At 38.6% G+C, this 71,570-nt stretch overlaps 4 protein-coding genes, 1 long non-coding RNA gene and 1 other non-coding gene across 7 annotated transcripts; 3 read left to right on the top strand and 3 right to left on the bottom strand.

Moving 5' to 3' along the window:
• Nucleotides 1-17,995: 17,995 nt before the first annotated feature.
• LOC112175923 (rho GTPase-activating protein REN1) lies at nt 17,996-30,977 on the top strand. Its single transcript, XM_024313661.2, has 23 exons — nt 17,996-18,181; nt 18,365-18,460; nt 18,655-18,753; nt 19,299-19,412; nt 20,578-20,645; nt 20,756-20,834; nt 21,572-21,716; nt 22,298-22,417; nt 22,794-22,871; nt 23,257-23,312; nt 23,414-23,492; nt 25,448-25,532; nt 25,670-25,913; nt 26,331-26,525; nt 27,305-27,607; nt 27,841-27,890; nt 28,312-28,375; nt 28,452-28,535; nt 28,775-28,888; nt 28,965-29,134; nt 29,313-29,382; nt 29,648-29,788; nt 30,075-30,977. The coding sequence occupies exons 2-23, from the start codon at nt 18,431-18,433 to the stop codon at nt 30,471-30,473; spliced, it is 2,787 nt and encodes a 928-aa protein (XP_024169429.1). The 5' UTR covers nt 17,996-18,181; nt 18,365-18,430; the 3' UTR covers nt 30,474-30,977.
• A 14,626-nt stretch (nt 30,978-45,603) lies between these two features.
• Nucleotides 45,604-47,028, bottom strand: LOC112177241 (mitochondrial uncoupling protein 5). Its single transcript, XM_024315533.2, has one exon. It carries the CDS (start codon nt 46,699-46,701, stop codon nt 45,718-45,720), a length of 984 nt encoding a protein of 327 aa, XP_024171301.1. The 5' UTR covers nt 46,702-47,028; the 3' UTR covers nt 45,604-45,717.
• A 12,546-nt stretch (nt 47,029-59,574) lies between these two features.
• Nucleotides 59,575-59,656, bottom strand: TRNAS-GCU. Its single transcript has one exon. It is a non-coding gene; the product is annotated as a tRNA-Ser (tRNA).
• A 571-nt stretch (nt 59,657-60,227) lies between these two features.
• LOC112176143 (putative FBD-associated F-box protein At3g50710) lies at nt 60,228-63,071 on the top strand. Of its 2 annotated transcripts, XM_024313965.2 has the most exons (4): nt 60,228-60,566; nt 61,337-61,893; nt 62,100-62,228; nt 62,323-63,071. In XM_024313965.2, the coding sequence occupies exons 2-4, from the start codon at nt 61,387-61,389 to the stop codon at nt 62,617-62,619; spliced, it is 933 nt and encodes a 310-aa protein (XP_024169733.1). In that variant the 5' UTR covers nt 60,228-60,566; nt 61,337-61,386; the 3' UTR covers nt 62,620-63,071. The 2 variants fall into 2 exon arrangements, with proteins under 2 accessions (XP_024169733.1, XP_040367897.1); XM_040511963.1 differs by lacking the exon at nt 60,228-60,566 and having other exon boundaries at nt 61,159-61,893; nt 62,323-63,070.
• A 150-nt stretch (nt 63,072-63,221) lies between these two features.
• Nucleotides 63,222-65,395, top strand: LOC112176144. The gene is made up of 3 exons (XR_002926821.2): nt 63,222-64,597; nt 64,996-65,116; nt 65,259-65,395. It is a non-coding gene; the product is annotated as an uncharacterized LOC112176144 (long non-coding RNA).
• Nucleotides 65,396-65,986: 591 nt separating this feature from the next.
• Nucleotides 65,987-68,104, bottom strand: LOC112179697 (probable pectinesterase/pectinesterase inhibitor 41). The gene is made up of 2 exons (XM_024318160.2): nt 67,071-68,104; nt 65,987-66,836 (listed from the first exon to the last, which is right to left on the bottom strand). Exons 1-2 carry the CDS (start codon nt 68,065-68,067, stop codon nt 66,145-66,147), a joined length of 1,689 nt encoding a protein of 562 aa, XP_024173928.1. The 5' UTR covers nt 68,068-68,104; the 3' UTR covers nt 65,987-66,144.
• Between the last annotated feature and the right edge of the window lie 3,466 nt (nt 68,105-71,570).

Raw genomic sequence — 71,570 nt, 5'->3', positions numbered from 1 at the left:
TGAAATTACTTATCTGCAGCGGGACATTGACTTTGGGACCCACCGACCCTTCCTTTAGCTGCAGCCTCCTCCTACTTTTTCTTCTTCTTCTCAAATACGCCTCTCTTGAACTTGGCATCATCCATGTACTCGGCTGCTACCCATTCCCGGTACTTAGGGATAATTTCCTTGTCTTGGGCACTCAGCAGCATCTCATCCAACCTCACCGGGTTACATCAGGTGCGCTATAGAGTAGCTACCTACAAAGCAACCCGATCAAGACATCTCTTGACCGCGTACTTGGGGGACTCCCTACAGGCACAATAATGCCATACCTTGCGCCTTAAACTTTCATGTCCCCACCCAAGAAACATCTTGAACGGGAACTTGGGGGACTTGTACATATTGATGGATAAATACCACTAAGCTTTGGCACTGTCAGCTAGGGCCCGTAGGAAGACCCAAGTACCATGACATGGGTCGGGTTCACAACCCACCATGATGATGCTCATCGGAGGTAATACCGTGGACGCCAATAACCCCAGACTTGGCTAGCATAGTCTGCCCAAGTACACACCAGAAAGCTAATAACTACAAAAGGACAACCTGAGTCCCACATCGAAGAGAGGGGAAACACTTTCCCCATGCTCAAGCATTAAAGATCAACACAACCACCTTTTGTAGGGTAATAACTCCTTTCCTTATACTATTACTCAATCCATTTGTATATTATTACCTTACTCTAGCATCGGAGAGGTATAAACCATCTGGTACGGTTTATTCCTCTAACACTGTGTTACTGGAACAAGATTCAGGAGTTGGATCGATACCTCGAGCGGTATAGAATTCTACGTGAGGTACCCGAAGAAAGCCACCAGAAACATTGTCAGCCATGGACTTGTTCTAATCAAACGCTTTGTACCCTTTCGGGTGAGGCCCCCAGGGAGTCCCCCACTCCCCGGCTAAGATAGACCTTCGTTTGGCTGGTTGATTATTTGCTAAGGGGAGTAGCGTTGAGCAGTGGGTGTTGGGTGTTGGGTAGCGAGCCCAATCTTTGATACCAGAGTGTCGGGGGTCAACTGCCTGATCAGGGCCGTTAAAGACTGTGTTGACCTATCCCTTGACTCTTTCCCGGAGGAGCGGAGCTTCACTGCAACACCGCCTGGAGGTCATTATTGGTATGAGGCGTTGCCCCGAAAGGTGCCGCTAGTGGGAGCCTCTCCACTGAGACTTAGTGGTGAAGAGCGCCGCTAGCGCAGTTTTGCTTAGTGGATACTGTCACTCTTGGTGTTAATGTTTAAGATTAAGTGGTGGCCCAAGTCTTTGTTAACGCTAGTCCGATGGGCGGACCTCTACTTGCAGTATTCTCAGAGCCTCCGCTACCTGTCAAGTGAAATACAAAGAGCTTCAGAAGGAGACCGCGTTGGGTGTTATTCTCTTCTCCGATGCCTAAGTCATCCAATGTATTTGTGTTGACAGAATAACAGTAGTGAATGCGTAATTAATGAGGAGAGAGGAGAGAACCTTTTATAGGTAGGGAAGAAGCTAAGCTCTTCCATGTTTTCGATGTGGGACTGATGTGCTTCAGTTCCCAGCTTCTGGAGCTTCTGATGTTAACTTGGTGCGGCATGTGGTGGCGCGTCAGCGTTGATCTGGGGGTAAGCTGGGGCTTAGGTGGCAGCCTATTTGGCTATGTTTCCGTAGGTCACATAGTTGGCGGTAGTTGGTACCGCTGGCTGTACCATGAGCGTGGCTCATTATAGCTAATTATGCTTGCAAATGCTTATGTAAGTACACTTGGGAAGTGAAAGTGAGAAGTTCTACTAGCGGAGTTGCGCTTAGTGGAGACTGTCTCACTTGAAAGGTGAGAGTGAGAAGTTCCGCGAGCGGTGTTACCCTTAGCGGAGACTTTCTCACTTGAAAGGTGAAAATGAGAAGTTCCGCTAGCAGTGTTGCGCTTAGCGGAGACTTTCTCTCATGAAAGGTGAAAGTGAGAAGTTCCGCTAGTGGTGTTGCGCTTTGCGAAGACTTTCTAACTTGAAAGATGAAAGTGAGAATTTTCACTAGCGGTGTTGCGCGTAGCGGAGACTTTCTCACTTGAAAGGTGAAAGTGAGAATTTCCGATAGCTGTGTTGCGCTTAGCGGAGACTTTCTCACTTGAAAGGTGAAAGTGAGAAGTTCCGCTAGCGATGTTGTGCTTAAGCGGAAACTATCTCTGCTGATTAATCTGCATCCCTTTGACTGTTAGACTGGATAGGCGTTACCTCTTATATCACCCAAGGCGTGTCAGCTACCTACTAGGCTTGCGTGTGGGTGCACGTCTCCTCGGCATGCCCGTCGCTTCGTCATAAATGCAAGTAAATGTCACTTTTGTAACTGAGGCGATGCCTTAGTTAACTCAGACAGTGGGTGTGATAGTGAGGCACGTGTATGGATCTTATGCGATGTCATTTTTTGGCGGACAGCCCGGATTTGTCCGATGTTGACATAAAAGAGGGGGAGCTTAGAGAGAGTTGACACTTTTCTTCACACTTCAAACTTGGGTCGTCATCTTCAACCTTTGTGTTCTGTGAGAGTCTAGAGTAGTAAGTGTTCGAGTTTGAATGAGGGTGTCGATTTAGGAGAGGAGAAGCCAACCCAGAGATAGAAGCGCACAGGGCGATTGTTCTTCACATATTTCAGGTTGGTGATCCCTGGCCACTATCTCGTGCTTCTGTGCTTTTTGTTATTTTGGATTTTGTATGAACTTTGCAATACTATGGCAACATGTTTGAGGGTCTAGAGGGGTTTGTGGGTTCGTTTTGGCGTTTAGGCAGAGGATTCACTGTGGCTAACTTGCTAGATGGCCGAGTTTTAGAACACTGGATTTTATGAAATTGAAGTAAATTCACACCCTTCTCACTTTAGAGAAGCCGGATCCCTTTGTTTGGGTGCTGAGATCACTTCCTTCATTTTTTTTTTCGGCATACTAGCAAGAGTGCAAGACACACTGAGGTATTAACTTGAGTGGTAGGGTTAAGCTACAATGTTGAGTTGCGATACCAAGTTGGAGCTATAACACCGAGTTTCGATACCAAGGGTTGCAATACCAAGTGGGATTGAGTGGCAACACCAAGTTGCGATACCAAGAGAGGGAGATTGAGACTCCCGACACCGAAGAGTAGATGCTGCCGGTATCGGAAAGATGAAGTGTAAATAACAAGGCTGCAAGACCGAGTTCAGGCCTTTGAAAGTTTTTTGGATACCGAGATTGAGTGCAGGTAGCATTGCCGAGACCGAGTCTGGGGCTAAATCATGTTTATTTGGGTTGAGATCGACCCCGAGAGGTACTTTGGTTAGATACCAATGCCTAGAGCTAGACATACCGAGATGGGCGTGATGATGCTATCAAGACTGAGATGGGTCTCTGAGATTCGACATAGATGCTTAGATCAAATGTGGATGTTAGTCTCGGGCTCTTGGGCAAGAGAGAGAGCCGCAAGGTTGAGTGTCGAGATGTACAATCAGGATTTTGGTGATCGAAGAGGAATAGGAACTTTGATTTTCTCTCTCTCTCTTCCCTACACGAACCCAAAAGGACCATGAAGTTGCAGATGTGATTGATTCGGAGCAGAGAGAAGCTCTTGATAGTGCCATGGTGTCCAAATCAATTGTCGATGTTGGTTTGCTGATGCTTGGGTTTACTTTCAGTCATAGTCGGACAACATGGAGAGTAGGTTTTTCTTGTTGGGGGCCAGTGGGCATGACGGAGGCAGTAATGAGCCATTAAAGTGATCAGAGTTTCTCGACCAAGAAAAGAGAAAACTAAGATTTTGTGTCTCTTTCCTTAAACATGAACCCAAGACGTTGTGCTAGTAGATTGAAGAACTTAACGGTGATGGGAGGTGAGTGACAATAACCTGGAGATCGAGAAGAGAAGAGCTTCTGCTGATGCTATAGTAGAACTTGGACAGATGAAGAGAAAGCTCAGGTGCCCAGATTTGGGTGTCCAGACCAGTTTTGGGCATCTATGGCGTCGACACATGTAATGGCTTCCAACCATCACCGGGCGACGTAGAGACTGGGTTTGACTCGTCGGAGGTCAGCGGACACCGTGGTGGTGGAGGGAAGCACGGTGGTGCTTAGATACTCACTGGTAAAGAAGAGAGAGAATCTCAGATCCACTTTCTCTCTCCTCAAAACTCATTGTGAACAGAAACCCAGAAGCTAAGAGACTTGATTTTGATGTGAAGGAGGTGAAAATCAAGAGAAATATGTGAAGAAGATGAACTCTTGATGTGTACAGAGAAAGATCCGAGAGGATAGAGAACATTTGTTGCTCGGAAAAAGAAAAAAATTTCGGCGAGATGATGAAATTGCTCGTGGTCAGCTATGAGGGTGTTTTCCACTTATGAGACCTCTCCTTCTAGCACCAAATGTTTCAGTGGTAGAAATGGGGTTGTCATGAGAGTTTCCACCTCCGAGATTTGTACCAGTCAACCATGAACAGAGGTCAGAGGGAAAACCACGCTAGCCGGCCTTAGACCCTCCGATGCCTAAGTCAGTTACATGTAAGAATGTAGACTAGGTAAGAGTAAATGGAGAGTGGTGGCTTACCTTGAATGAGTAAAGAGACATGTATTTATAGTGTAAGGATGGGCTTGTCACCCTTTTGTTTCCAACGTGGGATTATGTGTGGCCTACCCGATACCACAAGTGTATGATATCGATATCATTTATGGGCATTGTTGACATTGTTTCACGTGGCTAATGAGTCTTGTGCTTCCTATACTTGTGCTTGAGAGGTATCTATACCAACACACTGGTCGTATATCTCTTCATATAAAGCTGTAAGGACTGTGAACACTGCGTACCGCTGGGAGGATTTTGCTTGCTTGTTGCGATTGTCATTGTAGAACGAGCGATTGGCCTTATTGTGGTATTGCTGATCCTTTTTCCGCTTGCTCTGGTAGTTGTTCTGCTGCCATTCTCTCTTTTTATCAGTTGGGGGTGTGGTGGGAGTTTTGTTAGTGGTTTCCTGTTGGCTGGAGGAAGGCTAAGTTGACTTGGTGGGCGTTTCTAGAGGTGGTGGTGCTTCTCCGTATGTGATGAATTCTGCCTGGGCATGGAGGACGGCCTCGCTCATGATGTGGTCATACGCGGCGTTTGGATAATTGCAGTTGAGATGATAAAGAAATGGTCCCTTTAGGAGTCCTCGCTTGAAGGCTGCCAGTACCATCGTTTTGTCAAGGTCGTGGCATCGGGATGCCGCCGCTCTCCACCTTGTGACGAACGCCTTCAATGTTTCTTCTGCGCCTTGCTATACATTGAACAGCTGGCTTGTGTTATGATGTCCTGCGGCCAAGAGGATAAACCGCGATAGGAAGGCGTTCGATAGTGCATGGAATGATTTGATGGATCCGAGTGGGCATTCAAAGAACCAGCTCATTACCTCACTACCCTACATCGTTGAACAAATAGCAGAAGGTGGCGTCATCAAATCTCTTGTTGTTAGTGACCTTCTTGAAGGTGTCCATATTGACGAAAGGATCAGTGAGGTCGTTGTACTGTGCCATCTTTGGCATTTTGGCATGTGCTGGTCTGACGGATTGCAATATTCTAGCGGTGAATAGTCCTGGTCTTGATGCAAAGAACGGGTTTTAGATTGGTGCTGGGGCGTTTGCCTCGGCGCGGATCAGTCTTTGTTCCAGTCGTTGCATTCTTTAGAGGATTAGGGTGGTTGCGTCACCAGCGGGTCTTGCCTGGAGGTTCCGCTGGGCTAACTCCTGCCTGGGGGCCGGTGGGTTGCCCTCAGTTCTCGCTCTAGTTGTGTTGCGGTTGGTGCGCGGTTGTGATTCTGCCTCATGTTCTATCATTAAACATGGTGGAGGTGGAGGACCCATTCCTACCAGCTCGGGTGGGTTCAGCGGTACTTACATCTGTATGATTGGTGCTTGTATCAACCTTTCGCCGCTGGGTCAACTACGCCTGGTACTTTGTGATTGTTTGCTTTGCGTTGGGTTAGCGTTCACCTCCAGCGCCTTCTTTAATTCGTCGAATTTTGACATCAGCGTGGCCACCTATTTCTGAGCTTTGGCCTTTTCCTTGTGTTCCTGCTCGCACTCCCTGTTTGCCTTATGGAGGTCTGCCATTGCCCATTCATACATGGCGGCAAGGTCCTGGCCTGGTGGTTGGTAGCTACTACCCGGGATAGCCTCCACTGTGATTTGAGTTTGTGGGATCTGGGGGGTATCCTGGGGCTCCATGCCGGGGTTGACAGGAGTATTGAAGAGTGCGCGGTTAACGTTAGCCACTGGGTTGGTGGGTTGGGGGTTGACGGACTGGTCCGCTTGCTCATCAGCGATTTACCCGCTGTCGTTAGTCATGGTGATTTTTATGGTGGGGTGACCTTCTGCTCAAGGATTTCCCATAGACGACGCCAATGTTAATGTCTGAGATTCAACGGTAGCTAAATCTAGGTTAACACTATCTTGCGAGGAAGACCGCTACTTTTGATGCTCTTGCTGTTTTCACTGTCTGTCAAATAAAATACACAGGGCGTCAGAGGGAGACCGCGGTTGGCAGTGTTTCTACTCCGATGCCTAAGTTAATCGATGTATTTACGTTGACAGAATAACGTTAGGTAAGTAGTAAATGTGTATTTAATGAGGAGAGATGAGTGAACCTTTTATAGGTGAGGAAGAGACTAATCTCTTCCTTGCTTTCGATGTGGGACTAATATGCTTCTATTCCCAGCTTCCGATACTTCAGCGAGTTGATATTGCGGCGCGTCAGCGGCGATCTTGGACTGAGCCAGAGCTCAGGCGATAGCCTGTCTAGTGGTTTTTCCGTAGGTTACACCCTTGATAGCTGTTGGAACTGCTGGCGGTAGCATGAGTGTGGCTAATTATAGCTAATTATGCTTTAGGCAAATGCTCGTGTAAGTACACTTGTAATCTCTAGTGAATATTCTGTTCTCCTTGATTGTAGCTAAATTGTAGGAACAGTTGCCTTGTAGAGAAGGTCATCCTTGTATAACTATTCAATCATGAATGAATGAAAGTCGATTCCAACCAAATCTTCTTTCTTTCACTAGTATAATCCAAACAGAAGAAGAAGAGGAATTAAACTGAAACAAACGATATGATGAACATAAATGATGTCTAATTCAATACGAACAGAAATGAAAGAATTGGTATTTTTTTTTTTAAGAACAAGAAATATAAACTACTAAACGCCGAGATTGAAAACAAGAAGAAACCCTAGTCGTGTTTGCACTCGTCCGGTGGCCCTCTGCCTCGGCATCGTCATTGACGTCGCAGGAGCATTGTGGGTGCAGCCGGATAGGTCTAATTGTCCATCGAGGACGGGTCTGTGGTAAGGTTGTTGGGCTCTCAATCAGAGTGGATCTGATCTGGATCGCTAGGATTTGAAAGAAGTGGCTGAGAAGATCGCGGCTTATGGTGAGCGGTGGTCTGGTACTCTTTGGCTGGGTTGGTGGATGAAGCTGCTGTCGGGGGGCTGGCCGGAAATCGTTGGTTGACCTGCACAAAATTAGTGCTCAATTTAAAACCCTATCAATGTAATAAGAATAAGTAGGGATCATTCTCAACCGGGGATTAGAGACTTATTAATTCCTGAAAAATAAAATGTTAGACCAAACAAAACTATGTATTATATACAATATTCTCATTATTTACGATTTATACAAAGAAAGGGATTTAAGATTTATTTTCTAATTTAACAACTAATTATGTACATGTGACACATCAAAACACATAATCAAGTAGAGGATTAATGAATGGAATGATTTTTAGATAGAATTAACTACTATTAACACGTTGGCAAGGTTTCAAAATCAAATCACGAATCAAAATATGTTATAGCTAGCATAAAATCAATCAAGAACAAAGATGAACGCATACAAAGTTCTTTTTACTTCCCTTAATTAAATTAACTAGATGAGCGCACCATAGTTAACCCTATTAAGCATGCAATTACTAGTGGTAGCTAATCACTAACAAAAACACTTTTGACGCATAAAGCACAATGAAAGTTTGATCAATTCAAGCGAAGAACACAAGTTAGAACGCTAATCAAGCATGTAAGACTCATTGTTAATTTGCCTAAGTAATTTTAGGTTTTCCACTTTAATTATCAAAGCCTAGAACGCTAGCATCTTAATATGGATTCAATTATATGTTCATCAATCAAAGTATGCATCCAAAGATAAATTAACACATAAAAGAATGGATTGAAGCTCAAAATTAACAATCATGCATAACACATAAGAAATCGCAATTTATCTTTTTGAAAACCTAAAACCTAAAACATGCTACATAGTATTCGAAAACTAGATATCTAAAATCAACATATTCATCCACATAAGAAAGCGCAAATCATAGAACAAATTAAGAAAACCAAATAGCAATTTAGAGAAAACCCGAAATAGTTTTACATAACAAAACTGAAAACAAGATATGGTGTTCATGGTTAGACTTTTTGATTTTCAAGGACGTAAGAAGCTTCAAAAGGTGGTATAATGGATGAGGATCACGGCAAGGATGCTTGAATAGAGAGGAGGATGCTCACGGCCTTGAACTTTGGATTCTTGATGAATTGCCTAAACTTGGAAGAGAAGGGGGAGTGTTTGTGGCTTTTGATTCTAAATTTTGTGGTGTGTAGAATGTCTTCACAAACCCCCTATATATAGTGCACGGCTAAGGCTAGGGTATCTAAGTCGAAATCTACTTGTAATATCATTCGACCAATGAAAATATTCCATGAGAATTGGAGAGCAAGTCACCTTTATCATTATCGAAATCTTCCATGTACCTAGATCATATTTCGACCTCCTAGCATCTAGAATGGAATCAGGAATCCGAATTCAATATTTATTCTTTTATTTTCTTCTCCAAAATTCCTTAGAAATCCAAAACTATATATCCCAAATTGTGCATTGCTGAAATTCCTTGATATTTTCCTTTATATGTCACGGCCTTACCTTAATTACTAGGTTTGCCTACTGCATTTCTAGATGGATTGAGTATGCTTTAATAAGCTTCAAGAATGGATGTACTTGGAAGCATTCATAAGGAACCTTGTAATAATCCGGATGTTATTAGAATTGCTTATAATGGCCTATGTTTACCTTTCCTCTTTTTATTGAAATTAAAACCCACTCACTAGCTATTGAACTTGAGGGAACCGTTTGGTGAACTGTCCTGGCTTATTTCATTCTCCTTGATTAGATGTGTTTTGACCTTCAATATCTGATTTAACGGCTCTACTGAGAAAATAAGTTTGTGAATCTGATAACCATGGTGTTCAAGTACTGGTTCTGTTATTTTATTTTACTGCACAATTTTTATCAAGCATAACAAATTCATATCTTTGTTTGTGGTTTTACAGAATTAAGGAGTAAAAATTTATTTTCAATTTAGGAGTACCCTCCTGGTGTTGTGCTTGTACCTATGGGAAGCAGGACAGGAAAACCTTTTTGTACAACAAACCTGGTTGTTTTTGCACCTAAAAATGTTCCAAATGATTCTGGAAAGAATGGTTTTATCGCGTGTGGAGATGCGTTCATAGTGGATCCTGGGTGTCAGTCTAAATTCCATGAAGAGGTATGGCATGTCAGTTTGCTCTGTTGCGCCTGGAAAATAGTTTATTTTTAGCCATCTTTTACCAGGTCTATTTAAGAGAAGAAACTCTTGTAAAAGAATTAGTGTTTACAGATTTTATTGTGATAGTAGGTTTTGCTAAGACCGGAATTAGCTTTAATTTTCATCTGTTACAATTTCAACAAATTCTGTACAGAGTGTTTACCAGTTTAGTCTTAATATATATCGTTTTTCTTTCTATATTATCAGCTCAGATAAATTGTAGCTACTTTGCCGAGAAAGTTAATTGTGTTTGTTATAATGTGTTTTCTAATCTCAGGTACATGATCCTAGCATTGACTGGTGAGAAAGGATCTAATTGAATTGCAGTGTTTCTTTTTTGGCATGTGTACCCCTCAGTGAACTTTTGGTCTATATGCAGCTGGAACTATAGAAAGAGAGCAAAAAGCTCCTACAGAAACTTCTAAAGCTAGACTCCAATGAGGCCATGAGAGCAGCAAAGCTTGCAGAGCCAGACTCCTTAAGTAAATTTCTCAATGTATATTGTTAGGAGAGTAGTATTACATGTGCTCCTTTTGTAGATGAAAAATTACCTTTGCACAATCTATTTTAGTGCATGATGTGGATTATAACAATTTCTTCTATATATTGATCAGCTACTATTAATTTGATCATTTTTTATTTCAGTTTCAGCATATACAATGCATTGAATCATTCTATTAGGACAACAATAACCACACAAAAAAACTGTCGTATGTGCACAATAGTCACGATGACCCAAAAATAAAAACTGTCATCTGAATGTAAAATAGATAATGAATACTTTGAAAAACTGTCGTCTGAATTAAGGTCACACAACGGGCATAAGTAAAGCGACCTCTGAATTGCAATCACACAACAGTTTCTAAAGTTGCTCGACGTCTGAAGAATAGTCACGCAACAGCTAATGTTATCGACAGGTTGTCGGCATGCTGCCGATCCCTTCATACGACGGTTCCCTACAATCGACCTTCATCAGACGGCGCCTCGATATACGATGGTCAGCCTCCATATCAGACGACAGTTTTTTCCCGTCGTCTGTTTCAATTTCTGTAGTAGTAACGTATGGTTTTGTACTGCTTTTGTATGGAACAGCTATGAAAAGAATCAGATTAGTAGAGAAGAAGTTCAAAGGGGAGAGGGCAGCAGAGGACCTTTCGATTCTTAAAAGCCCAATTCTGGTGGATCAGAGTTTCTGAGTGTATTAATGGCAGTGGTGTTTGTCTCATAGGCGCTGCATGCTTGTGAGGACCTCGTGATACTTGAATGACACTTTGGTTTTACAAATTACTCTGGAATTTATGCTGTTCAGGAATGATGATCTATTTTGTAATTTGGCTGCTGCCTTCTATTTTTGTGTTGCAATTTCAGATTATTAAACCCTTGTTGAATTTATACTTTAAACATAGTATTGAATATTTAGATGGTACATTCAAGTAACTAGCCTGTAATCAGTGTAGTGACAAACTTTTATTCATCTATTAGTTCTTCCAAGTAGAGGTGGCAGTAATAAAAAAAAATAGCAATTGGGTCATGGTTCCTAACCTGTGAAGAATGTACAACTGTTGGAGTCAACTATGTCTCTTGCTAAGTGAATATACTTGATAGTTTCGGATGAATTCCAACACTGGTTATTAGTGGAGTTTTGTGATTGAAGCATAGGAAAAATGACCGCATAGGATTCACTAGGGCTGCCAGTTGGTTTGGTAATTACCAAACTGACCGAATACCAACCGATATTTTGTATTTGGTAAACCGACTTTTTGGTAATTGAAACCCATAAAACCGAAATCGAAAAATACCAAAAAAGTTGGTTTGGTTTTGGTATATACCGAATCTACCGATTAGCTTTATATACTATAATTTTCAATACATATACATGTATATTAAGAAATAAATATGAACATTGCTACATATACTGTATTAATAGTACATGTACTTTAAGTAATCTAGTCAAAGATGATTAAATAACCTAGTTTTATTGAAAATTGCTCAAACTTGATGTTATACGTACAAAATAAAGCTATAATAAGTAGATGAATACAAAGTTTATGACTATAAAATTGAAAAACTTATTGTCGTTCATTCTAATTTATATTACAAAGAATTAGTTGTTTTAAAGTTGGTAATACCGAAATACCAAATTTGGTCAACATGATTAAAAACCGAAACTTTTGGTTGGTAATTGGTAGCTCAATTTTAAAACCGAAAGCTTTGTTTTTGAAGTTGGTAATACCTATAACTGATTCGAACCGACCGAGTAACAGTCCTATGATCCACTGATAACTAATGTTGGAATTCATATCTAGTTCAACTAATTTTGGATACTTATTCCAAACAGAAAATGAATCAAACAACAACAAAAAAACAAAAAATAAAAAAAGCTGCCAAGCTCAGACTTGAATTGGGTCCATATCCAAGCCAATTCGGTTCACAGGCCCAAAATATGGCCCGGATATAAACCTTTGCTGCAATCCCGGCATCCCGTCACCTTTCACTAGACCTATAAATGAATCGGATTTGGATCGGATCAACCTAAATCTAAATCCGTTTACTTAAAAAAAAAAAATCGATCCAAACCCGCTCTGTTAACCTGGTGAATCATTGATAGCTCGATCCAAATCCGTATCCGCCGGATGAACAGATACCCTATCCGCTAATCCGACCCTTTTATAATTTCAAATCTTTTAAAATTTTAAATAATAATATTTTATTTATATCATGATACCACATAAGATATTAATAAAATATTAAAACAACATGAAAAGTATCACCAAAAGTAGAATTATATTATTAAAATTCTTAATACTTCTTGGAATCTTAGGTGACGGACTGTTCCTTTTGATTTCTGCAAAACTTTGTATTATAAATTCTTCGTATTTTATATTTTATATTTAAATATATATATATATATATTAACAAAAATAATATTTTATTATTACAAAAACGGGCCGGATTATTAACGGATCAGATCGACCTAAATCCATTAAATAAACGGGTTAACGGATTCGGATCATCAACGGATCAAAATTTTCGATCCAAACCCGTCCAATAGCCACGGATTTGGAGCAAGTCCGGATCAAAATCAGATCCATTTACAGGCCTACCTTTCACAAACCTGTGCCGCTTCCCCACACGATGGGAATTAGGAATATTGTGCATGACAAGAATTGAAAGTTTGATACTTGGATCACCTAGACAATATTGCTTTTCGGTGTTTAACTACATTGTCATTTTGGTACAACATTATCCACTTACGCTGTATAGCACGACTGATGTTCAAGGGAAAAAGAAGAAAACTATTTGGTTTGACCCATTGTTCTTTAACTGCTTTTATGTTGGTTGTTTCAAAAGAAAATCATTGCATATAGGAGTCACTTTTCGAATGATGAGGCCTGAGCTTTTATGTTCCCATTGATAGCAATCAGGAAAGGGGCATGCATCGATGGCTAAGGTTTGTGTTCGTTTAAAAAAGCACAATGCTGTTTGCATCATTGCATATAGTGTGGCCACTCATTGGTTCCTTTAATTGTGATGTGACGTGGGCATGGACATGACATCGAGCTTCTAAAAGGCAGGTATACTACTATATTAGTTATAGGATGTATTTGTTTACGTTTATCTGACATTAAGTTATATTTTTATAAGGATTAATTTAAGTTTACCTCCCTGAGATTTAGAGGTGTCATCATGTCATCCCCTCTATTCTCAATTTTAAATTTTTACCTCCCAAACTTTCTGATTTCAATCAGCAGTGTCCAATTTCTCATATTCCGTCCAAATTAGACGTTAACTCTGACGATCGAACCCACTTTGAGGGCTAAAAATCATTTTAAGACCAAAAAAATTAAAAATTAAAAAAAAATTCCTTTTTTTTTTTTCTTTATGTTTTTTTGTTTTTTGTTTTTTAATTTTGTCTTCAACCTATACACCTCAAGTTATAATAGGTTTATAAAAACAAAAAGATACTCTTGGTGGTTGAAAACTGCTCGCTAGTCTACGATATTTGTGATATATCTCCGATAAAGTGAGGAATTTTAGGATATTTCCCCAATAAAGTGAATAAATATCTGTAAAAAACGATTTTACACTTTATCTGTAAATATCTGTAAAAAATGATTTTACACAAATATTTCTTCACCATTTTACACTTTATCTATAAATATCTGTAAAAAATTATTTTACACAGATATTTCTTCACTTTATTGGGGATATATCCTAAAATTCTTCACTTTATCAGAGATATATCACAAATATCGTAGACTAGCGAACGGCTTTCAACCACCTAGAGTTTCTTTTTGTTTTTATAAACTTATTATAACTTGTGGTGTATAGGCCTCATCATATGGCCCTTGGGCCCAAAGCCCGCCCGGCCCATAGGGCCAAAGCCCAATTTGTCCCTTCCATTAGGGCGGGCCGGCCCGACCCTTTCTCAAATAGGGTAAGGTATGGGTCATATAAATGAAGCACGGCTAGACCTGATTGAACCCGTAAGGGCTAGGCCCGGCGCGGCCCTTAAAGCCCGGCCTTAGCCCGACCCTAAACTTTATATTTTATTTTTGTTATTTTCTATTACATGTGGATAAAACTATAGAAGTATAGAACTTATATTGAATTATTTGAATCTGTTATATTAGAAAATGGGTTTTTAAATTGAGTGAGTCCATTTGAGGCCCAAAGGTATGAAGCCTAACTTCAAACTCCAATAGGGCAAAGCAAAACCTAGACACTATCGAGGTTTTCAAACAGAAAGGAAGACCACCCGCCTCTCTCTCAAAACCCTCTCTGGCTCTCTTCCTTGAGATAGTAAACCTACACTCCTCTGCCGCCGGTACAATCACCACCACCACCTCCAATTCCCAATCGGTCAGCGAGGGCTTGGAGGACGAATCTGACATGGTCTGCATCCACCGTCAACGCACATGGTCTGTATCCAAATCTAGATACGGTCTGCATCCACCCCAAACCTAGCTTTTCCCAATTGTTGAAGGTTCCCGGTCATCGCTCTGCATCCAACGCCGACACACACTATTTCCGAAGCACAAGGTGAGGACTTCGTTCCCTGTTTGTGTTTGTTTTGGGATTGACTCTCTCTCCCTCTCTCTCACACGAAATCTCACACTTCTTCCAGATCAAGATTCTCAGATCGAAAATAGATAGTCCGGAGATCTTGGCGAGGCATTCGTTCCCATACATCGCTCTTCATCCACCGTCGAGGCAATGTAAGATCCTTTTCTCTTTAAAGCTTGTGTCTTTACCTTGTTTATGATTCAAATGGTAGCATTTTGCTTAAATTTTGGTACTTTTCTGTGATTTCAGAATCAATATAGACCAGGGAGTCTCAAGAGCTACCGTACGTTCTAAATCTTCAGTGTCCATTTCTCTCATGAATCAATGTTTACTCTGTGTGTGTGTGTATAGATATCTATATATATATATATATATATATATATATAGATATATATGTATGTGTGTGTGTGTCTCCAGTTGCTTACATGAAGTGTGAAACTGAAGTTAAGAGTTTTCATTCTATGTTGAATATGGTGTGTTGAAACACCCTAACCCGGACTAATAGGAAATAAATCCGGATCTTTAAAGGGAATATAGAACATGAAAACGCGAATTGGAGTCAATTCTTCATTTTATCTCAACACAGAAATTTGTGTGTAGTACCATTAGTTTTACCTTGATTTGGGCAGATCCAACCATTGGATTTTCATAAAATTTGAACACGTTTTAGAAGACACAATTCTAAGCAACTTTCATGAAGAAGTCAGGATCACCTGAGTACCAGAAGATGGAGCGTTTAGCCGTCGAAGTCAGCTAACGAGCAGAGTTTCGTGAAATTCAGACTTAGCAATCAGAATTTGCCCTGAAGGTACCATAGATCTTCCTCCACCACAGGGTAATCCCAAGGGAACTAATCCCTACTCTAATACCATTTGTAACATCCTGACCCTTTTTATTTAATACCTGAAACCTTCTCTCTCTCTCTCTCCCTCTCCATCTATCCTCTAAGGAGAGCTGGTACGGAGTTGGGAGCGATCAGGAACCCCATGGATGGGTTTTCTTCCTCTTCTTTTCACTAACCTTCTCCCCTCTGTTTCCTTCTTTTCACTTTTTTTTTTCCTCCCGAGACTTCCAGATAGACCTCAAGAGAGAGATGAGGCGGTGCTACGAGAAGTTTCTCGCTTCCTCCCCCCTCTCTCCTTGATCTGATCAACACATATAAGTAGATTGGTCCATTTAACAGTGGACGGTCTTGATCAAGCGGTGAGTGGATCAATGGCTCACATTGCTCCACCAAATTTCCATTTCTTGATTTAATTTCTTAAATCCCACAACTTCGTAATATTGCCGTAAATAGGTCAGGTACTCGGAAAATTCCCCGAAAATTTCCACGAAGTCGTCGTGTCATGTACTTTATCCAACCCTTACTAAAGATTTCACTTTGCAAAAAGTTTTGAAAATATTCTCGACTGCTTTAACATTTATCGAGATCGATAAGTAAATTATTGAACTATGTCACCTAAGCTCGATATCCGGGCTCACATATTCTTTTATTAACTTCTCAATGCCAGGTATTACATGTGTATACATGTCCAGTGGCTTACATGAAGTGTGAAACTGAATTGAGTTTAGAATGGTTTTGGTTTATAATTTGGTGTATAGAGGAACTTGAAGTTTGGGTTTTGTGCTTTAACAAAATAGTGTACAAGTTATAGAATATGTGAATCATTAATTTAATAGGCCGTGGTGGTTTAATACATATATGCTGAATCATATACTTGCATATTCTCATATAAATTGAATGAGTACTGATCAATTAGAAATCTTTATTCATAATTGCAGGAAATTCTGAGTACAATAGAGCATGGTGGAAGTTGATTGACATAATTGCAGGAATCTTCAAGTCCACAAGAATGATTGATTTTGTAATTTTTTGTTTTTAAAGAAGTAATTGATATCATCATACTGCTAGAAGTAATTGAAAGTTTTAGTTTCACTTGCTGTAATTGATATCATTAGACTTCAAGCTACTTTCTTTAGTTTTAAGGGACTTTTATTTAATTGCTTATACTGAAGAAAATTTGTTTTTTTCCCAGATTGAGTTTATTTTAAGTAAAGCCTGGCCAAGCCCTATTTAAAAGGGCTGGCCCGGCCCGGCCCTTTTGACCCTTGCGGAATGAGCCTTAAGGGCGGGTAAGGGCTTACGTATTGAAACCCCGGCCTGGCCCTAAATTTTGTTGACTTGGTCAAACCCAAGCCCGGCCCTCCCCTAAGCCCTAAATTTTAGGGTAGGGCTGACCTTAGCCCGACCCGACCCGACCCATGATGAGGCCTAGTGGTGTATAGGTTGAAGACAAAATAAATAAATAAATAAATAAATAACGAAAAAAATAGAAAGAAAAAAAAAAGAATTTTTTTTATATAGTTTTTTTTGTTTTGAAATGACCATTTTAGCCCTCAAAGTGGGTTTGATCATCAGAGTTAACATCCAATTTGGACGGAATAAAAAAAATTGGACACAACTGATTGAAATTGGAAAGTTTGGGGGTAAAAATTCAAAATTGAGAACAGAGGGGATGACATGATGGCAACCCCAAATCTTAGGGGGGTAAATTGAAATTAATTATTTTTATAATTAAGATGCATTCAATTCGTATCTCAGCTATCTATATCTTTTAAAGATTAGTCTGCTACTTTCCAATTTGGTTATAATTTCTATTAACTACTTTTTTGTTTCGTTAATCATCCAATCTTATCCAATTTGATATTCGTCTATCACTTTAGAGGGTTAGAGCGAATTCTCAAACTAAAATACCGACCTATTTGAATTATCAACGAAACAAACAAGTTCCCGCAATACTAAAAATAAACAACTCTACATATGCCTCATCAATAACGGATAATGAAAAGATGTTCAAACCAACATTCATTTTTAGTTTTCAGCATTCGAATACAGTGGTTTGACAGTAACTGATTGGGTATGTGTGTAGTTTTTTATTTTCAATTCCTACGAAACTAAAAATAAATAACTATATACGCCCCCTCAATAACGGATAATCAAAAGATGTTCGAACCAACATTCGTTTTCAATTTCTAGCTTAACGATAACACTAAAAAAATTGGTTACACTAACAAGTTAACCCAATCTTAGGACGTGATTAGAGGAATGCAAGTCCAGATGTCAAAACAACCAATGAATAGGAAAGGAGACAGGGGAACCCGACCACCAAAAGATACAAAGTCAGAGGAAAGTGGATTGTGAAATCCCCAGAATGCCTCTGCACGTTTTCCCTCCAACACGTTGAAGTCTAAGAATAGAGGTGACGTGTACGTCAGCCACATATAAGGAGGGCCCGATTTCTAAGGGCGTTGCTTGCTTGACCACCCAGGTTTGTTTTCAGTTGGGGAACGAACACACAAAAATTTCTCATTTTCTCACCTGAAAAAATATCAGTTTTTGCGATTCAATCCTATTCTTTCTCATCTTCCTTCTATTCCCAAGACCAAATAACTCGCATTTCAATTGGTTTGTGTACAAATTCTACACAAAGGTATGTTTACCATTTCCACATTTTCTGGATTTTTGTTTTTTTGTGTGATCATTCCTTGTTGACATGAATTGTGGGTTTGATTGTTTGATGAGTAATATGGTTGTTTTTTTTCTGGGATTGGATTGCATGGTTTTTTTGGGTGTGATGTTGTTTTGGGTTACATTTTGAGTTTGATATGTGCAGGTGCAGGGTGTTGATCTCTATTGGCTGAGGTGTGGGGGATGTTTCTCTAACGTTTGGGATCAGGGAATGACTAACATAATCCCGGAAGCGCCTCAGGTGTGTTTTGGTTCAATTCTGTTCTTTTCGTGTCAAATGCTGCTTCTTTTTCACATAAATATTATATACTTGAAAGTTAACATGTACTGTCATGCAAATATGGAATATACAAATACATGATGAATTTGAATGTACATTATTTGTGGTGGAAAGGAAACTTATCTGCTTGTTGTTCTTGTTGTTGTGTGTTTTAGGGGGATGGTCATGCTTCTCCTCCCCAACCCCCGCCTGGCGGCCCAGGTGGCGACCCCGATCATCATGCTGAATCACATGTTTCTCGTGGTGGGAATACGGTAATTGCTGTTTTTTATTCACTCTGACACTATTGTGGCTGAATATAATTTTGCATTTTGGACCCGTGGGTTGCACTGGCCTATCAACAGTGATATATCTAATGAAACAGAGTTGTCAATATCGACATTGTAAACGTCATTTGATCACCATTACCATTTCCTTTAATACCAATCTGATTGATTGGGGTGTGGCTATTTTTTCTTTCAGATACTTTTGGGAGATCCTATCAATGGATACCACATATGAAACAAACTTGTTCAATGTATATATTCGTGCAGCTAATTTCGGAAACACACAGAGTGTTCAGATGAATAACAACATAAGAGTGCAATGCTATATAATTATTGTACTGCCGCAGAAATCTAAGCTTTACAACTGGCCATGTTAATGTAGCATGACTAGCATCCCCCTTCATCAGAGAAAAGAGAACTGACATATTCAGAAATTTAGATGCAAAAGAATGAACTGATGTTGTATACTATTTTTTGCCAATGTGTTCTCTTGTTTTTGATCTCCCAGTCACCAAAGTTTTTGAAATGTGCAGGTTTTCAAGAGTGGCCCACTATTTATATCTTCCAAAGGAATTGGATGGACATCCTGGAAAAAGAGATGGTTTATTTTAACTCGTACTTCGCTGGTTTTCTTCAGAAGTGATCCTGTAAGTAGCTCTTTCTGGTAAATAGTGAGACTATGTTCTTTCATCTGTGTTCTTTCTTTTCATCTCTAACTACTTTTTTTTTTTCCTTTTTTTGTGAGAAGAATCATCTGTAAGTACGATGTTATCTCATGACAATGAACCAATTGAAGCAGTATTGCCATTAAGAGCTGTACTAGCTTTCCTTATTTAAATTTAAATCCTAGGGGCATGATGAAGGTTTAGGGGGATGAATGGTATGCAGACGATGATGGGCCTTTGCTGGGATTTTGCTTGATTGGTTTGAGAAAGTTTAAATAAATGAAGGCTCATATCACTAGGATTTACTATAGAATAGGAAGGTCTTGCTTGATTGATTGTATTTTGCTTGATTGGCTTTTCATTATGTTATTTTCTTGATTTTCTATTATTGTTAACATCAGATCCCTATTGCTCCAAAGCGACCAGATTTTTTATAGAGAAAACCTTGTTCTATCGGCTTTTCGGCTTACTTCCACCATTTCCACTACAAAGAAGTCCTTGCTTTCAAATTTAACTTATTTATAGTGGCTAGCTAGCATCTCTCTCTGTAGGTATCATGATATCAATCAAATTGGTTATTTGCTTGCTTGAAGCAAAACCTTGAGCCACTGTTGAAAATTTATAGTTATAGTGGGTTTAGGTATTGGGTTTATTCAGTGATTTTTGAAATTTCTTTTGGATGTGGGATAATGTCTGGAGTAATATCACCAACAAGCTTGTATGATTAGTGATAAATACTCATTTATGAAGAGTGGAACTCCTCCATTGAACTTATCACGGTGCTTAAGAAATTTGTGTGGGTCTTGTTGGATTCTTCCTCTTGGTACTCCTATTGAAGGAGTTTACTGTGTCAGTTCATGGATCTGATTCACATGAGTTTTATTCTTTATGCCGTTATCCTCCATATGTCATAAGAAAAAGCCCCAAAATAATCACTTTTGGTTGGCCATAAGGTTCTTGCTGCAAGGGGCTGGGAATGCATGCCTTTCTGTATGTAATTTATGACATTATACTTAAAATTAGGTGAAGTTGTGTACCTGGGAATATATGTAGACTTTTATGTTTTATTTATGGTTCTTTGTCTCTCTCTTTTGCTTGTTCCATTACTGCAGTTTCTAATTTTCTTCTTCTATATCTACATTGCCAGAGTGCTGTTCAGAAGGGGAGTGAAGTGAATTTGACCCTTGGTGGTATTGACCTCAACAATTCAGGCAGGTTGGCTTGTAATTCCAGATTAGATCTACCTGTTGTGTATGACTATCGTTTTTTTCACAGAGACCAGAACTATTACTAATTTCTTAGCATTTGATTATTCCTATTTCTAGTGTGGTTGTCAAAGAAGACAAGAAACTCTTGACTGTACTCTTTCCAGATGGTCGTGATGGGCGAGCCTTCACACTTAAGGTGCGCTTTTCTACATTGTCTCTTCTGTGCTCTTTTGTGGATAGGAAAATTAATAAGAACAAACCCGTGACAGAATATCAACAAAATCCTCACAGAAAGCATATTCTACTGACTTAGAAAGAAATTGCTTTTTCAGAAAACATATTCAACTGACTAGAAAGTGTGCAGTCTGTTGCACCTGAAGTATCATGCCATATACAGCTAGAAGCAATAAAATGTGCTGTTGGCATATGATAAATATGATTTGTTTCTACTTGATTCTATGTTCACTGTTCTGTATTGTTCGCATCAAAATTTTTCCTCTATATGCATACAAATCCAGGTTATTTGCCTGTAGTTTTCATATTTATATTTCCCACTGTTTCCATAGATTAAAAAAAAAAAAAAAAAAAAAAAACTTTAACCCACCACACCCTTACATATGTCAGTGAGAATTGAACCCATGACCTTTACAATGTTGGAATTATAACTTACCAATAGGTCACAACTCACCTACAACTATTTCCATAGATAAAGAGTGACCAAATTAGAACTTGAAGGGAAGAAGGATGAGACACTACTTGTTCATAACACTTTATTCAAGAAGAGAAAACATTGAGAAATTGAAAAAAGAAAAAAAAAAAAAAAAAGGTGTAGGAGTTTGTTTGAAGCCCTTTGGACAAAAAGTTTGATATGGAGGTTAGATTGCTTGTTTCTCTTTGTTGCTGATATATTGGTTATATCTCTTGCTTCTGCAGGCTGAAACTTCGAAAGATCTACATGAATGGAAGGAAGCACTGGATAACGCTTTGGCACAAGCTCCAAGTGGCGCTCATGGTGTGGGGCAAAATGGTATCTTGGGGAATGATCGGACAGACTCCAAAAATGGTTCTTTGGACCAGCGTAAGCTCCCCTACAGTAATGCTTTAGACAGTGTTTAACATTGCACATTATTTCTAGCTGTATAATTTCTCTGTTCAGTTAGCATAGTCTCATAAAAGTAGATTTTGGTATAAAAACCGTTACATCACCTGAGCATCTTTATCATATATAGAGCCTTTTGATTTGTACTTTTGTCTTGAGCAAAATCTGACTGAACATTTCTAAAGAGAGTAATTGCTTCGGAAGTTTATTTATTTAACTCAAGGTATCAGGCTTTTCCAATATGGTAAGACTATTAAAAGTAGTCGGGTATAGATAGAACATCTGGTAGAATTGATGGTTATGCTGTATTACAAATTTAAAGAGTTGTGTTATTTTATGTAGCATTGTTGTCAACCGTGAGATTTAGTGTCCATCATGGTTCAATTGTTTTCAGCTTGAATTTCTATCAGATGTTCATGGCTAGTAGCTGTTAACAGATTCAAGCAAATAACATTTTGAACTTGAATGTTTTCTTCTTATATATATTTGTTCAATCTCATCTTATTTGGTGTTATTTTCACCTCTTTGAAATATTGGTGTTTTCTGTATTTCTTTTACAGCAAAGGAGAAACCACCTGTGAAATCTACAATTATTGGGGTGCCTATTTTGCTGGCCTTGGAAGATGTTGATGGAGCTCCATGTTTCTTGGAAAAAGCCCTTAGGTTCCTAGAAGAACATGGTGGGTTCTCCTTATTTGACTCCTATATGTCATCTCTCCTTGTATAGTTGTAACAAATCCAGTGCACTGACTTCACTTGTATTGCCTATTTTACATTCTGAAAGGGAAATATATTTCCCAATTCTTTTCATGAATTGGTTGTCCAGAGAATTTTCTTAATACCTGCCTTATCAGTAACACCTTAATTGGTAGCTGGATTTAATAGGTGTTACAAAGCATTATATAAATTAAATTAAGTTTAATCTGTCACTAGAGGGTACTTTGTAATCACACTGCAGACAATCTCAAGCCCAACATCTTTATTATTGGTTCTGAAAGAGAGATTTATTTGCATTCTTCAATTGTATGAATCTGATCATTTGGTAGCAATTAATAGGAGTCAAGGTGGAAGGAATCTTGCGACAAGCTGCAGATGTTGATGACGTTGAATCTCGAATACGGGAATATGAGAAGGGTGAGTGTTTCTTGTCTTTCAATATAATATTTGGTGGAAATCATAATTTGTGTTCTTCCATCATTATGTTTTGCTCCTAAGGTATGTCGCACAGCTGACCATTAGTTTCTCTTTAAATTTATTGTTAAGGGGTGCTTAGCTGTAGCTCATTATTTGTAATATTCTTGAATTTTGTGCTACCTGTAGTGAAACTTTTCACTTCTGTAGATTCAGGGTGCTCTGTCTTAAGTTAATTCTATAGTGATGTATCCTTCTTGGTTATGGATTTCTATAAACTAAAAGCCAACGCCTGCACTTAAATGGTATTTACACCTGAGTGTGGTTTCATTTGAAATGCACACTTAATATCTGAACTAATTTGATTTGTACTTTTTTTATGAATCAGGGAAAGTTGATTTTTCTCCCCAGGAGGATCCACATGTCATTGCTGATTGTGTCAAGGTATTTCTTTGCCGAACTAAATATTGATTTTTCATGTAGTTTATAGATTTCTCCGGTTGTAATCTGTTTTTAAAATTTTCTTGGTTTGTGCATATTTCTAGTATGTCCTCCGAGAGTTGCCATCTTCTCCAGTCCCTGCATCTTGCTGTAACGCACTGCTAGATTCCTTTCGCAAGTCTGGTATGATGCATTTTCTTTATGATACACCATCTGACTCTTAGTTGCTTCTCAGCTAGTTATAATGCGTTACATATTCTGATATAAGGTTCCGAAAACGGAAAATCTCACAAACAGTACCTGACCTATCGGCCACTAATAACTTTCGTACCTCAAGTTCAAAAATATCAAATTGGTACCTGAATTTCTGACCCCGACCCAATATCAGTACCTGGGAACAGTAAAATCGTTAATGGGATTAATTTTTGAAGGGTAAATCTGTCATTTCACTGTTCATCATCTCCAAAACTCTCCCCTCTCTCTGCAATACCAGATTTCTTCTTCTTCTTCTTCTTCATACCTCATCACCACTATCAACCAACCTTTCACTTCTTCAATAGCCACCGTCCAATCCACCACCAACTCCTCTTACCTCTCACCGCTCCTTTGGTCGATTTGGGTTTGTGTGTGTGAGGTATGAAGAAGATAATGAAAAATCTGGGTTTGTAGAGAGAGAGAGGGGAGAGTTTTGGAGATGATGAACAGTGAAATAACAGATTTACCCTTCAAAATTAACTCCGTTAGCGATTTTACTGTTCCCAGATACTAATATTGAGTCGGGGTCAGAAGTTCAGGTACCAATATGATATTTTTTGAACTTGAGGTACGAAAGTTATTAGTGGCTTGAAGTTCAGGTACTGTTTGTGAGTTTTTCCCTTCGGAAAAAGATGAACCTCATGCTGCCTTACAAAGATTAGTGCCATATAATATACATTAATCTTTTTAGTTATACGTCCCGAGTCATTTATTGTACTTGTAAACTGGCATACCCTGATAAGTGATAACCTGATTATAAATTTTCTAGGACAATAGAGGTCAATTGGGGCTCTATGTTGATCGACCAGCAGATCAACTTTTAAAATTTTTGCTTGCAGTGATACTAACACAATTGCACCCAGCATCCTAATGAAAACCTTAAATCCCAATGATAAACCTATTTATCCTCCGGACCATACTACACTCCACTAAGTATAAATACACATCTAGAAATATTAACTAACAATCAAAAAGAAAAATAAGAACAGACCTCAGTAACCTGTGCACGTGCATTGTTGTATTAAGATTACGAAATGCCAATTTTGTTGTTCTTCAAATTTTAAAATACTGCAAGACATCTCTTTTCGATACAATTTTTTGAGGGCACCACAGAGTAATTTAACATGAAGCTTTTGACAGTCTTGTTATTAGTATTCATTAAATTAGACTTTAGTTTCTAGCATTTATTGTTCATATGAGTATTGTATTCTGATTGTTAAATTTGTTATTAGATAGTTCCTATTTTCCAAAATTATAAATTTTATCAGAAGTACATTTTTGGGATTGATACTGAGAAGTAATCCACTATCTATCTTTCTTTGATATAATCCTTGGTCCACAATCTTTCTTTGCCTGAGTAATGTAGCAGCCACAACAGAAAGCTTTATGCTTGAAGTCAATCGGTAGATTTGTCTGAATCAAAGAGCTTGAAAGCTCTTTTTTTTTCCCCTTTCCCAGTAGGGTAGGACTGTAAGAGCTTGGAATCTAAGTTGGAACATGGAGTGTTGAGGCTCGAGAGTCCTGATTTTATGGTTTTGTGAAATGGAGTGGCAAATAATGAAGAAAAGGAATACAAACTTGCACTGCGTACTGCTTTAAGAAAAGATTGTTTTTGTTTCTGAATGTTACAGTAAATACTGCACCACTGACCCAACTTGCAAAAGTAAAATGCTCTGGCTTCTGTTATAATCTATGTGTCAATGGCTATTCCTTGAGGGGAGGTTTTGCATTGGATTTTTAGTCTGCATATGTCATTTTCTAAGCCTCTATGGCTGAAAATAATTTGGAAATGGAGATCATTGCAACTTCTGTTCTGTAAGATTACACTAATATTCTTTGCTAGTAGATTTAAATATTTTTACAAATAATTCAATAATGGTCAGGTAATGATCGGGGTGGTAGAATCAATGCCATGCGTACGACAATATGTGATACATTCCCAGAACCAAACCGTCGTTTATTGCAAAGGTTTTTTTATGTTATTATCATTATTTGTGATTTCTTTTCTCTTATATTTGTGTGCATGTGTCTCTATTCCACCTTGAATTTTCTGGGCCTAGTTACTAATTTTTTGTAACTTAATTTTTATGTTTTGCCTGATTCAGAATTCTATTGATGATGCAAACTATTGCTTCTCACAAAGCGGTGAATCGAATGAGCTGCTCAGCCGTGGCAGCTTGCATGGCTCCCTTACTTCTTCGTCCACTCCTAGCTGGGGATTGTGAAATCGACAATGATTTTAGTGTGGGTGGCGACAATTCGGTTCAGCTTTTGCAAGCAGCTGCTGCAGCTAATCATGCTCAAGCAATTGTTATAACTTTGCTGGAGGAGTATGATAACATATTTGGGGTAGGCTCCAAGCCTTCCAACAAGCTGTTTCTTTTCTTACAAGTACTACTGTCTTAAAGTGATTCTGGTGATAACACTTCCTATTTTCACACACGGCAAAAATCTTACCTTTTTTTTTTTTGTGTGAAAGTGAGCATTGAATAATTACCTTGCTGTCTCCTTGGCAAAAGCCCACAGTGTCTTTTCGAAGATTAGGAGCAGTGAATATACTTAAGAACCATATCAAGTTCTGAATCGTAATGTTGTATCCAAAAAAAAAAAAATGATGTTGAAATTACTTTATAATCTTGAAGTTGAAACGAAGTGTCTAGTTGTCTTAAAATAAAATTAAAGAATCTAGTTCTCTGTCTGATAAATAAATGTTTACTTCATCTAGGGTTTGTACTATTGAGTTCCATAATGCTAGTTTGTTTGCAGGAAGGTTCCATATCCGCTGAACTATACAGTGACACAGACGATGATGAAACTGAAACTGAGGGGGAAACTGAAGATGATGAGTACTATGAAGATGATGAAACTGAGTCTGGAGAATACGATGACGATGACGATGTTGAAATTGTCAGTGGGTCATGCAGTGAGAGTGATGAAGATGATGAACAGTTTGACAATAAGGTTCATTTCTACTTCCTGCCTTTACCTACATTAAACTATGCTTTCATTGTGATGATAGAAATTCCTAGACAATTGAGGCTGCAATATGTCCATCTCAACTCGAGTACATTAATATTGTTATCTCTTATTCTGTGTCGTCAGTCGTCACCTACCCTATTCTACTTTATGTTCAACTCTTACTATTGTTGTTGCTAGTCCCTTTCAAAAACAAACTTCAAAAGATACATTTATACTATATTCACTGTGTGCAAGTGTTTATGAATTCAAGCTCATTTTGTCTGAAAATTTGATCCCAATACCCAAAGACAATCTTACTCACACACTTCTGTAGGCCTTTTTACCCCGTCTAACAAACTTTATCTGATTGCTAAATTTACTCTAGTAACAGACTTCGAAAGATACATTTATACTATATTCACTGTGTGCAAGTGTTTATGTCTTTAAGCTCATTGTGTCTGAAGATTTGATCCCAATACCCAAGGACAATCTTACTCACCCACTTCTGTGGGACTTTTGCCCCGTCTAACAAACTTTATATGATTGCTAAATTTACTCTAGTTTCCGCACTGTTGCTGCAATTTTTTTTTTCCCTCTTCTGTTCTCATGTATAAGCTGAATACTGCTTTCTCTTTATATTTCTATGCACTCATGTACTGCATTATATGGTTCATCTGGTTCTAAATGAATTATATTCATCATTTCTTATTGCTTTTCTCTGCTCAGGAAACTATGAAAAAATGAAAGAATATCAGTACATACTAACTGCTTTAAGGGTGCAGGCTGGTTCCAAGGTTCCTGATGGAGGCAATGATAGCAAATCTCCAAAGAAGTTGTCATCAAGCTCACTTAAACATGTGAAGCATCAATATAGTGTAAAAAGCAATGATAATAAACAGAATGTAAGTGAAATTAACTCAGCAGAGCTGGCTAATGAGTCTACTGGAGTAGCAGGTGTTTCTAGAGAAACAAGTTCTGTGCATCAGTCAACTGGCCATGGCCTTCCATGCATGCAAAAATCTTCAACTATATCCAATGGACCTGATTATGGTGCAACACATCGTCCTAACTGGGGACGTACCGGTGTAAGTATATGTTCCCCGGACTAGTGATATGGTGTTTTGCTTCTCAAGCCAATTATCATTAATTCATATTTTCCCATATTGTTTTATGAAATTCTTGCTTTTCAAGCCTCTGAATTTTGCTCAATCACCATCTTTCAATTTTCAATTTTTCCATGTATGATCCTAATCTAGTGAATATACTGAGAGATCTTTTGTTTATCATTTTTTCCTTTTTCTTTTGTGTATGACTCCAGGCAAGGAAGAACCTTTCCATGGAATCCATTGACTTCGGTGTTGAGGAGGAGTAAGTGATGCATATATGATCTCTGCGGAGCTACTTTTCCATATAAAGTTGGCTATAATATGGTTGTATGGTTCTCATGTCTTGTTTAGTGTCATCGGATTCTCTGTGTCACAGATGTGTTTGAATGATGTTCTAGAGACACGTACATGGACACACACAGAATGTATAGAACATATGTATTTTGATCATGGTGGCACATAACTAACATCAATGTTAATGGTTCAATCTTGATTGTACCACTAGCATTGGCATTGGGATGCAATGGTTTTTACATGTGTAAACTAATTGGCAAGTTGGCAACTCTGTGACTAACCAGAAAATAATGTACTTTTAAAAAACGTGATTTTTTTTTTTTTGGCAATCCTCTACTCTTTACTTCACTTATTTTGTTCTAATATTTAATTTTTCTTTCTGTATGAAGGGATGAAGAAATCCAGAGGCTAGAGATTACAAAAGCTGAGTTAGAAAATAAAATTGTAGAAGAGGTAGAGTATTGGTCTTTCCAGTTCCATTGTGTCATGCTTTAACTTTCCTGTAATAAGTTGTTAGTTTCTTTTACAGGTTCAAGGGAATGTAGCTCTGCAAGCAAATCTAGAAAAGCAGAAGAAGGCCTTGCTTGAACGTCGTCGAGCTCTCAAACAAGATGTAATTCCATGATGAATTTTTAAAAGTGTTTTTCTTTTTCTGATTTATTTTCCCTTTCTTTCACATATTGAATTTTGACTTCTTTGTAGGAAAGAAAATTCAAAGGGCTTTTGTGTCCACACAATCTAATGTTACTGGATTTTTAAGTGTTATCAAATGACTAGTTTCTAATAAGACATCTTCAGTGGTCACTAGCTATATGAATCTAATGCTGACATTAAGCATCAAACGTATTGTAGGTGGCAAGACTACAGGAACAGTTACAGAAGGAGAGAGATTTGGGAGCTGCCCTTCAAGCAGGGCTAAAAATCTCCGAGGGCCATGCACCTAATTTAGCCGATGTTGATGAAAAAGTTAGTATTCTCTCCTTTGATATCTCATAAGATCTTTGATCATCCACCAAATATTTAACTTGAACATGTACTACAGACAAGGGCAGAGCTTGAGGAAATGGTTCAGGCAGAGGCGGATTGTACCAACTTGAAAAAGAAGGTCGATGATCTAGGTGTGCAGCTTAATCAACAACGTGAACGAAACTATGGCTCTAGCTCTGCATCTGATGCATCCAATTTGTCGCAACATAGTCATAATACAAAACAGTAAGATCCTTGGTTAATTGGTGGTTTTCTTCCTGAATCACCCTTTCGTCTGTGTTTCTTAAATATATATCTTAATCTTTTTGTTATAACACATGAAAATTTAGACACTGTTGCCATACTTCATACTCATTTCCACTTTTTTTTTCCTTCTTTTTTTTTTTTTTTAATATATTTATAGGCAGACGAAGGATAAACAGAAGGATAGTGAAGCAGTAGTCCCTTCACATTTTGAATGGTCAAGAAGTAAGGTAAATTCATTTCACATGAGAACAAAAGTCATGGGTTGACTCAAGTTCCGTACTTTCTTTTTATCTTCATGGAACTAGTTTTAAAACTGGATCAGACAGATAAGTTCTCTTCACAAAGTTGACTCTGTATGTTTGATTTTTAGCGTAAGACTTGAGGACATGTAGGAAATAGAACCTAATAAGTTAGCAAGCAGTTTGTGGTAAAGTAGTAAAGTGGATTATATAAGGTAGTCATTTTTTATGTTTTCTGGGCATGGTTCAACAGGATGGTCATCAAGATGGCACAGAAAATGCAAATGAGAGGAAGGTGGATGGACTACATAAACTCTCCCGACTTGTTGGCGGTATATCCGATTCTTCTGCAGTGGAACCAGTTGTTTCCAAGCATGGCAAGAAAGGGGGTGAGGTAAGACTATGGCTTTCACTACTTTTTGTTTCTTTTGTTCTGCTGGAAAGAATTTCAACCCACAGTGGTACTAATTATCATCTGGATACTGATCTGTTTTCCATGAGTATATTGTCTTTTCATCATTATGATCATACAATTCAGTTTCTACTTACTGCTCCACTTGCTGCTTTGTCTATTACTAGTATTGTTTTTAAGTTGGAAAACATGCTTGTAGGGTTCATATTATTTCTCTGAGCAAATAAAGGGTAATAATCACTTTACACTCATGGCCTGTTCATTACAGGGGGGTAGTACATCTTCAGCAATAACAAAGTTGACATCGCGACTAAACTTTTTGAAGGAGCGGCGGAGCCAAATAGCTAATGAAATTCAAAGCAGAGATAAAGTTCAATGTTCCCAAAACTTGGAGAAATGTCAATTGCTCCCAGATAATCCGGAAAAAGTTAGAGGATTGGAAGGGGCGGTATCAAGCCAAAAGTCAGAAAAACTCAGAAAGGCTGAGAGTCACTCTGAGAGTAGAGGGAAAAGGTCAGAAGCCCAACAACAGCATATCCTGGACAGAGGAAAATCAGAAAGCCATCTTTCTGTTGACGTGGACAAAGGTCGAGTCGTTGACAGTAGTAGGAGTAGTAGCAGCAGCAGTAGTAAACCTTTCCCTTCTCCAAGGAAAGACAACAGATGATACCGGGTTGATTTGTTTTTATCAAGGCCAAGAGGATTACTTAGTCGCACATGGCATCTTATTATTTCTTACAAGACACTGCTGCTGGACATGGAATTGAACCTTGGTGCACATTGAAGGTGAGCAAGTTCATTGATATAAGAATCCTGGAAAATAGCTGCTTTAATTTGATGCCGATACCAAAATAGTTGCTTGAGTCTGTGGACCTCTGTTCTTAATCCTCAGAATGTACAGATAAAGCATCTCCTTGATGAAGCTGAATTATTTGTAATCTGACTGCTCATTTCTGCTGGCACAAAGTGACGCAGCAGAGCTGATTAGTGTTTGCATCTGTTGTATGGATGATGAAATATCTTATTTTGGTTCTGGTTTCTTAGCGTAAGCTGATAAATCCTAGTGGACATAATTCACGTTTGTGTGAATGTGCCATTACATTCCTTAACTGTGTTAACTAAACAGTCTTTATTTCAAATGTTTCAAGGAGAATGTTTGGACACCTCTAAATTAGAATGAAGAATGTTTAATGTTCAAATCGTTTATTCTTGTTCCAATAATTAGTGCTATTGGAAGGAATTTAATGTCAATTTGAGTTTATGGGAATATTGTTAACTAGCAGAACTACAAGTTCATAGATGTCAACAGTTTTTAATAAGAACTGGAAGCACTGTTTGGGATGGAAATCCTCACCAAATGACAGATTTAAATCAGATCAAATGAGGGTATTTGGATTTTTTTTCATAGGCCAAAATTGTTAGCTTTTCAAGTTACTCGAAGTGTTAAAAGAGGGTGATGATTATAGTGATATTTATTGCTCATGAGTTCAAACTGATGGAAAATTATATATCTTGGTCTGATAAAGTTGAATGGCTTTGGCTAAAAGTCTTGTGAGCAGTGAACATGATTGCTTGTATATTTTCTAAGCATCTTCATTATCCAGGTCAAAACCAATCTATAGATATGTTATCATATTAGACTTTGGGTTCATATCGTTTCGATGAATGTTGGCCACGTAAACTTGACGCAACTGTAATTTGAATGAGTTTAGCAGCAAGTCACTCACACCAACATTGCATGAAATTTAGGGGGGTGTATTCAATTTGGATTTTAAATGATTCTGTCTGACTTTTTATAATCCATGGATTCTCGTGGACTCTGCAGAACCCACAGATTGTTTTAATTCCATATAAATTTTTTTTGAAAGAAGCGACTGATTTTATTGCAAACTATGGCAATAGGTTACAATCATGATGTAGTACATCCCTAATGCAATTAGGAGCTTGGGTAAACCAGGCTTGTTTCTAATCAAATTCGAATCCATGGTTGGCTAGTCTATGTGCTACTTGGTTACATGTCCATGGGGCAAAAGTGATCCTGACTTGCGGCAGGTTGTGTAGGGCTATACATATATCATCAACAATACTACCAAACTCAAAGAGGGCAACACCCGCATGTGTGATCTCTTGTACTGCTGCAAGACAATCAGTTTCTATAGTAGCATGCGTGAGTTGCAAATGCTGAATGAAATCCAGCCCCTCCCTGATAGCTAAAAGCTCCACTTGCTTGGTTGAAGAAACAAACTGAATAGGGTGTGCAAAAGCTGCAACAAATTGACCTTTATAGTCTCTGATTACCCCGCCAAGACCCCCTTGAGTTAGAGTAGGCAAGAATGCTCCATCAACATTAATTTTTACTTCACCATGTTGTGCAGGCTGCCAGCAAGCTTTAGTCTTCGGTTGAGGTGCAATAGGAGAAGTTCTAGCCTGTTTGTACTCATCTAACCATGTCATAGAGCTTAGGAAAAGAGCAGAAGCAGGTTTCGAAGTGTTCTCCCATAACATGTCATTTCTGTTCTTCCATAAGGACCAGATGCCCATGAGAAGTCCTTCAAACCCCTCCTGCTTGAGATGTAGGGCTCGTTCAAGCATCCATTCTTTAAACACCATGTTGGGGAGAATAGAATTTTGAAGATGAGAAGATAATATGGAGAAGAACTCAACAGCAACAGGACACTTGCAAAAAAGATGCATAGTGTCTTCCATGCTATGCTTACAAAGCAAACAACTCAAGTCACCTTCATAGCCCTTGGTGAGAAGACGTTCCCTTGTGGGCAATAGATTTTGACATGCTCTCCACACACATATTTGCACTTTCCCCGGCACTTTGGCTCCCCATAGTCTTTTCCACAGCTCTTGGAAGGGATCCCTGGTTGATGTAGTAGCTAAAGCATTGCCAAGAACATGAACCCTAGCCACCCAATAAGCCGATTTCACTGTGAATATACCTTTCTTTTCTGGTTGCCAATACTGTTTATCACATGTGCTTCTTCTGCTTAAGGGAATAGCAAGGATGCGTGTAGCCACATCAGTAGGGAAAAGCGTATGAACTGATGTGGGAATCCAGGAACGATCATGCTCATTTATTAAGTTAGCCACCTTATCAAAAGGAGAGCTCAACAGTCTTTGGATTAAATATCTTGGACAATTTGGGATCCAATCATCGTTCCAGATGCTTACTAGCTGACCATCACCTATTCTCCATTTGACTCCTGCTTTTAGCACTGGTCTGCCCTCAATAATGCTTCTCCATGAGAATGAAGGTGCCATACCTAACTCGGCATCCCAGAAAGAACAATTGGGAAAGTACCTGGCTTTAAAGAGCTGAGCAACTAGAGACTGAGGGTTGGAAATAATTCTCCACCCTTGTTTAGCAAGCATGGCCAAATTGTAAGCATAAATGTTCTTAAATCCCATACCTCCTTCTTGTTTAGTAAGGCATAACTTTTCCCAACTTCTCCAGTGGATTTTCTTTTTTGTATCAGAGTCACCCCAGAAAAAAGAGGCACAAAGTTTATGAATATCATCACATAGACCTTTAGGTAATAGGTAACAATTCATAGCATAGAGTGGCATTGTTTGTGCAACTGCTTTGAGAATGTTGGACTTCCAATTCACTAATTTCTTCGTCAACTTTTCTTGTATGTATTGGAAGTTTGCAGTTTTGGATTTTCCAACCCTTAAAGGAAGACCTAGGTATCTGTCATGCTCATCAACTTTCTTCACTGCTAGAATGGATGCCGACTCATGTTGTAAAGTGTCTGGTACATTTCTACTAAACACCACACTACTCTTCTGGAAATTAATCTTTTGACCTGATGCTTGCGCATAAACATTGTGAATCTGTCTAATCGTCTGACATTCTTCTACAGTTGCAGCTCCAAAGAGAAAACTGTCATCTGCAAAAAACAAGTGGTGTAGACCCTGAAGTGCAACTGTAGAAGAATGTCAGACCCTGAAGTGCGCCTACTTCCACTGTTTGAGACAAAAGGGCAGAGAGACCCTCTGCACAAAGAATAAACAAATACGGTGACAACGGATCACCTTGTCTGATGCCTCTTGTTGGTGTGATCACTTCAGTTGGTTCTCCATTAACCACGATAGCATAAGTGACAGACTTGACACAACTCATCACCATTTGAATCCACCGTGGATGAAATCCCAATTTTGTTAACATGGTCTGCAAAAAAGTCCATTCCAGACGATCATAGGCCTTTGAGATATCCAATTTGAGAGAAAAAAATCCCCTCCTCTTGAGTCCTCAATTTATACATAAACTGAGCAGCTTCTGTTACAACAAGAGTGTTGTCAGATATCAGTCTTCCTGGGACGTAAGCACTTTGTAGTGGAGAGATGATTTCAGGGAGCCACCTTTTCAGTCTGTTGGCTATGACCTTTGAGCTAATTCTATAAATTACATTACACAAAGCTATAGGTCTAAAGTGAGAGGCTTCTGTGGGAGTTTTAATTTTTGGAATAAGGTAGATGTGCGTGAAGTTGGAAGCTTCCCAAATATCACCTGCTTCTAGAAAATTTCTGATTGCCACACAAACATCCATACCAACAATATCCCAATAAGAAAGGAGACATACCATCTGGTCCCGGGTTTTTTGAAGGATGCATCTGAAAAAGAGCACTTTTTATTTCATCATCTGTGTATGGTAGTAATAGGTCCGAGTTCATGTGTTGCAGAACCTTCATTGGGGTGGCACGAAAGACCTCAGAGAGGGCAGCATCATCAATGCCATCTGTAGTAAAGACTCCCTTGTAGTACTCTAGAATCATTCTTCAAATTTCAGTTGGTTCATTCTGCCATAGGCCTGCTTCATTGACTAACCCTTTAATTGAGTTTCTGCTTTTTCTGTTTGAAGCTTTTCGATGAAAGAAGGCAGAGTTCCTATCACCATCTTTTAACCAAACAGCTCGAGAACGTGGTCTCCAATATTTTTCCTGTTGGGAGAGAATCTGACTATGCTTAACATGCAACAAACGTTGCTCTTCATATTGGTTTGAAGAGAAGGGTTGCTTCATAATATCCTCTAGCTTCTCTCGAATTACACACAGCTCTACCTTTTGCTTCTCAAATTCTGTGGTATGCCAGCAAGAGTTGTGTACCTGTGTTAGAAATTTTCTGTCCAATTTGATGCAGCATGTTGCCGGTTGTAGGGCCTGACTAGTTCTTTTGAATGATGGCATTGCATTGTTCATTGCCATGCCACATTTCTTCAAACCTAAATCTCCTGCTAGCTTTCCTGAAATGATGTTGCTCAGATCGCACTTCAACAAGGATGGGGCAATGATCAGACTCATTTGGTGGCAGTTTGATTGTCCTACTGTAAGATTAAGAATCCCTCCATTGAATTGATTGAAAACTTCTGTCAAGACGTTCTTTGGTAAACTTATTGGACCAAGTATACCTACTGCCACTGAATCCCATATCAACGAGGCCACAATCCACTATCGTATGTCTAAATGAAGCCATGGGTGCAACAGCTCATGGTACTCCGTTGGACTTGTCAGCCTGGCACATGATTTCATTAAAATCACCTGCCATGAGCCAAGCCAGATCACATCTTTCAGCCTCTAGGGTTCAAATTAAATCCTATGTTCTATTGCGTTCTCCCTGTGCAGCGAAGCCATAAATTCCCGTGAAACAGTAAGAAGCATGGCTTCCTTGTTCACAAACCTCAACATCAATGTGATGAGAAGATTTTGTGCGCAGATCAACATGAATCCCATTGCTCCAGAGTAAAGCCAGACCTTGGGATCCCTCTTCGTGTGTATAACATATATTTCTAGCAAAGCCAAGTCGGCTTGTTATAGAGTCTATGCAAGATGGTTTCGCAAGGGTTTCAGCCAAAAAAATCAGATTCGGTTTCTTCATCTGGACCAAGTCGATAAGGGCTCGTTGTGTCTCATTGCAGACTATGCCTCTGTAATTCCAGATCAAAATGTTTCCCTGTAGCATGGCTACATAATAGATTAAGCTGCAAGCTTGCTTGGTGGCGGCACACAAACCCTAACGGTGCTTGGCGACCCTAGTTGTTTTTTTAGTAAATGATAAGAAGACGGTTGCTCTTGTGTTGCTGTGAAGGTTAATTCCATATAGATTTGAACAGATTCTATTGTATTTTATTAGTAAGATTTGTTTGGATTTTAACAGATTCTACTATATTGTATTAGCAAGATTTTTTTTTTTTACTGGTTACAAATTCATATATAAGGATATCTTATATCTCAAAGCATAGTTCCCAGGTGTTTTCATCATATTAAGGTCTACATTCCAAACCGTTTCATACATGTATGGATTAGTAAAGCAATTCAACTTTGAGCGATTGACTAAAAGTCCAATAAATTAAATCCGGTAGGCTCCAACGACGGAGATCTCCATCCTCCTCGATGTACTTAAGCACCATTTCCACATGATCCTTGTCCTCAACTTCTAAAGAACTAGCATCCATTCCCTAATTTTAAATAAAACCGAAACTTTATCTTAAACATCTCATTCATGTATACCTAAATTGCAAGTGAAAGACTCAAAACTTCAACTTACATCATTGCATTCAATATCAGCAAGCTTGGCAGATTAGTAATCATACACAACACCTAGAGCCACTCTTGTAAGGATATCTTCTGGAATGGACTCTGACTAAGGCAGATAATTGGCCGTCTGTTTATATACTAGCAAGATTTGCATATCACATTTTTAAAATATTTGATCTTTATCAACTTATAATTTTTAATTTTCATTGTAGTAACCCAAAGAAGTAACCGGCATACATGCATGACTTTATTTAGTACATCCATTTTCAGATTAGACATGGGGTTTCTTAGAACAAGCTTGATTAGACACTGCAACCATTTTCTCTAGGCTGACCTGACATTGCAAATGTTGGCAAAAGCTTGCGTGTATTTCATTCTGCATATGTCGATAGCTTCCCACAGCGACTCTGCATAGGAAAGAACTCCAGTTCAACAACTGAGAGATGCAATCAATAAAGTGTGTAAAAAAAAAAAAAAAATTCTGATAGCTAGGAGAACATACAAACATCTTGAAGCACTCCCAGTCATCCGCTAGATGTTGTCCCTAAGGCCTAACATTCATCAATACTTTTGAGCTCTTCTCCAAACAGAAGCTCCCCTATTTTGGTTATGCTGTAGTCCACATGCATGTTTCCTTCGAGCAGTTTCATTAAGTCCCTGCTTTTGAGCTTCTTATGAGAGCCAAGTTGAGCTCTGTTTACCTGAAGATTAAATGGAGGTAATGTAAACCATTTTGATATTATTAAGTAGTTGGAGTTCAGTACCCAGAAATCAACTAGTTTATAGTATAAAATAAAATTTCAGAATTGAAGTTTGGAAACCTTTTGCTGAGATTGAAGGAGGGCTACATCACTTATCTCAATGTGAATGTACCAAAATCACAGAAGCAACAGACTACTGATTAGCTTTTGATTTAAACTACTTTAGAAAGTCACTAGTTAGACAGCATCATATAAACAAAAACTCTAAATTTCTCTTACCAATTCCTCCATCCAGAAAATACTGTACAAGTCTTCCAAACAAGTACCGAATTCTTTAGGAACATGAGGATCAACATAACAATTTGTTGCATAACTATTCTCTTCTGCATTTGCTGCTACAGTAGCATAAATGTTCATATTCTTTGGAACCAAACCCTCAAACATACTCCCAGATTCACAAGCTTCAAGGTAAAACACCTTTTTTTTTTCATTTTTTTTTCAGCCAAAGCGTAAAAAAGTTCTTAAGTTTATAGTTCACCAAAATAATAGTTGAAACCTATAGTGAGGGCAGATTGTATATCAATTACTACTGAAGTGAAAACTCTCACTATGCTTTTGTAACCTTTAGCAGCGTGCTTCTTTTTCAGCACATGTATTAGATGATTTAGATCTTTAACATAAACAATGTCATTGTCACTAGGCATCATTGACTGTGTAGAATGGAAAGACAACTAATTAAGCTTTAATAACCTGTGATCCCAAAGGCATATGTGGAGCACAATACAACGTATGCTCAACCTATACACAATTTTGACAACTAAACTATACAAGTTAAACTCTACGAGTCCATGATGCAATCTTCTAAAAATGGGAATGGGTGGTTGTACAAGTATTGGTATATACATCCATGCATCACTGATCAGCGATCCTTACTCACCCAATCCTAACAATCACCCAATTAGCGATCCTTACTCACCCAATCCTACCAATACAAAGCTAAACAAAAATTTCAACCTAAAAAAGAAAAAAATCCAAAAGAAGCCAAGTAGTATTTCAACCATCAATATATTCAGAATCAAACAGATAATACGCAGCCTTGGTACATGAAATCCTTAAGCTAATCAAATACGTTCTTAGCCAAAAGAAGAATGATATGTCCACATAAACTTTCTAACCTGATCAAATTAGCCAAAACCAAGTGATAATTTCCCCCAAGTCAGGTTGAGGTCACTTCGAGGTCAGAGGTTGAGGTCAATTCATCTTCTCTCTTTGGCGTCTTTTTCATCTTCAGAATGAGAGAAGAAGACGTCAAAATCTCACGTCTAGAGGGTGGATTTCATCTCATGTCTAGAGGGTGGATTTCTGATAGGGTTTGGTATTTATACCAAGCACCCTAGAATCCTACAAAATCAAGCATTTAATAAATTCCTTCAAAATCATTGGGCTTTTGAATACCACCAGAATTGAAAGGACTTTTTAAAATCTTGATTGAATACCTCAAGATTTTAAAGGACTTTTTAAAATCTAAATTGAATACCATAGGATTTTAAATGAATCTTAAAATACAAAATAATCCTATAGAGTCTTTATTGAATACACCGTCCCTCAAAAGGCATTTTCGTTTTGTATATGTATAATGAGTATTGAGATTGTTGAAATAAAATTGATATGATTTTGTTTTTCCTAATTTTCATATGATATTGATTGTTATATATATTGCCTAGTGTTGTCCATATCATCAAATTAATCGTATGTATATTATTTTCCAAAAATATATGAAATATTGGAGGCAATTAAACATTTGTTACTGGGGCAAAAGTGTCATGAGAGCTCTCGCTCTCTCCTCTTGGCGGTGGCTAACCCTAGGGTTTCATCGGCCGATATTCTTGGATTGCGACATCGGTGTCCATGGTCCTTAGCTGTCAAGTCTCTTGGACTCGAGAATCTCTCCTCTTCAACCTTCGGGTTGCTGCACCCTAATCTCGTCGTTTTGGCAATGGGATTCACCCCATTCGGGTTTTGCTCGTGCTACTGTGGCTACAATCGGTTTCAATGATGGTGGAGGAGGGCAGCGCTGTGATCTGGTGGACCCTAACCAAACTTGGGATCTGGGTTCTATCAGCAATGCATTCAGATCCTCTCCATTTGGGGCCTTGGTTTTGCCAATGCAATCGGCTTCCGATGGGAGATCTTTTCCTATTGTGCTTTGCCAGGAGGAGTTTTGGATCAGATCCATTCGTGGGCGACTAAAGGCGGTGTTAGGTGGCTGCATCACCGAGGAGGTAAAGGGCGAGGGTGACCCCGTAGGGAGCGAGACAGCGAGACGGCGACTGAGTCCTCTCCGGCGAGGGTTGAAGGTGTTGCGTTTTTGGTATCGTCTGTGGATAGACTCGGAGATGTGCTTTTCCAGGTCATTCGCTCGACTGCTCTTCCCAGATCGATCTCTTCAATCAGCATCAGTGGAGCGACGAGTTGATTCAAAAGAGGATGGCGGGGTTTCTGCTCAGATCAGTGATGGTTGGGTGCCCAGTTGCATGGGTGGCCTGAGTATTTCCAAATGGGTGCCCAGTTGCCTGGGTGTACAGAGCAGCGCTTCTTGGGCTTCGGCCCTTTTTGCTGCATCAGGTTCAATTTTATCTTCGAGTCAGATATGGATCAGCATTTGGGACCCGGGTCGTACCCTAATTTGGATCTTGGATCCGAAACAGTTGCTCATATTGTTCTGGTATTGGTTCTAGTTCTGGTTCTTGAGTTTGTCTGCCAACATCCGAGTTTTTGACAACCTCGGTTGCTTTCGATCTCTTAGTGAGTGAATTACCTCTCATAGGTGGTCATATCATCAGCTACAGTTACGGTTACTCTTCTATTTACACTGTTTTAGTGACATATGCAGTGCAGCGATGTCTTATGGTATCAAGTCACATGGTTACCTTTCATCTCGATGCGATTGTGCATCCAGTTATGCATTACTTTTACGTTATAATAGATGCGTCTGTGCATCTCGTTATGTTTTATTGCTTTCTTTCGATGTTTTATGCATCACTCCATATACTCATCAATTTCACTTAATATAGTTTGTCGTCTTTCTTTCAAAAAAAAAAAAAACATTTGTTACTTCAATATACAACTAGAGTTTATATACAATTAAATATTTCAATTTAAGCAATGCTACTTATTACAAATTTATATGAGCTCGCTATTTAAAACGAAGCGAACCTACAAACAAATATACTTCGTGCCTTCAAGGAAAAATTCATTACCTAGTCTCTCATTGGTCAAACAAGTAATTGTGGTACTAACAAAAAGCCACTTCTTAGCAAACAAATAGTAATCATGATCGCATAAACCACCAGTGCAACCGGTCATTTCGATCATGACTCCTATGAAAGTTGGTAACTATATTGAATGTGATTGTTGTATTTCAACTGAAAAGTAATTTATTTTAAATGTTTAAAGAAAAGACAATGATGTGAAAATTGCTCATAATGTAATCTGTCCTTAAATGTATTTTATTGTATACATGATCGATATATGTATATATATAGGCTTGTGTGTGTGTGTGTGCGCCTATTTTTGTTTGCTATGCATATTTTTTTTTTTCCAAAACTATATACACAAATCGAGTCAATATAGGGAGTTGAATACATTTACATACTATTTAGTAAGTGAAATAGATAAAGAATAATCTAAATTATGCCAATCACTTATTCTATTAGATCTTATGGAGCTAGTTCGTATCGTATGGAGAAAATATCACAAATGGTCACTAAGTTATGACCCGTTTGATACTTAACTCTCTGTATTTTCAACAATATCACTTAACATCACTCACTTTTATATCAATCTTTCACTTAACTCATTGTTGTTAATTCTACCATTGGAAACAGTTAAAATTAAGGGCATATTTGTCTAGATGGCTTCTAATGGAAAATTTAATGACAGTGAGTTAAGTAAACTTTTTGAAATGTCAGTGAGTTAAGTGTCGAACAGGTCAAAACTCTGTGAGTGATTTTTTGAACAGAAGATATTAGAGGCAATTAAACATATCGGACTATGGAGTTGATATGAAAATGCACTTAGTCATTCAATGCCCTTGAAAATTTGCAACCCAATAAAAGAAAGTAACTTGAATATTGCATCCGAACATCACTTGATGAGGGAAGCTAGTGCAAGAAGCTGAATTTCATGGTTTTTAAATGATGTTGATCAACAAATATGTTCTCAAACAAAAAGTACAAGATTGTGCAAAAAAAAAACCCTAGCCGCCTGTTAGGGTGAGAGAAGAGCACGACTTCTGCCTAGGCTTTTGCGAGTTTTTTCTCATCCGGTGGCGCTCCAGCGTCAGCGCTGGCTCTGCCTCGCCGACGTTGTGATGCTGCCGGACGGGTATTGATGGTTATGGTCCTTTTGGCTTTGAGGCTAGCTATATTCGGATCGCCAGTGCCGGTCGGTGAGGTCTGGTCGTCGTTCTCTACGCTGAGTGACCGTGGGTACCGAATCAAGGACGACGTGGGTGGCGTGGGCTAGTGATCCAGGCAGCGGTGATGGCATTTTCAGGGGGTTTCCGGTGGCGGCTTGATGGTTGGGATCTATCGGTTGGACCCAAGTCTGGCTGTTTTGGTGTCTTCTCTGTGGTGGTGGCATCGCGGTGGTGGTGATCTTCCTTGATGCGGGCGGCAGTTCCTCCATCAAGGTGAGTCGTGGTGGTGGGATCGTCGTTGTGTGCGTGTGGCAGGTGCACAGGGAAGTGGAGGCTGGGCTGGGCTTGGCCAGGCTGGTTTGGGCCTTGGATGAACTGTTGCATGAGTTTTTTCTTATTTTTTGTTTCAATAATTCCCTTATTGGGTGCTATAGGCCTTGGCCTTGTATACGTTGTTTCTCTAAGACGTTACAATATGCCCAAAGATCAGTACTAATGTACACCATTAGGGTCTTAGGCGGATTTACTGATTTTTTTAGTGTTGCAGCTTCTTAGTGTTCAAGGCGCAGTAGTCTAGGCTAGTAGTCATTTTTATGTGCATTCAGTGCACTACTTGAGCAATGATTGTAATATGAGGGGTGTTTGTACCCTTCATGCTTGACCGAGTGAGGTCGTATGATTTTATATCAATGAATCAGTCTTCCGTTTCCCTCAAAAAAAAAAAAATGTTCTCAAACATTTTAAATTTAATTTAGTTACATTCGATGATATTCTACTATCTGTTTATTCCTCTACTTTTATATGTTTAACTCCCTACTTCTAAGCAATGAAAGGTTTGGTGTTTGGTAACTTGACCTCCAGCCTGCTTTTTCCAGAAGCAATATTAATGGCTTTTCCAGTGGAAAAGCATATTTTAGTGCAAGGTTTCTTTTAGAATCAGAAGCTACCGCAAGCCACTGTAGCGATAAACATTAATTGTAGAGTAATGACTCTTTCAAAATACAAATTTCTACTCTCCCTTCCTTGAAGAAATTACACACAACCTACTCGACGGTCAACACCATCGACCCACGCTCTCTTCATAAGTCCCTTCTCTCTTCCAGATTCAATCTGTATCTGAAGTTGATTGATTAATCAATGAATGAAATTATTGAGTGAGATTGGGCTTGGAACTGTGAGGAGTAGAAATGGTTCTACTGTTTGTAGCACTCTTAGCACTTAAAAATTTAGTTTACCAAACACTCAACTACTTTACTTTTCAGCTACTTATTCTCAGAATTAAGCAAAAACCAGCTTCTCTAAAAAGAACGGGCATACCAAACACAGCCATAGGGGTGGAGCAAGTAGAGTTGTAGAATTTGATAAGTTGTGTCTTATATTAGCCAAAAGAGAATCATTAATAATCATTCAACATCATCATTATTCAAATGGTGGTTCTTAATTTGTTGTTGAATCACCCTTTATCGAATATTGTTAACATTTCGTTATACCACTAGCTAGCTCTCGCCCACGCGATGCCACAGGTTTGTGTTTTTTCTCAAAAAATAAGAAGAAAGAATTGCTCCTCCTTTGACTTCTACTGTCCAATTGTGAACATCAACTTGAGCAACTTTTCTTTTCAGCTAAGCTGCAATGACATTCTTATTCACATGAGAGCAAGGGTAATGATCAGATCAATAAAAGACTCCACCCAGCTCAATTCAACTTTTATTCTTTTTAAAACTCATTCATTAGTTATCTATATCTCACCTCACAACTTCGGTAATTAAGCTATTCACTTCAAAATTGCAAAGCTTACTGCATGCTGATTTAATAGAGAACATCCCTGTAGAAGAACTCCCCAAATCAGTTTATCCTCAAAAACACTGTGCGTGTAATAGGAATATGTTGTGGAAGACGATGAAGAAAGCAGGTTTGCAAAATTATGCCAGCAAAAGTCCTGCAAACGACAAACATGATTTATGAACACATAATAAACAGTTCACCAAATCCTAGCCAAAGAACTAAAATTTACTTAAAGCGTCAATTGGCAGGCCATACAATAAGATCTTTTACCATAACAAAGTTGTAAACTTTTGATGATGAAATGGAAATATGGAACTCACTTGCATGTGGCAGACATATATCAATTTCAAAAAAGGAGAGTGGTTGATTGGATATAGGGCTTTAGACAAAATGCAGATCATATACAGAACAGAGACCCAAAATTCAAATCAAACATTGTATTAAAAAATAATTTCCCTTGATTATTTGATTTGCAAGCATTGATATGAAGATGTGAAAACGAAATACAAACTAAAACCCAAAACCACACAAACCAATCAAGCATCAAACCACAAAATCCACTTAAATATTTCAATCCGAGCAATGCTACTCATTACAAGTCTATATGAGCTTGCTTTTTAAAGCGAAACAAACTTACAAATAAAGAAATTCTGTGTCTTTTGGGAAAGAAAATAAATTATTAACTAGTCTCCTATTATCCAGGTACGTAATTGTGGTAACAACAAAAAATCACTTTCTAGCAAACAAACAAGAGTCATGATTGAATAGCCCGACACTTAACCGGCTATTCAATCATGACTCCTATGAGAGTTGGTAACTGTGATTGTTGTATTTCAACTAAAAAATAAGTTAATGTAAATGTTTGAAGATGAGACAATGTTTGGGCTCAAATCATTTCCATGAATGTTGGTGTGCTTTATGGATTGGGCCACATAGACTTGACGCAAATGTAACTTGAATGAGTTTTGCAACATGTCAAACGAAATGAAAATTGCCTATAATCCAGTCTCTCTTTCAACGCATTTTATTGTATACATAATTGATATATATGCCTATTGCTGTCTGCCATGCACATTATTTTCCAAAACTACATACACAAATTGAGTCACTGCAAAGGAACTAAATACATTTATATACTATTTAATAAGTGAAATAGATAAAATATAATCTAAATTATGCCAATCACTTATTCTATTCGATCTTATGGAGCTAGTTCATATCATATGAGTCTTGAACATAAGATATTAGAGACAATTAAACATATAAGAAAAGTGGAGTTGATATGAAAGCCCACTTACTCATTGAATGCACTCGAAAATTTACAACCCAATCAAACAAAATCTGATAGACGGAAGTAACTTGAACATTTGCATCCAAACATCACTTGATGAGGGAAGCCAAAGGAAGAAGCTGAATTTCATGGTTTTTAAATGATATTGATCAACAAATATGTTCTCGCAGATTTTACATTAGACTATACATCAATATTCTACTTGAATGTTTATTCCTCTACTTGAATTTCGTGGACCTAAAAAATTCTGAAACCAAAACAGAAAATTTCCAGGTTCTATCTGAAAGAAAAAATTGTTTGCATTTTAGGTTATAAACTAGGCCTGAGTGTGAAGATGGTAATCCACTCATTGCTGCTTTAAAGAAAATTGGTCAATCAGGGGTCTTTGTTGCTGAAGTAGCTACTCTTCGAGATGGTTTAAGTTCCGCTCTTCTGAATCATTTTACTCATGTTTGGGTTGAAGGTGATTCAAAAGCGCTCATTGACTGTCTGCTCAACAAGATGTCAACTCCTTGGAGAATTAAGCTGTTTGTGCAGAACATTCGTCTCTTAGTTGATCAGTTTCAGTTCATCCAATTTAGGCATATTTTTCGAGAAGCTAATTTTGTTGCCAATAAGTTAGCTGACCTTGGGCATGATAGAATTAATCCAAGCGTATGGTTTTCTTGTCTCCCCATTTTTGTGTCCTCAACATTCCATTTGAATCAGCTAGGCGGGAGTTGTATTCGTGGTTTTTCGTTGTAGTTTTTTTCTTTTCTTGTATAAAAAAAACAAACTAGGATTGAGATCTCTTATGGCCGAACTTATTTTTTTAAAATAAACTCGGCCAAACATCCAATTATAGAGATGTCCTTCAGTTCCGCACAAAAAAAAAAATATGAATTGAAACCAAACCGGTCTTGCATCTGTCAGAACCGAAGCCAACCGGATTTTTCAATTGGTTTTGAGGTTCCAGATCCCAGGCCTATATGACTATATGCTACACCATCCAAGCCAACCGGATTACAGCGTTAATGGCTTTGTTGATTGAGTTAATTCTGAGGTCTAATTCATTCAGTTATCTAAATAAATTGTGATGTCTTATAAATCAAATAGCCAAGAGATGCATTAATCAATAATAGTAATTAATAGAATATTTTTTTCATCATCATCATTAGCTCAAAACAATAACTCAAAACTCCTTGAAAACCTTCCTGAGTTGTTCAAGAGTCACAAACAGCACCACAGTGAAAGGCCCCTGCCTTGAAATTGTAGGAATGAAACCCTTGTAGAGGGCCATGGGTCCTTCAGCCTTCACCGTCTTCAGGGCACAATCCAATGCCCCGGTGTACGGCGGCTCCCTCCCGGCCTCCACCTTCATGTTCATCACCCTAGTCTTGATCACGTCCACCGGGTTCGACGCCACCGAGGCGACGAACCCCGCCGCGAAACTCGCTGTCACGTGCGTGCCGAGCCCGTCGGCCATCACGTGCCTCTCGAGAATCGCCTCCTTGATCTGGTCGTACGACGCCAGCTGCGACGCCGTCACGATCATGGCGCGGTTCACCGTAAGACCCGACCCGCGCCACAGGCTAGTAACCCCTTCCTGCTTCGCCATCCTTGAGATGGCGTCGACCACGTTCTTGTAGTTCCGGCGCTGCGCCTCCGGGAGCCGGCCGTCGGCCTGCATCCTCACCATGGCAACGTCGGCGGGGTTCCCAACCGCGGCGCCGACACCGCCGGCGATGAGTCCGGCGATGAGCTTTTGCCCCAGAGGAAGGTTCCCGGATTCCGGGTCGGACCACTTGGTCTTGAGGATGTCGTAGAGACCCATCCGGGTGGTGGAGTAGAGAGTCTGGCGGAGCACGGTGGCGGAGACGCCGGAGAACAAGGCTTTGACGCCTTCGGTCTGGAAGATCTTGACTCCGACGGAGATCGGGCCGGCACGCGGCGGAGCGGCCACCACGTGCGGCGGAGGAGCCATCATGGTTGCGGATCCAGAATGGGAATGGAAGGCGAAAGCTGGGCGAAGAGCGTGGATGGGCTGCTGGGCCGGGGCGGGTAGGCCCTTTTCGCCCTGGAGCTGCATTCGGACCTTGATGAGATCCAAAGGGTGGGTGGAGCAGCCGGCGACGATGGAAGCTATACCTCCCTCAACGAAACCTTTGACACCCATTTCGATATTGGAAGAAAAGATAGAAGCTTTTGAGTAGTATTGGGCAGTTAAAAAAAGAATGAAAGAATGGTTTTTTTTTTTGTTGAAGTTTTAAAGAAGCAAAATTTGTGTGCCAAAAAATGGAGGTGTTAGGGGAAAAAATTAGGAATGGAAGAATTAAGCCCAGTTGGAGGTGGAGTTCATTTCACTGGAGACGAGGAGATGGGAGTGGAGAGAGAAAGCTATGGAGGAGGAGTGAGGGACGTTGGGCCTCTGAGACATAAGCTGGCTCTCTCTGTTGTGAATTGAGTTTAGGGTTTGTGTTGTGTTGAGAAGAGCTGTAGGGGTTCGTATTTATAGTATGAAATGCGAGTAAGGAAGGAAGGAAGCAGATGCGCCGCGGGGGCTAGCTTTTGCTAGCTGGGATGGTCAGAGAAAAAGAGAGTGAGTGACTCCTTCTAGGACGCGTTTGGGTGGGTGGGGGGCCCGTTAGGTGCCCTTGGACGACCAGTAATTAAGCGCCGTTTGGTGACCGGGCTTTTTTTTTTTTTGGTTAGATGGTGACCGGGCTTGACTTGGAAGGTATGAGTGTATGACCTAAAGAGAAGAAAAGATGGCTTACTTTCTCGGCCGTCAAGGGCTTCCTGCCAACATTCTAGGAGGAGTTGAAAATTCTTTAACACGTTGTTTTAATTATTTGCGTTGTTTTTTTTTTCTCCGGGTGAAATTGCTTGTCTTGCTTCTCGACAGGTTCTTAAGCATCACTACGCGTATGACTCATTATTTAGTAGAGTTTCCCCAGCGACAAGCAACGTTTAGTTTTTAATTATTGTGATAATTTAGGTAAGGTTTTAATCATTTTTCACTCCTTAATTGTGGGATACATATTTTATTAGAGATTTCGATTTTATTGCCGCAGGGGAGCTCAAGGCCAGCCTCGTCGAAGCATGGCGATGTCACGAAGACCGGAGTGCAGTCGAGGCTTCTTCATGTAGTAGAGAGAGTCAACAAGAGAGAATCTGAGGAGAAAGGCAAAATTAAAAGTACGACTATAAATAATATATATCTCCTAAATTAAATTTGAAGGTATAAATTTTTTATTATTATTATTTTTTCCAAAATTTTCATGTAAAGGTGTTGGCTTTGAAACAAGGGTTAATGCTCATACACCCTGATTCTATCAAAATACTTCTCAAAAACCCCAACAAATTATTTTTGTTCCTCTTCACCCAGTCATCTGTCCCTTTCTTTCCTACCTACACAACTTTCTATTTTTTCTTTCCAGCAGTACCCTTCTGTTGTTTCTTTGCATTAATTTATAATATGTTTAATACGGTTGTTACATTTGATGAAACGTGGTGGGCCCATTCCTAAAAGTTATTTGTTTAAAACAGAAGTGCGATAGAATCCATCCTCTATTTCAAAGGTAAACAGTATGATTTACTATTCATAATTTCGGTTGTTGACAGACTAGAGTTGATACTAGCAAAGAATTGCAAAAAGAAAGAGAAAAATTGAGGAAGTTGAAAGCCTATAGAGATAGCTAGTCTTGATAGAGGATCTCCCAACTATTGGGATATCATCTATTGACTCCAAACCAGAATCTATAGAATAGAACAAGATATAGATAATCTTTTATATGTTCTAGAAGAGGAGCAAAAACCTCTTGATTATTTGAGCATTGGTTAGATCCGCACATCACTGGTATCAGAGCTTGTAAAATAACTCACAGGAGAACCCCTCCTTAATGGGGACAATGTCAGAATTGTTATTAGAGAAAATAAATTCTCTACTGAAATCTTCTAATGAGAAATATCAGAAGCTGTTACTAGAATTATCTAGATGTCAAACTCATCTAGAAAAATTACCTGTTATAATCCACCAAATGGAAAGATTGGAAAACAAACTGGATTATATCAAGGAAATTCCAAAAACGGAAGAAGAAAAGCTGACAGTCGTCAGTAGAAAAATCAATGAACAGCAAAAAACGCTAGATTCTATGAAAAATATACTGAAGGACAAGAAAGTGCCTACAGTAAAAAAGAAAGCTAATGGATTCAAACCATTAGAAAAACCAGATAAGAATCTTGTTCCAAACATGATTTTTCTGGAACCATCTACTAGCCAAACTAGTATCCGGAATGAAAACCCGGAGAAAAGAGATATCAAGATGTTAAGCATCTTTGGAAAAAAGAAAGGAGTACAGCTCCTAAATGCTGAAGAGTTCGAATTCAACGAAATCGAACAGGAGGTAAAAAACTCCTCAATCCCAAAATTAGATTTTAAACAAATCTACAAGAGGAGAAAGTTTGATCTAATGGATAGCCATTATTTTAAACTACTGGAAATTACAACCCCCGCTACAGCAAGAGGAGAGACTGATCTTCTATTGATCACTCCTTCAGAAGTTGCCAGAGCTCAAGCAAAAAAATATCAATTTATGCATATTGGAGCAGTCCAAGTAGGCATAAATCTGCTTGCTCGAGAAGGCATAAATTGTTCAGTCCTATGTGTTCTACAGGACAACAGGTTAACAGACTTCCAAGTTAGTCTGTTGGGAACACTTGAAGCATCTTTATGTGATCAAGTAGCATATTTCAACTGCTTCCCCAACTTCACCACCAGCTTGAAAGATGCAGCTCACTGTCTCCGGCTGAGAGTCAAGACAGATGGCATATCAATGAAAGAAGATATGCAAGAACTCGCAATAGTATACAGAATATACTATAAATTGATGAGTACTACAGTAGCCCCCAAGACAAGGATAACAAATATCCCAGGTCTTACTACTGGATTCCTCACCAATCAGAAGAACCATTCACAATAGATCCATAAAGTTACTTAGAATGAAGTGACCTTTCCTCTTGATGGAAATTATCGGGTCCAAAAAAGCAACCGGAAAGAGCAAAAGCAAAAATCTATGCGAGTAGAAGAACTGGAGAAATCAGCCTCAACTTCGACGATCACAGAAAAAGTGATATCTGTCCTGAAAACTTCAGGATAAACAAAAATCTTCAGAGAAAAAGCTACAGCACTAGAGAAGCCAGTGTCAGTGGTACAAAACCCACTATTGAAGAGCCAATATCGGAAGAAGATCTGGAAGCTGATCTAAACAGAACAGTCCATATGTTCAGAGCTGAGAAGCTCTATAAGCTTTATGAGGAAGCTGAGAATTGTGAAAATCCTGAACGATTAGAAAAACTAATCGAAGAAATGAAAGAATTCAAAATCAGAAAGACGAGAAAAGTCTTTGCTTATCTAGATATTGAAATGGAAGATGGAGAAAGCTCCAGAACTTTCATAAGCAGAGAAACAAGGGAAACAAAACGCTCATTTCAGAAAGCCCCCGCGGGTAAAAAAGGGGAAAGAAATTCCCAAAGATTTGTCCCAGAGGACAACCTGCCCAGAGTTCCTATCACCAACTATGGAATCTGGTTAAATCTAGACAAGAGTCTAGATAAAAGAAAAACTATTGACCAATGGGTAGATAGCCTGATGATGGCTTCTGCACTTACCCTTGGCAAATTTGAAGCACCATATTTGCAGGTATACTATGAAACTACTCTTACCGGAGTAGCGAAAAAGTATTACCTATCTTTCAAAGAAACTGCCAGAGGAAGAGACTGGCTTAAAGAGATAAAACATTCAAAGTCTCCGTATGATTTTGCAGTACCCCTGTATGATCAGTTCTGTGGAGATCTCTCAAATCTGAGTGAAAAAGCTAAAGAAACGGCAAAATCGAATATCTATGCTCTCAAAATCTGTGACATGAGATACTTCGAAGAATACTTGAATGAGTTTCAAGAATATTACTGTACAATTGGTGAACTAGAGAATACTGATCTAGTTAATCTGTTGCACAGAAAACTCCCTGAACCATGGAGAACAGCTGTGAGAGAAAACATAGCTGAAAAACCAATTGAAAGATTTTCAGTTGGAGGAATTGTCGATAAAATCCGGCAATTACTGAAAGAGCAATGCAAAGCCAATCTTAGAGCTAAGATGGCCAAGAAGCAACTCAAAGGAGTTGAAAATTTCTGTTATGGAATATTGGATATGCCCACAAATTGGGGATGTCATGAATCCAAGTTCCACAGAAAGAAGAAGAAAGAAAAATATTACTCTAAAAAATTCAAAAAGAGTAATCAGAAAAAGGATTGGAAATTCAAGAGAAGTTCCAATTACAAGAAACAACAGGATGAAGATCCTAAAAAAAAATTCTTCAAGAAAAAGAAGAATACTCATCAGCATAAACAACCAAGCAAGAAAGCTTGCAGATGTTGGTTATGTAAAGCTGAAGGGCACTATGCCAATGAATGCCCGGAAAAGGGTAAAAGATCTACTAAAGCTCTCTTTGAAGAATATGAGCAAATAGTAGAAATAGCAAATATGAAAGGCTACGAAATAGCCTATTCTGAGGATGAAGAAGACGACAGGTCATTATATTCTGCCTGGTCTGAAATAGAAGATTCATCATCTGAGTCTGAGATAGATTCTGAAGTAGAGTACTTCGAATCCAGACAAATGAATGTTTTGAGAATCAAAAACTGGGAAGAAAGTAAGACAGAATCTTTAATGTCTTCTTATCAGGTAAACCCTAGTACATTTTTTTGTGAGTACTGCCTGTGTCACGAAAAGAATGGTCTCCCTATGTTCTGTGAAGAGTCTAAGAAGACTTATCACAAAGAATGCTTCATAGCTGAAGCAAGAAGAAAAACCAAGAATGGCCTTGTCAGCCAGATGGTTGAACAAGAATATGAAGAATATTTCTCTGAGAAAACAGAGAAAGAAGTAGACACTCTGTTCCAAGAAATCATGGAACCATCTTCCACAAAAATAAAGGAAGAAATCATCGGTGAAGAAAAAATCGATGAAAATATTGAACTGGTTGAAACGCCAGAAATTGTTCCAGAAGAATGTAAACCATTCATTCCAAAAGAACAAGCTCAAGAAAATGAGCTTAAACAATCGAATGTCGTCTCTACTAGTAGATACAGCAACTACATAGAGATTGGACTAAAATTCCCTGATCACAAAAAATATCATCTACATGCCTTTGTAGATAATGGATCGGGATTTACTGTTGCAAAGAGATTTGCAATTCCAGATGAACTCTGGAAAGAAGATAAGAAAAAATCCGCTACTGGTGTTACATTTGATGGGAGCCATCTCACCATGAAAAAAGTAGCAAAAAATGTTCATATCACCATTGGTGGAGGAACATTTATCATCCAGAATGTTTGGCAATCTGAAGGCCAAGGATCTGATTTCTTGTTGGGAAATGATTTTATTCTCCAACAAAGATTCATTCAGGATGAAGAAGCAATAGGCTTCAGAAAAGGAGAACGGGTGTTCTGGGCAGACCGACTCACACAAGCAAAAAGTGTAATTGGTCCTAGTTTCACTACTCAGTATCAGAGATTGCAACAGAATAGTGGTGATCTTACCCCCTACAAACCCAAATTTGAGCCTATACTCTAAATCAAGCAACAAGAAGAATTACTTGTTGAAGAATCTTCTGAAGAAGAAGAAGAAGAAACTAGTAAAGATGAAGAAGCTAGTTTCATCCATGAGCATAACCTCAAGCACTTTCAAAACAAGCTTGAGTCTCAGAAAATTCCCACTCTTGAAAAAATCAAGAAACTACTCGAGCAAAATATCGATGAAGATCCTCAGAAGTTTTGGGAAAAAGACCCAGTGGTCTGTGAATTGAGATTACATGACATGAATGTCATCTGTCATGTTAAAGCCATTCCTCAGTACAAAGAGGAAGATAAAAAAGAATTCAGAAAAGATATTGAAGATCTCCTGAACAAGAGATTAATTCAACCTTCCACTAGCCCTCATCATGCTCCAGCATTCTACGTGAGAAATCATGCAGAAAACCTACGAGGAAAAGCTAGAATTGTGATTGACTATAGAGATGTCAACAAGAAGACTGTCAAAGACGGTTATCAAATTGCTCAAGTAAGAGTATTAATTAACCAGCTCAGAGGAGCTAAAGTCTTTTCAAAATTAGATGCAAAGTCGGGTTTCTGGCAGGTCAAGATGTATCCTGAGAGTATTCCTCTCACTGCATTTGGAACACCACAAAGTCATTACGAATGGCTGGTAATGCCTTTTGGTCTAAAGCAAGCTCCTTCAATCTTCCAAAGAAAGATGGACAACATCTTCAAACACGTTGCGGAGTTCTGTGTCGTCTATATAGATGACATTCTAGTCTTCTCCAAAAACAGAGAAGAACACATGAAACACCTCCACGAGGTTGTAAAGCTGATAGTTCAGCATGGAATTATCCTAGGTGAAAAGAAAATCTTCTTTATCCTCGATGAAGTTGATTTCCTAGGAATAAACATCAAAAATGGAGTGATAAAACTCCAACCTCATATCCTTGAGAAGATCTGGAAATTCCCAGATAGAATTCCCGATGCTAAGAGTCTAGAGAGATTCCTTGGTGTCATAAATTATGGAAGGGATTTCATCCCTAAAATCTCAGGGTTAACAGCGATGTTATCTCCTAAGACAAGTTCCAAAAGAAAATGGAACTTTACAGAAGATGATGAAAAGATTGTGAAGCAGATAAAAAATCTCTGCAAAGACCTCCCTCCTCTACAACAGCCAGAGGAAAATGATGAAATTATCCTCCAAACAGATGCGAGTGATAATTACTGGTCCGGTGTGGTTCTGGCAAAAACGCCTGGAACTAACATTGAAAAGATCTGTAAATTTTGTAGTGGCAAGTTCAGCCCTGCAAAACTGAATTATCCCACAGGGGAAAAAGAAATTTTGGCTGTCAAGAAAACGATTTTAAATTCTCCAGCTTTTCTTGGAAAACCCTTTACTGTCCGCACCGATTGTGCTAGAGTAAAGAATTTCAAAAATTTCAAACTTGATAAAGCTGCTGATAGAGGAAGATTAGCAAACTGGCAATTATTTCTTAACCAATATGATTATAATGTTGAATTAATTGCAGGTAACAAGAATTATCTTCCAGACGCATTGGCCAGAGAAATGGCAATGTTCAGCCAAAGAGATGACGACGAAGGTCGTAATCCCAGAAGCAGAAGAACTGGGAAAGAACATGAGCCCGAAGAGGATTCCAAAGAAACCAAGGAAAAAATCCTTAAAAGGTTTCTACTAAGCTCAAAAAGCTTGGCCCCAACTGATCAATCTCAGGGCAAAGGATTGGCTAGCCCGTCTCAAACGGCAGACGGTAAATGCTCATCAAGACCGTTGTCGGCTGCTACTTTGCCAAAAAACAGACCAACTCCAACTGGAGTTATAAATGTTTTTAATTATGAATTAAGAACTTTTGATACTCCTGTGTTCAGAACTGGCAGGAGACTAGCTTATCACCAGAAGGCAATCCTGGATAATCTTTTATTTGCCTTTCAAGAAAGAAACAGTGGTCTGATGTTCTCAGCTCTCTTTGCATTAGCTGAAGAACTCTACGAAAATGGTAGGCCACAGTTTGAAGAAATGAATACACAGCAGAGTGCTGTAAGAAAAGAAAAAATTCTCTTCCTTGAAAGTCCTGAAAGTGCTAAAGTCCCTATCATGGCACTCAATGAATCAGACTGGCTTGAATTCCACAGTCTGATAGGAAGTCATAATTCTGAAGACCGAGTTCCCCTAACTCTCTTTATCATTGCAGGACCTTATGTTGGGAGATATTTAGTCAATGTTCAGAGTGAACATCCTCAAGAACACAAGCTCTGGCTTGTTGAAAATGGTTTTGTCCATAATCTGTGGACCAAAACAAATGATGATCTGAAGGGTTTGCCGCCTATCATTGTCAACACAGTCAAAAATATTAGAAAAAATGACTGTATGCTTCGTCTGAAGTTTAGATCCACTCCTCCAGAATGGATCCAGAAGGCAAACGGTGAGGTTGAGTATATTTCTCCATATCACTATGTAAGAATTATTCAAAGAAAATATCTGCAACCTGCCTGTGTTGGGTACAATGGTCAACCAAATTCAAGCATCCCATGGATGAAGGCTATGACCCTGGAATACATCAAGAAGATCATCTCTGAAGATATCAACAATACCTTCCTGGCAGCAGGAGAAAAAACCATTATCACTGCATACGATCATCCTGACGTAGTCAGCAGTGACCTATTCCTATCTCTCACCAGAAAAGAGATAGATTCGACAATGGCATGCATGCACTGGGTGGAAAAACTTGAAACTGACAACCACTACAAGATGTATGTTGATACAGACGTCGAAGATATTGCTACAACAGTCAGAATGGCCCAGACAGACAACAACTCCTTTGTCTTTGACTATCATTCAGAAACAGATGAGAATATGTGAAGTGATCACGGGTGAAGAAGAATAGCACCAAAATAGCAACTGTTGCCTTTAAGACTTCTGCTTAAAGCAAACTTTTGCTTTTTCAAAAAGGAGAAGTAAAAAACATTTCACCTCTCACCTAACCTGACTTTTGGCTTTTTCCTGTACGACCTCCACAAGTAGGAGCACTCAGAAAAGCAGAAGTTCACGGAGTTGTTCTGTACATTTCTATGTTTTGAATTCCGATTTGAGTTCCGCTCTCTATATATAGAGCTTTAAGTTCCATTTGTAAGGCATCGAAAAATTGAGTAGAAGAGTCTTCTCTCAAGAAGTAGGAAAGCCATAGTAGCAGTGTGCTTTTCCTTCCTGTTCAGTTTGCAGTAGTGTGTTTTCATTACAAGTAAGTACCTGTTTTCATTTTTATGGATAGCTAAACAGCCTTTTGCTGTTTACCTGAGAATGAGGCTCTGGATTTCTAGCATGTATCTCTGTTGAATAAATAAAATAAGGATTACCCACCCATTTTGTTAAAAGTAGCAAAATTAAATATCTATAGCTATCACTATCTGTTTCATAATTTTGTTTTCCATCTATAGCTATCACATCCGTTTCTCCTATGCAGTTTGAAGTTTGAAAAGTTTTGCCTACCAGAAAAAACCAGTTTTAAAACTAAAATTAAGACAAGCAGCAGTGATTCCGCCTGTTAAAGTATCCGCTAGGAGAAAAACTTGGGCATGTTAAAGGCTAGTCTTATTTTTATTTTTGTTTTTTAAATGAAGTTTCTAAGATAGACAAAAGTTCTAAAGCTCAGGATAGCATAGGAACTACCCCTTTTTAGTCCTTTCTTAAGCAAATAGTAAGATACGAAAAGGTTGGTGCATTTGGGCACAATACATAGAATTTTTGGGCATACGGGAAATATCCCTTGAAACAACGGCAAAATATTTTGAAACTAAAAGATATATTTACTATGTAAATTCTTTTATTAATGTTCAATGCATTAAAAATAATATTTCAATGGATATGTAGACCGGAAGTCCATATAATAAGAAATATTCAACTTCGATTGACTATAAAGTAACTATCTTTATTTCTACCCAAAACTCTTCATCTCTTTGTCTCTCTTATATTTTTATCTCTTTATCAATTGTAAGTGCTCTGGTGTATTTGACTTGACACTGTTTGAGATGCTCTAATCTACCCAAATGCTAATAATAATAACTTTGGCTATGGCTTGTCTATTAAATCAAAGTTTGCTTCGGACAAGCTAAATGCTATTAAGATTAGCTTTGTCTTTAAAAAAATAATAAAATATTCAGGCTTCACTTTAGAAGAAGCTAGTATCGTTGAAAAAGCCGATCATGTTTATTTTTATTTTGAGAAAATGTTACAAACAGTACCCGAACTAAGGTTCATTCTTAACTTCAGTACCTGACTATGCAAAACTATCACTTTGGTACCCCAAGTTTGAAGTCCGACCCAAGAATGGTACACACTGTCCATCACGGCGTTAACTAGCTAACCACGTGGCATATTTTGAGGGCCCTCATGGTGTGCCACGTAGCAAAGACTTAACGCTGTGATGGACGGCGTGTACCATTCTTGGGTCGAGCTTCAAAGTTGGGGTACCAAAGTGATAGTTTTGCATAGTCGGGTACTGAAGTTAGGAGTCGGCCTAAATTCGGGTACTGTTTGAAATATTTTCTCTTTTATTTTTGGGAAATTCGTCCAAACAGTGTCTGAACTTTTCCAAACTATTAATTTTCATACCTATACTTTGAAAAATGTCATAATGGTACCTGAAATTTTGGCCCCGACCCAATTTCCGTACCTAGCAACAGTAAAGTCGTCAACGGCGTTAAATTTTGAGGGGTAAATCTGGAACTTCAGGTATTCTCAAGAGAAAATCTTCCAAACAGTGTCTGAACTTTTCCAGACTATTAATTTTCATACCTATACTTTGAAAAATATCAAAATGGTACCTGACAATTTAAGCCCGACCCAATATTCATACCTAGGAACTGTAAAACCGTTGACTCCGTTGAACAGTACCAGAAAAGTATGCCAATAACTACCGTTGGGTTCAAACATTGCCCCCCAGACCTCGAAGTCAAAGGTCTTCGTCTTACCTCAGTTGAGAGCCGCAGAACTCAGCTACCTACCTCAGTTTTCTATCAGGAGAAAAAATTGAACTCGGGTTCTTTACTCCTAACAGAAGCTCTGGTACAAGAAGATATGTTGGAATTCGCTATTACAGATCGAATCCACAATGTGAGGCGTCAACCACCCAATTATTCCCTCTCAGTGATGGCTTCGCCGGCAACGCGATCTTCTCCAGCATCTTCTCTGCTTCGATTTCAATCAAAAATCCCAAAACCCACAATCCAAAAAATCAAATTCAATTATTTGCAGCTGAAATCAATTTCAATTTTTCTTTTTTTGATGGGTTTAGGAGAAGACAACAGAGAAGAAGGAAAGAAAAGTCGTGATTAGGTAGATGCATGTGGAAATTTTGGTAGCTATAACAGCAAAAATGGTTTGGTTTGCAAGTGTTTGCTCGGTTTTAATCCTAGTTCACCAGATAATTGGAATCATGGAGATTATTCGGGTGGATGCACAAGGAAATTTCAATGCTTTAGGTTGGAATCCGACGAGTCTGATAGCAAAGGAATTTGAAATTTTGGTAATTCCACTTTGGGTCAAGTCTGGGTCCGATCTCTGTCGGAAATGGAATGGCGAAGCGATTCCGATCTCTGTCAAAACGGGATGTCGTAGTTTGGGCAATCTGCTAGACAGCCTTGACGCGAGACCCTAAGTCAGGTTCTGGGGTGTCGGAGGACGATTCCGAATTCAGGTCGTCCATGTAGATGAAGGTCGGGTTCCGATCAAGTATGGGTCTGAGCACGGCTGTTGGCGGTGGTCTGGCATCGTACGCCGATCTTCCTGAGTTCTTCTGGATACGGGTATATGAATATTTAGATCTAGGTATACCATGTTGATATTGGTATTTGAATCTCGTATTGGGCATGGTAGTTATTGGCATACTTTTCTAGTACTGTTCAACGGAGTCAACCGTTTTACTGTTCCTAGGTATGAATATTGGGTCAGGCTTAAATCGTCAGGTACCATTTTGATATTTTTCAAAGTATAGGTATGAAAATTAATAGTTTGGAAAAGTTTAGACACTGTTTAGAAGATTTTCCCTTGAGAATACCTGAAATTCCAGATTTACCCCTCAAAATTTAACGCCCTTGACGACTTTACTGTTGCTAGGTACAGAAATTAGGTCGGGGCCAAAACTTCAGGTACCATTATGACATTTTTCAAAGTATAGGTATGAAAATTAATAGTCTGGAAAAGTTCAGACACTGTTTGGACGAATTTCCCTTTATTTTTTAGCAATTTCTAACTCTGAAATGATTAATATATTATTGAATATGTTCTAAAAGATCAATTCGCCAATACAATTGTTTGTGACGAGATAATTTTTTAAAAGCCCAAAATTCTTTAATCCTTGTGTCTTGACTTATGAATCTTAGCATTGACTTGAAGCTTGCAATTGACTCCAGCAACAAAAATAATCGCATCTTACATCTTGCTTTTCTGATGAAATTCATACTTCTGAAACAAGTCCTTAATAATTGACCTTCAGTTACTTGGAAGGTGCAAAGTGTAATTAGGTCAAAGTTAGTATATGTCATATCTCTCTGAGTGTCTAGAACAAACTTTCATGTGCCCTCTGTTGTCATGGTGACATGGTATGAGCAAATGATCCTATTCATATTTGATCCTACTCATATTAGGATTTGGGTTCATATTAGGGCTTAGGTTCAACTATTTTGAGCTACACTCCCACCCAAATGACCTATAGCTTCAAATCAATTCTTCGACCATGTTTGTGAAGCAAGAATCTGCCAGAGACACCCCAGGTTAAAAAGCATGGGAGGTCCTAAAGCATTCATAGTCAATTGAGTCATTGTATGGCACACAGCAATGGAGGGTTCCCCTCCACCACAATTGAGTCATTGCATCACTACTCATCCACAGTTTGCCCCACAAAAATCTAATTCCATATTCACAGCCTTTTAATAATTACTGGCTTAATTTTCTCAAGAATTATTCTGGGTACCCTTCTAGTAGTTCCCTTTCTGGGGCCAGTTGAGAGGAATATTAGTATATATTACACATTATATTTACCACATGATAGAAAGTCTTGAGTAGTCATTGGTGAATAATGCTATCCACCCATTATGAATTCTAGAGGGTCTTTGAGATTTGTCATTTGTCTGGTCTCAACTCTCAAGTCTCAACCACTATTAGGAGGGAATATCTCAATATCTCTCATTAGGATTTGGGTGGACCTAAATATGAGTAATCAATTGGGGATGAAAGCTGCAAGGGAGGTAGTAACTGAGGAAGGAGCTAATAGTGCAAAAGGTGAGCCACTAATTCTGGATCTGATTTGCGTTTCCCTGGTAAGTTTCTTTCCCATTTCCCAATTATTTGTGCTACTTTGAATGGTGAAGTCTTCTAGAGTGGAAGACCAGTGAGAACTGAGAAATGAAAAAGGGGGTGGAAAAATAAAAAGATGGACGTCGCCTGAGAGATTCGAACTCTCGCGGGGAAACCCCATGTACTTAGCAGGCACACGCCTTAACCACTCGGCCAAAGCGACACTTACTGGTAGATTGCGCTATTTCTAGCTAATCATCGGTGGGTACAAGTACAACAAGATTAGACCTCAAGTGAATTCTGTCATTTTCAATTTCTCTTCGGCTATAAATGAAAATTTTGATATAATTAATCATCTATTGAAATGGCTAACTAATAGTATAGTTAGTAACTATATACATTTTATTTGTAGGGCCAAAAATGTCTCATAGTAGAACAAAGAAACAAAGAAAACAAAAGGCGGAAATGGAACTCTAATCCTCCATCATCAAATCAAGTCCAAAGCAAGTTTACCACGTTCATCAACAACATGTGGTTTCTACTAATCATTAAAAATAAGTGGCCCTAAAATTATTGGTTATCGGTGGCTGTGTGAACATTACTTATATGCGCATACACGTGTGTGTGTCTGTTTAGCGTAATAACACTACTGGCTAAAGCCTAGTTGACCGATTCGTGCAATTACGCCTTTTTTTTTCTTTTTCTTTTTTACCACACCATCATTCGCCTAGGTATCTAAAAAACAATTCTCAGTCCCCCTCTGATTTTTTTCCTCGCTCTCCCTATCTCTTAATTTCTATGTGTGTGCTACGTTCTGTCTTGATCTTCGTATGATTTGGATCTTAGACTTGGTTAAAATTAGATCCAAACACAAATGCCTTCTCTTCTTCTGCGGAATACACAAATACCAAAAGTGAAGTACACTCGTTAATCATTATGTGTAAACGACACTGGGCTTTCTTCCTTTATGGGTCAACTGAGAGTGGCCCTATCTATTGTTGAAGAAAAGAAAGAGGCCTTTTTCCCATTTTCTTTTTATTATCAAAACTTTTAGAATCGAGGTCTCACTCTCATTTAGAGTTGAGGGTTGCAAAGGGGGGCGTATATTTCTCGTTCACATCTGAAGCTGTCTGGTACTTCTTTTTACTTTGAATTCCTTACCGTCTCCTGGTTACCAATCCATAAGCTTTTTGTTTTTATTTTAATTTGTTTTTGTTTTCATCTCCTCAGACATGTAATCCTTATGTTTGCTTCTGGATTATATAATGTGCTCAATAGTTTCTTCTGGGTTCTCTTTGTTACCATCCATATGCTTTTCTATATTGTAAATGGGTTTTCAACGTTAATTTAATCGCTGGAACGGAAATTTGTTGCTGTTGTCTGTGGGTTGAGAAATTCATCAATTGAAATAATGAGAGAAAATGCATCTAGATTTTCTGGCATTGTATTGTAATTTATATGTAACCAAAGGAACATATATGAAACTTTTCTATGAAATTTTACCGCACTGGTAGCGATTTGACATTGTTCACATAAATGCATCAGGGTATAAATGGCTTCGAATTCCAAGAGTCAATTGCGAGTTACAGATAGAATCAGTGACTTACCAGATTCACTTCTTTGTCACATCCTTTCCTTTATTCCAACAAAGTACTCTGTGAGCACCAGCAGTTTGTCTACAAGGTGGAAGAGAGTCTGGGCCTCTGTTCCCTGTCTAGAGTTTTATGACGGACTTTTCCCGGACTTTGAAAGTTTTGTGTTGTACTTTACTTTCGTAACTCATCAAACATTCAAAAGTTCAAACTTGAATGCTACAATGCTGAGTGTTTCTTTCATATTGATGGTTGGATTCGCATTGCCATTATGCATAATCCTGTTGAACTTGATCTTTGTGTTGAAAAAGATGGATCACATTCAGAGGACGAGTGTCTCGAGTTGCCTAAGAGCCTTTTCATGTGCAAAACACTGTTTGTTTTGAAACTGCAGTCAACTTTTGTCATCAATACTCCTACTTCATGGTGTTTGTCATGTCTCAAGGTTCTGATCATTACAGTTTATCATCCTGATAATGACCCGATGGAAAAGCTTTTGCCTGGCTGCTCTGCACTTGAAGATTTGGCTATATCTGGAACTGTGGGAGAAGGCTATTTGAATTTCAACGTCTCTGCGCTTGAACTTAAGAAGTTAAGAATCAATCTTGACACTGTAGAAGATTATAGTTTGGCTGATTATAATGATCTCAACATTTTTGTTAGAGCTCCAAAGCTCGAATACTTTGGTCTCAAGCAGACCGCTTTGTCTAATTGTGTTTTGGAGAATTCGAAGTCTTTAGTCAAAGCCACTATTGATCTCAATTACCACACAGCAACTGAACATTCTGGCTTTGCTGGCCGTGCGACTGCACTTTTGGCACAAATTTGCAATGTCAAATCTTTGTCCCTTTCAGCACATGGTTTGGATGTAAGTATTCCCGCACGTGTTTCTTGTTTCTTATTCATTACTAGAGGGGAGTCTAACTTATTTATGAAGAATAGAAAGGGATGGGAAATATCGTTGGTTTAATTTATTTAGTTTATCTGTTTCTGGAAATGTATGTTTTGAAAGAGTATAACCCATTTAATTTCTCCTTGAGTTTCTGTTTGATGAATAATCTATGTTTCATGAAGGAGAATTGTGATCTGCCTGTTTTTGGTAATTTGAACCAATTGAGACTGGTTCTTCATCGTTGCTGTTCTTGGTGGGCAGAGTTGCTGAAGAGATCACCTAATCTAGAATCTCTTGTCTTAGAACACGACGTAAGATATAGTTCAACTTACAATACACCGTACCCAATTAACTTGTACCTGTTAAAGATATTCATAGTATGCCTTCATTTATATAATCTGTCAGGTCTACAATTGTGATGGAATAGCGGAATATGGTTTTGAAAAGATGGAGCTACTTTGGCATCCTCCTGAGTTGGTGCCAAATTGTTTGTTGTCACACGTCAAGACTATCTGTATCAAAAGATTCCTGGGAAGGGACGATGACTTTGAAGTGGCAAAATATTTGTTAAAGAATGGTAAAGTTTTGAATAGCATGAAAATTTACACAGGTGACTTTTTTGTGTGTACAAAGGAGGATATGTTGGAGAAACTTTTAATGTTTGAAAGGGGTTCTAAGACATGTCAAGTTGAAATTGCCTGAGAGTCCTTTCTTGTAAAAGCTTTTACAAGGTTGTTGTCTTGGAAGTTGAGTTCTAGTTTTTGGAATGATATAAGTCGTAAAATTACCTCAGTTGATCTTCAGCTGGATCTCTATTTGCTACTCTCTTTCCTCGTGGATAGTTTGAGTATCTTGAATGCACTGTATTTCTGTATTCTGAAGAGAATACATTATGGGTAGCCTGTTGACAGTTTCATACTTTCTAAACTTTGATTGGTGGATTTACTCTGAACAAAATCCCAACAAAGACAGATTATCTCGTGGATTTTCTTCTGTTTTCTAAAATTTTTCCGGTAATGATCACATTTCGAGTCCTGTTATAAATAATGTTAGTTGTAATTCAACTTTTGTTATGAGTTAAGTCGTAGCTGTTATGTAATCCTCATTTCTTTCACTCTCCGATCTAAATTTTAAGTCAGATCGGCCTTCTTCGGAAGGCTGCATGAGATGGAAGTGGGAAATTTCTTGTTGGAGAAGGGTCAAGTTTTGAATAGCACAATGACCAAGAGTTTGTAAGAGCATATGGCCCAATGGGTGCATTACTGGGCCTCCAATGGATTTCTCGAACAATAACGAGAGTGGGCTTTTACGAAACTAGGTTTCACCTTCTTTTCAGTCTTGATAGTGAAGGCACTTGAGGGTTGCAGACTCATGATCTTGATTCTCGACGTACCCATTTTCATAGCCTTTCTTCTTAAACAAATCAAGGGCCATTTGTGAAGCTCTTGTAAGGTACTTTCTTCCTACTTGATGAACTTCCTTAGAAGAGGAAATTCATCTACTTTTTATCTTCGTAGAAGCGTAATCTTTGTTACTGTTTCTGTTAACTTCTGAAAATTTGATCTGTTCAGTAGTTTCTTCTCGCATCTGTTTGTTACTATGGGTATAATTTTCTTGAACGTAGATACAATTCTACAAGGATTTTAGTAGTTTTACCTATTGGTTGGGAAACTATTAGAGGGAAAATACATTCAGAATTCTGCATTTTCTTGTAATACCTATCTAACCAAAAAGAAAATTTAGAAGGTTGCAGTTTGACATATTTTCTTTTAATTATTTTTCCCTTAATTGCATCGGGGTATAGATGGCTATAAAATTCAAGAGTAAAGTGAGAGTTAAAGATAGAATCAGTGACTTACCAGATGCAATTCTTTGTCACATCCTTTCCTTCATTCCAACAAAATATGCTGTGAGGACTGTCACTTTGTCTACAAGATGGAAGAAAGTGTGGGCGTCTGTTCCCTGCCTAGACTTCTGTCCCAAAGATTTTGATTTCTATGAAAGTTTTCTGATGTTTGTTAGTCGCTTACTTCTATATCGTGGCTCATCAGACATTCAAAAGTTCCGACTTCGTTGTCTGAAGAATGATAGTCAGTTCCCCCTTATTGACGGTTGGATTTGCACCACTATTATGAGGCATGTTGTTGAACTTGATCTTGATGTTCCAGGAGGTTCCTGAATTTTTGAGTTGGCTAGAAGCCTTATGTCAAGTTTTGCTTTTGATACCCCAAAGTCATGGTGTTTGCCTAGTCTCAAGGTGCTTGTTGTTACAGTTGATCGTCCTGATAACGATCCAATGAGAGCTTCTGCCTTACTGCCTCGCGATTGAAGATTTGACTATAAAGGGTTCTGTTAAACAACATGTTATTTCGAATTTTCACATCTCTGCGCTTCAACTAAAGACTTAACGATCATTTTAGAGACTCGAGAAGATGATCATTTTCCTGTGAAAAATGGGTGCACTCTTATTATTAGAGCCCCGAAACTGGAAAATTTAGATATCGACCAATGTGTTCTGTCACTTTATCTTCTGGACACTGCAAAATCTTTTGCCAAAGCCACTATTCATCTTTCTGACGTAAAGCAAAGAGATAATCCTGCCTTTGCTAACCGTGCAACAACCCTTCTGGCACAAATTAGCGATGTTAAATATCTGTCCCTTTCGGCACATTGTTTGGAGGTACATTATTCATTTCTTGTTTGTTTACATCTAGGGAAGAATTTAAATAGGCGGCAGCAAATATCGTCTTCCTGATTTCTTCTAGCAAGAAGAAATTAGATGGTGTGGGATGCTGTATTTACATGGTAATACAGTTTCCCGTAAAGTTGAATTGATTACTGAAATGAGCGAGATTACATGGTAAATAGGCTGTTGTTTGGAAATGAAATAACAAGGAAATAAAATTGTATTTACATAGCATGATTCTCATCTTTATCCCCTTTTCTTAATATCAAATATAGTGTTATGTGACCTTTTCCCTTTATTTACTTTCTATTAAAAGAAGTACTATGCATATATAAGTAAATGTTTAATTTCTGCTGAGTTTCTGTTTGACAAATAGTTCATCTTGCATGAAGGCTTGTCATCTGCCTATTTTTCGTAATTTGAGGCAACTGGAGCTGGTTCTTCATTAGCTGTTCTTGGTGGCCAGAGTTGTTGAAGACATCACCTAATCTGGAATCTCTTGTTTTAGATCATGTAAGATTCTGTTATCAGTTAACTTGTAGTTGTTAGTTGTTACTGATGTTCATTCCATTCATTCTCTCAAATAACTTTCAGTTACATAAGTCCTCATGGATGACCTTATTCTCATTTTATTTGTTGTTTCAAATAATTTCAGTCAAGACATCCCTCTTGGCGCATGGATAGTTGTGAATTCACATGGCTACAATGGAATTCCCCAGAGTCGGTGCCTAGTTGTGTGTTGTCACAACTCAAAACTATATGTACAAGGAATTTTAGAGGAGAGCCGGAATGAGATGAAAGTGGCAAAGTACTTGTTAGAGAAGGGTCAAGTTTTAAAAAGTCTGACACTCTATACAGCTCATCTTGTGTGTACAAAGGAGAAGCTGTGCATGCAACTTCTTATGTTTTACAGAGGTTCAAAGACTTGTCATGTTGAATTGAAGTAAGATGTAACTTTAGCTTCTGCAAGGTTCTTTTCAACTCTACTGTACGTCCTGAAATGCGATTGTAGCTTCTATAAGCATTTTTTTTTCTAGCTTTTAGAACGATTCTGTTAATCTCTGTACCGTCAATCTTCAGATGAACTTCTTTTGCAAAATCTTTTGTTTTCCATGGTTTAAGTTTCTTATCTTCCGCTGCTGGAGTATATTTAGTTATTTACATCTGCAGTCAGACTGACATAGTTAATGTTACAGTGGTACGTACACAGAATTAAAAGTCAGTTATATATCAGCACACTTCCTACTCAGGTAAAACAGCAAAGAAATTAAAGGTGTGCTTAAGTCTAAATAGTATGGACAGAGACACAGTCTGACAGAATTTTAATGTAGTGGGAATAAGTGATACCATGCCAGTAATTGATGAAATGAAAACCAGCTGATATAGTCAATGGAAAATAATTGTATATTTGAAATTCTACATTTCCCAATTTGAAAGGGAAACATACTTGAACATATGCTATATGGCTAAGCTTGAAAAGTTTGAAATGTTTCTTCAAATTACAACGAAAAGAAATTGAACATTCAAGTTTGAATGGTTGCTCAAACAAAGCCACCAGTATAAGGCACACCTGTCTGAGGCAACCAGCTATCCCCTACCAGAAAGTTAGACACTGTAAAATTAACAGCATCAGTTGCATTGATCACATGGTAACCAGGCCATGTGACTCTGTTACTAGTGTCTGATCCAGGTCCTCTGTTATCATACTCAGCATAATACAATGTGCTCAGTGCAAAATCTCCATTCCACTCGAGCCAACCAACAGGATCAATCAAACTATCCATGAAATTCTGCAAGTAAACCGTCCTCGAATACTCCTTCCATGGCCTCCCTAGATATGTCTTGACAGTGAAGTTACTCGAAGCCAAGTCCGCAGCGGCTGTAATGGTGCAGTTCTGGATGGAAGTGCCCGTATTCTGATTCGGGTCAGTTCGGCCCTGAGCCGTGATGGGATTGGATTGGCCTTTGAGTGGCTGGCGAGGATAGATGTTACAGTTTTGTAAAACAACTGCAGCATTGCCGAATATGAAATCGACAGTTCCATAGATGTCACATTCTCGGTAGAATTGTCGGAGAGAATGCGCGTATAGGGTGTCCTGGTAGGCCTCAAAGCTGCAGCTGTAGAAGACTGACAAGTCGGCGCCGTTTCGGACCGCCACGGCCTGCATTTTACTTGGTCCAGCCGTGTTACGAATGGTTATGTTGACTCCCACAAACCCTTCTGCCACCACAGCTGCATTCATATATTTTGATCACGACATTAGTCATTGTCAATGGCTCATTGCATATTTAATACGTTAGTCATTGATTCAATCAATTCTAATTTATCTTATTGAACTTTTAAGAGTTAATTTCGCGCTTATATCCAAATTACGTCATTTCAAACTTCTATTATTTTAAGTGTTCAAAAGCTTGGTTACCCTATTTCTAATATTTTCTAATTTATATATTTCAGTCGGACACTTACCTAAAGTAGCAGAGTCGAAAGTAGTCGATCCATCCACGACATTGCGGTTCCCGGTGATGATGGTCTGATTGATACCGTCTCCGATCAGCAACAAGTACCGCTTGTTCGACGCAATCGAAACATACTCTTCGTAAACACCGGCGGTGACATACACCAAGAAATACCCATCACTAGCAACAGAGTTGTTCGGCGCTGCATTAATAGCATCATTGATGGTGGTGAAGTTCCCACTTCCATCCTGGCCCACCACCACAATGTCCCTAACCACAACTTCCTCATCTCCAGCCGCCTGAAGAAGCCGCCTTCCTGGCCGACTTATCACCCAGTCGTAGACCCCACGCGCTTTGATCGACATTTTCAGTGACAACCTACCCTTTCGAAAACTAAGATGGTTAGGCTTCCCGTTAGCATTTTTGTGATCCTTTGGCACCCAACCCTCTGTGAACAGAGCCAAAGAGACGCTGTACATACTTGTACAGTTTAAGAGCGGGACTAAGAGCTCGTCTTTGACAGTAGTGACAGATTGGAGTGCGTCGGAACAAGTCTGCTGGTTTGTCATGATGGCACTGAGCAATGTCTGGAGATCATCTGCGGCCGAGCTCGGAAGCACGGCGTCGCTGCTGCTGTTAACTTTTTTTATGGTGTTTGAGATGAAGTCGATGTTCAGGGACGCGAGGAACTTGCAATCCTCGAGGGCTTGAATGGCGGTTTGCGATAAAGCAGAACGGTAACTTTGGAGGTATTGGTTGAGGGAGACCATTAGGTTTTGGGATTGGAGGAGAGAGTGTTGGATGGAGAAGCGGCCGAACTCGTAGACATTGGCATTTTTGTGAGGGAGGACGGACAAGCAGTAAGAAGGGTGTGGGGTGGAGTTGCAGATGGTTTCCGGCGGGAGGGAAGTGTTAAGAGGAACGTCGGCAGATGAAGATTGAGAGATGAGCAAAGAGAAGAGAATGAGGAATAGTGATGATGACAGAGGATTGAAGAGATAAGCCATGTTAGTGCAATGAATGAGAATGTGTAATAGGGTGTCTTTGTCTGTATTTATAAGATGAAGGTAGCAATAAACATGAGCACTATGCTATTTGGAAAGTAGACGTGCAAGACTTTTATCTGGTGGGCTGGCTAATGTTAGATGCAATGTACGTACCTTAATCTCTTCAATTTTAGACCGAATTTTTCTGTTGGGATGAACTTTATATTTGCTCACCTGACCTCTTATACTCTTTACAACAAATTCATTAAATAATACTCGTAAGTAGGTGAAATACCACGTATAAAACTATGACTATTGTAATCATGGCTATTGTAATCATAATTGATGTAATAAGAGGCATATCGTCCTACATATAGATGATGAGATAATCACATTAGAAGCTTAAATCCCTTAGTATATGCCTATATGGAATTGTACATGATTTAATTAGGGCGTAGTGGCGTACATAGATATTTCTTCTTAGAAATTTGATATTGCTCAAGTCTCCTAATATATACGGCGTCTAGATTGTCAACGTTGTGGTCGGTGGCCCCTAGTGGATGATTCATCTTGGCCAAATCATTGTTAGTACTTCATTTGGGGAACGACTGCGAACACATATTTAATCATTCTTTTGTTGGTGGTAGAATTTGATCCAAACATGAAGCGTGATCTAATTGGGATGTTTAAGAAAAATAAAGATTTGATCCTTAGATTGATTGATTCAACATTCACTATATATTGTATGAAGTTTATACGCGTTAATTAGGCATGCAAGCATATCATCTCCGACATTGACTTGCAAATTGTTAAGAGCAAGTTCACCCGTAGTCAAGAAATGTCAAGGTCGAGAAATCAAGAATTCGACCAGTCAAGATACTGTTCACTGCCACTGGACATGGGTTTACACTTGTTGTTTTTCTTGACCGGTCAAGACTGTTCACTTTCACTGTTCATCAATTTTAACTATTCCTTCATTACCGTTGGATCACTGTTTCAGTTGAAACCAACGGCCCAGATTAAAGGACCGTTGGAATCAAACTCACTGAACCACCAACAGCTCCAACCCACATGTCTCATGCAGGGATCAGTTGATGGCGCTACACGACAAAAGCGTCTCCTTCACGTGCTTGTTTCCTGCCTGCACAATTGGTGCGTGTCTTTCACTCTCTCTTCCGTCGCGTGCAACAGTGGGCGTCAGTTGATGGCATCACCCATGTGTGGAGGTCGGCCCGAGCTGGCAGTTCCAATGACTTGGTCATGAAAAATGTCAACGGCTTGCCCGATTGTTTGCCTCTAGTCATGCAAAGCCAAGATCTGGCTGGTCATGCATGGGACGGTGGAAGCATAAAAATCAATTAACCGGTCAAACACATCAGCAATGCCCAGTCAAACCGAGACCGGTGCACTAGCTCTAAGCCTATCTTTCATGACTTTACGTTAATGAATCTTTATGCATGTTTTTTTTTTTTTTTTTTGGATCTGAAGTCTTTTCTTTTTTGGTTTGATCTCACTGCATCCGAATATAGCGACGCCTTACACATTTTGTGAAGTAAACATGCACAAATATTGCCATCTATGTAGATCAAATATTAGGTATTATCTCTTTATTTTGAATCCGCTCGTGTGTAGTTTCGATGACCGTTGAATATAAGCGATTTCAGATTTTATTTAGCATTGAAGGTCAAGTATTTAGGATTCGGGTTTTAGGATCATATAATTTCTTTGTTCAAAAAATGTAAAAAAGAGCTTTAATAGTTCAATTCATTGGTAATTGATTGTTTTTACCTTCATATTTTTTCGAGATTGATTTTCATCAAAATGCTGATATGCATATAAGATGCCACGGCCTGCTGAGTACTTGTTATACATGAATGAAATCACCATTATTCTCAGAAACAAAAATATCACATAATTTCACTATTAATTTGATACATGGCTGCATTAACAGATCTTATCACTTAATTGGGTAACTATCCTTGTCAAGTTGTTTGAATTAGATACGGTAGGCGACTATTTTATGAACTATTAGTTCATTTCATGTTTGGATTAATTAGGTAAATAAACATATACACATATACACATTAAGTAAGTGCATGAAAAGTTAGATGTATGTTTGGGAAGTAGAGAACATATCATTATAGTCTGAGTCGAGAACTGTTTGCCTAAGACGTGGCTAGCTACCACAAACTATCATATATATGAAAGTATATGATCGAAGGTACAAAAACCATCTTGCACGTTATGACTAAAGGTAGCTAGTCCTAAAGGATTTTTTTTTTTTAATCACTGAAAAAATTTATTAAATATAAAAGATAGCATCTAAAGGAGCGACATGAAGCCAAAATCTTTTAGAAGAAATAACAAAATCAAAACATAAGCAAAATTAAGCAGAACTAATTGAATCAAAGATTAATACGCACAACGGGCGTCCGATTGTGGGTAGGATAAGGGTCTCGTGAATCTCTTTTAGTCTTCAATTTTAAAATGATCTTTTTAGTCTTCAATTTTAAAATGATGTTAAAAAAAACTTATAAGACCCTCCTCACAATTAACTAATTAAGGCAATGAAAATGAACGACAATGACTTTCACTTGGTCAACGACTCACCAGAATAGTATGGTCAATAAAACTTAGATCTTAATTCAATGTTGTAAAATATATTAAGTTTGAGTTGCTAATGCTTATTGCAATTAACAATTATTTTTCCATAATATCTGAAAAAAAAAAAAAAAACACACGAGCCCTTTTACTGGCACATGGATAATTGTGTGGTTTCTTTCTAGCCAGTATCAATCTAAATAAAGCGTCATTTCATCTAGGGATTTGCTCCATCCCTCAATATATTACATAACAGAAAACTAGATATTACTTGGAGTTTCTATACAAAACTTAATCTATGGGTTCCAGGACACCCCATCTTTTAATAAAAGCACAAGTGATTAAGAAGCTAGTATATTTGATCAACTTGCTGTTGCAACTTTCTCAGATACATATGAATATAAAAGTCAACATAGGACATCAATTCAAACCTCCAATATTCTTGACCCGCATATTAGATCGATTATCTGTATACATTTGAGCGCCTGACCATTATTTCGAATTTACAGAAGCTTGATTTCGATTTCGATCTGGCCGGTTTGACTTGAATGATTTATCCGAATATTGAAGTTTGAAGATAACCTACGCATTCAATCATGGCATGATACATATCCATTAGGGGGCCTTGATGATAATAATTTTGTTGGCGGGAAGTAGGCCTGGCAATAGTGCGGTCACGGGCGGGTTACCGGCGGACTTAACGAGTTGGCGGTCTTAACGGGCTCAACCCGTTATCTTAACGGGTTATAACGGGTTGAGCCCGATAGGTTCGCGGGTTACCCGTTGGAACCCGTTAAGACCGCTAAGGTTTTTTTTTTTTTTTTTTAAATTTTAAAATTCTTTTCTAATCAATTACCCACTAAAACCCGTTAATACCTGTTAACAATAAATTGGCCATTGAAACACGTTAAGACCCATTAACA

This window comes from Rosa chinensis, chromosome 7 (assembly GCF_002994745.2).
Source record: "Rosa chinensis cultivar Old Blush chromosome 7, RchiOBHm-V2, whole genome shotgun sequence".
Lineage (NCBI taxonomy): Eukaryota > Viridiplantae > Streptophyta > Magnoliopsida > Rosales > Rosaceae > Rosa > Rosa chinensis.
This window is presented reverse-complemented; position numbering and strand designations above follow the sequence as displayed.

Excerpts from the sequence above, each read along its gene's own strand:
- LOC112179697 (XM_024318160.2), bottom strand. The coding sequence starts at position 68,067 with ATGGCTTATCTCTTCAATCCTCTGTCATCATCACTATTCCTCATTCTC. Across the intron at positions 66,837-67,070 it reads TTTCGACTCTGCTACTTTAG|CTGTGGTGGCAGAAGGGTTT; the intron begins GTAAGTGTCCGA and ends ATATGAATGCAG.
- LOC112176143 (XM_040511963.1), top strand. The coding sequence starts at position 61,297 with ATGCATAATCCTGTTGAACTTGATCTTTGTGTTGAAAAAGATGGATCA. Across the intron at positions 61,894-62,099 it reads TTTCAGCACATGGTTTGGAT|GAGAATTGTGATCTGCCTGT; the intron begins GTAAGTATTCCC and ends TGTTTCATGAAG. Across the intron at positions 62,229-62,322 it reads CTCTTGTCTTAGAACACGAC|GTCTACAATTGTGATGGAAT; the intron begins GTAAGATATAGT and ends ATAATCTGTCAG.
- LOC112177241 (XM_024315533.2), bottom strand. The coding sequence starts at position 46,701 with ATGGGTGTCAAAGGTTTCGTTGAGGGAGGTATAGCTTCCATCGTCGCC.
- LOC112175923 (XM_024313661.2), top strand. The coding sequence starts at position 18,431 with ATGACTAACATAATCCCGGAAGCGCCTCAG. Across the intron at positions 29,135-29,312 it reads CATAGTCATAATACAAAACA|GCAGACGAAGGATAAACAGA; the intron begins GTAAGATCCTTG and ends ATATATTTATAG. Across the intron at positions 29,383-29,647 it reads TTGAATGGTCAAGAAGTAAG|GATGGTCATCAAGATGGCAC; the intron begins GTAAATTCATTT and ends ATGGTTCAACAG.